Source organism: Coregonus lavaretus (assembly GCF_964263955.1).
Source record: "Coregonus lavaretus genome assembly, contig: HAP1_SCAFFOLD_803, whole genome shotgun sequence".
NCBI lineage: Eukaryota > Metazoa > Chordata > Actinopteri > Salmoniformes > Salmonidae > Coregonus > Coregonus lavaretus.
In genome coordinates, this window is record NW_028166639.1 from 52,720 (window position 1) to 115,000 (window position 62,281).

Here is a 62,281-nt window from a genome sequence, read left to right on the forward strand (position 1 = left end):
TAATAACTACAAGTTTTGTTTTCCTTGATCATTCATTTCAATAGTTTGTCCTGAAAATCAATTGTTTCATCAATATTTTATATGCATGTTTATAGGCCAAAATCCCTGCTGCAGTGTGTGCAAACCTGGTCAAGACCTACAGGAAACATATGATCTCTGTAATTGCAAACAAAGGTTTCTGTACCAAATATTAAGTTCTGCTTTTCTGATGTATCAAATACTTATGTCATGCAATAAAATGCACATTAATTACTTAAAAATCATACAATGTGATTTTCTGGATTTTTGTTTTAGATTCCGTCTCTCACAGTTGAAGTGTACCTATGATAAAAATTACAGACCTCTACATGCTTTGTAAGTAGGAAAACCTGCAAAATTGGCAGTGTATCAAATACTTGTTCTCCCCACTGTGTACACTGCTCAAAAAAATAATGGGAACACTTAAACAACACAATGTAACTCCAAGTCAATCACACTTCTGTGAAATCAAACTGTCCACTTAGGAAGCAACACTGATTGACAAAAAATGTCACATGCTGTTGTGCAAATGGAATAGACAACAGGTGGAAATTATAGGCAATTAGCAAGACACCCCCAATAAAGGAGTGGTTCTGCAGGTGGTGACCACAGACCACTTCTCAGTTCCTATGCTTCCTGGCTGATGTTTTGGTCACTTTTGAATGCTGGCGGTGCTTTCACTCTAGTGGTAGCATGAGACGGAGTCTACAACCCACACAAGTGGCTCAGGTAGTGCAGCTCATCCAGGATGGCACATCAATGCGAGCTGTGGCAAGAAGGTTTGCTGTGTCTGTCAGCGTAGTGTCCAGAGCATGCAGGGGCTACCAGGAGACAGGCCAGTACATCACGAGACGTGGAGGAGGCCGTAGGAGGGCAACAACCCAGCTTTGTGCAAGGAGGAGCAGGAGGAGCACTGCCAGAGCCCTGCAAAATGACCTCCAGCAGGCCACAAATGTGCATGTGTCTGCTCAAACGGTCAGAAACAGACTCCATGAGGGTGGTATGAGGGCCCGACGTCCACAGGTGGGGGTTGTGCCTACAGTCCAACACCGTGCAGGACGTTTGGCATTTGCCAGAGAACACCAAGATTGGCAAATTCGCCACTGGCGCCCTGTGCTCTTCACAGATGAAAGCAGGTTCACACTGAGCACGTGACAGACGTGACAGAGTCTGGAGACGCCGTGGAGAACGTTCTGCTGCCTGCAACATCCTCCAGCATGACCGGTTTGGCGGTGGGTCAGTCATGGTGTGGGGTGGCATTTCTTTGGGGGGCCGCACAGCCCTCCATGTGCTCACCAGAGGTAGCCTGACTGCCATTAGGTACCGAGATGAGATCCTCAGACCCCTTGTGAGACCATATGCTGGTGCGGTTGGCCCTGGGTTCCTCCTAATGCAAGACATTTACATTTACATTTACATTTACGTCATTTAGCAGACGCTCTTATCAAGAGCGACTTACAAATAGGTGCATTCACCTTATAGCCAGTGGGATAACCACTTTACAATGTTTGTTTCTTTATGTTTTTTTTTTTTGGGGGGGGGGGGGGGGTTGGAGTAAAGGGGGGGGGGGGGGGGGTAGAAGGATTACTTTATCCTATCCCAGGTATTCCTTAAAGAGGTGGGGTTTCAAAAGACAATGCTAGACCTCATGTGGCTGGAGTATGTCCGCAGTTCCTGCAAGAGGAAGGCATTGATGCTATGGACTGGCCCGCCCGTTCCCCAGACCTGAATCCAATTGAGCACATCTGGGACATCATGTCTTGCTCCATCCACCAACGCCACGTTGCACCACAGACTGTCCAGGAGTTGGCGGATGCTTTAGTCCAGGTCTGGGAGGAGATCCCTCAGGAGACCATCCGCCACCTCATCAGGAGCATGCCCAGGCGTTGTAGGGAGGTCATACAGGCACGTGGAGGCCACACACATTACTGAGCCTCATTTTGACTTGTTTTAAGGACATTACATCAAAGTTGGATCAGCCTGTAGTGTGGTTTTCCACTTTAATTTTGAGGGTGACTCCAAATCCAGACCTCCATGGGTTGATAAATTTGATTTCCATTGATAATTTTTGTGTGATTTTGTTGTCAGCACATTCAACTATAATAATAATAATAATATGCCATTTAGCAGACGCTTTTATCCAAAGCGACTTACAGTCATGCGTGCATAAATTTTTTTGTGTATGGGTGGTCCCGGGGATCGAACCCACTACCTTGGCGTTACAAGCGCCGTGCTCTACCAGCTGAGCTACAGAGGACCAACTATGTAAAGAAAAAAGTATTTAATAAGATTATTTCATTCATTCAGATCTAGGATGTGTTATTTTAGTGTTCCCTTAATTTTTTTGAGCAGTGTATATATATATATATATATATATATATATATATATATATATATACATATATATATATATATATATATATATATATATATACACACACAGTGGGGGAAAAAGGAGAAAAAAAATTCCAGAAAATCACATTGTAGGATTTTTTATGAATTTATTTGCAAATTATTTGCAATCAAGTTGTAAAAACATCTCAAGGAAAATCAATGGAAACAGGTTGCACCTGAGCTCAATTTCGAGTCTTATAGCAAAGGGTCTGAATACTTATGTAAATAAGGTATTTGTTTTTTATTTTTAATACATCTGCAAACATTTCTAAAAACCTGTTTTCGCTTTGTCATTATGGGATATTGTGTGTAGATTGATGAGGAAATGTTTTTATTTAATCCATTTTAGAATAAGGCTGTAATGTCACAAAATGTAGAAAAAGTCAAGGGGTCTGAATACTTTCCAAATGCACTGTATATTTGTAATCTCAATTGAATTGAATTGAGACAGAGAGATTAAATAGATTAATGCAATTACAAAAAACTATCCCAGATATTTCTACACTACAAAATATACCATATTTCCCTGAGAGTGAAATGAGTCCCTGAGATTCAGTCTGATTAATGTCGATATGGTAGAAAAAAAAGGATATATTTAATCTCAAGAGCTACATTTTTGCCGATTTCTCTTTCCTATAAGAGTGAGAGTCTATTTCTACTTCCTATAAGAGTGAGAGTCTATTTCTATTTCCTATAAGAGTGAGAGTCTATTTCTCTTTCCTATAAGAGTGAGAGTCTATTTCTATTTCCTATAAGAGTCTATTTCTCTTTCCTATAAGAGTGAGAGTCTATTTCTATTTCCTATAAGAGTGAGAGTCTATTTCTATTTCCTATAAGAGTGAGAGTATATTTCTCTTTCCTATAAGAGTGAGAGTATATTTCTCTTTCCTATAAGAGTGAGAGTATATTTCTCTTTCCTATAAGAGTGAGAGTACATTTCTCTTTCCTATAAGAGTGAGAGTCTATTTCTCTTTCCTATAAGAGTGAGAGTCTATTTCTCTTTCCTATAAGAGTGAGTCTATTTCTCTTTCCTATAAGAGTGAGAGTATATTTCTACTTCCTATAAGAGTGAGAGTCTATTTCTCTTTCCTATAAGAGTGAGAGTATATTTCTCTTTCCTATAAGAGTGAGAGTCTATTTCTCTTTCCTATAAGAGTGAGAGTCTATTTCTCTTTCCTATAAGAGTGAGAGTCTATTTCTATTTCCTATAAGAGTGAGAGTCTATTTCTATTTCCTATAAGAGTGAGAGTCTATTTCTCTTTCCTATAAGAGTGAGAGTCTATTTCTACTTTCTATAAGAGTGAGAGTCTATTTCTCTTTCCTATAAGAGTGAGAGTCTATTTCTATTTCCTATAAGAGTGAGAGTCTATTTCTATTTCCTATAAGAGTGAGAGTCTATTTCTCTTTCCTATAAGAGTGAGAGTCTATTTCTACTTTCTATAAGAGTGAGAGTCTATTTCTATTACCTATAAGAGTGAGAGTCTATTTCTCTTTATCTATCATAAAAGGAGCCCACTAGTCCCCTTTGTTGGAACATAATGACATTCCAATGTAAAAGATGCTCTTAAAGATACCATTATATAAACATATACACTATATCTAAACAGAGATATATATTGATATTGTGTTCAGCCAGTGCAGCTGTCCAGTCAGTTGTCTGCTAGATGTTAAGTCTCACATGTTGTTGCCTGAGACCTGTCCAGGATGATTCAACATTCAACATGTTCCAGATAGAAATTCAATGTACAGAGATATAAAAATATTCCTCCTTTATATTGGGAGACTATAAAGAATAGAGTCCCTGATCTTGTAGTCTGCAGCCAGTGTACCAGAGTAACACAGGTAGGTTGTCTGGTAGACAGTAGCCTCACAGTGATGTCACCTTGCCTGAGACCTGGGGCTCATTCAAGACCGTTAAACTTTCACAATGTTGCAGATAGCCTATCTTGTTAGATAAGACATCCTTAACTTTTCATGTGGTGTGAAAATGTTTGATGTCCTTTGTAAACATTACATGATCTGCATTTGAAAAACTCTTAATGTTTCACCCTATGACGCAGAACCCCCGGAGTTAACTGTGACCCCCTTCCTCTCCCCTCCTTGGGAATGTAATACATTATTCACTCATGTTGTGTTGAGGCTGCACATTCAGACATTCATTTGTCAACTTCTCCTTTAACTCAATAGCCAGTTTGTTCTGGCCCATCTTCCTCAGGATCTCCAGTGTGATCTTCACAGTGCCGTCGTCATGGTATCGCTGCACCATCATATCCACTGTGGCCTGTCTGGTAGCGTTCTCCAACTGGCTCTTTGGGATTGAAGGAAAATCCTCCACTCCCTGACTCAGGTGCCACTGAAATCTCTCCAGCTGTTCTGAAACCAGCTCTGTCAGAGTGCCCAGCAGCAGATTAGAAACATTTGTTGTTGTCCCTAGATACAGAAACATAAAACAATGAGAACTATAACATGTGACATCATAATAACTAAAATAAACAGTCCTGACGGATCTGAATTCTCCTTGTATGTTTAAGTAGGTAAACAAGTTCCCTGTTGTGTGTGATGATGCCATCTTGCTGAGTCTACCTTTAATAATTGTAATTGAAGACATTCAAAATGTTTATGGTTTTGAAGATTGTGCCAATACACTGACTTCCTGTTAGCAGTTTGTCCCATGGCTATGTAGAGCTGGTGAGTATGGGTGTCTCTGTAGTGGGAGATTGCACCTTATTGAGGTGAATATATCTAAATGAATGTATTTGTATTTCTATTGCTATATCAGAGCACTTGGTTACTATAGTAACTCTATGCACACTATCTTTAGTAACTCATGTTTTCTTTCGCTTGTGTTTAGGATCCTAAAAAAAGATACACGATTGTTTTCGCTGCAATAATCAGACATGAAGGAACTCTTACACAACTAACTCTCCCGGGAAAGACAGGAAATTATATTTACCTGCTGTAGCGCCACCTTGTGGTGTAGCTGTAGATAAAAAAATATATAACTTGTTAAAGGTCGCGAACAGTCATTCTGAGTCAGTAAAATAGGCTTTTGAGTAACAAGGTTTCCATCCAACCAATTCATGCGGATGAATTACCTGACGCATGAAAAAAGTCACGACCGGGCTGATAAAACAGGAAATGCTGGTACACGTTTATAAATGCAGACAGACAATTAGTTAATTTGACATGGTGGGATCTTTTTGTGTCGGGAAATATCGCTCTTATCCATAATAATCTCATAATGTAGGTATCCTATCTGCACTGTATCTAGCTGTTGGCTAGAGCGCACGTGCCAAGACCAGAGTGGGCACATTTGTTATAATGCAACAGTTTTTGTGACAAAACCATCAGTAGAGTTGAAAATGCGTTGGAAACCCATTTAACTTATATTTTTCATTCAGTACATGGTAATTAATTTTTATGTGCACTACGCCAAGTTATTTCTATGTGCAGTACGTCACCACGCACAGCATTTTATCCGCAATAGAGCTCGCTAGCTTGTAGTCCTAAAACCCGGAAATGGGCGGGGAGCTGATAGGCTGGGGAGCTCACCTTGACTGACAGTTCTTTGAAACCGCCTATGTCAAGCAACATGGACGCAGTGATGCAATGAGATTATCTCAAGATAATTTGCTGATACATAAAGCAACTCATATCATGGTTTCACAAATTATTTGTTTATCCTGTTTGGTTATTGTAAAAGCATCAATATAGAAATAATGGTTGCTATATCATTTAGCTAGATAGCCCAAATGGAATTTTCAGCACTGTTTATCAAGCTAGCTAGATAGATCATCTTGGACAATTTTTGTTGAAACTTTACAGGGTGAGGTCTGGGTAAGTTATATATATACACACACTGAGTGTACAAAACATTAAGAACACCTTCCTAATATTGAGTTACACCCCCCCTTTTGCCCTCAGAACAGCCTCTATTCGTCAGGGCATGGACTCTACAAGGTTTCGAAAGCGTTCCACAGGGAGGCTGGCCCATGTTGACTCAAATGCTTCACACAGTTGTGTCAAGTTGACTGGATGTCATTTGGGTGGTGGAAACCCAGCAGCGTTGCAGATCTTGACAAAAACCGGTGCGCCTGGCACCTACTACTATATCTTGTTCAAAGGCATTTAAATATTTTGTCTTGGCCATTCACCCTCTGAATGGCACACATACACAATCCATGTCTGAATTGTCTCAAGCCTTAAAAATCATTATTTAACCCATCCCCTCCCCTTCATCTACACTGATTGAAGTGGATTTAACAAGTTACATCAATAAGGGATCATAGCTTTCACCTGGATTCACCTGGTCAGTCTATGTCAGGAAAGAGCAGGTGTTCATAATGTTTTGTACACTCAGTCAGACAATGTTAATTAATGAATATGTCATATATCATGACTATCAATGATGTCAAGAAGTTTGTATGAATCTCATGTTTGTCTCTTGATGTAATGACATGACAATTGTGTCTGAGTTTTGGGCTAACCTTCCTCCATTTTTGTTCCATGCTGGTGAAAGACCTAGCTAGCCAGTAACTAGCTAACACCAGACACAGATGAAAGCGGAAACCTATAAGTATATTTGCCTTAGAATATATAATTACAGGTTTCCCCTATTCATCGAACACACTGCTATGTAAACCACACCCCTCTGCGAATACGCCTTCTGCGATGTTGGTTACAAGGCGGTACTTATTTAAATTAGGTAAGAAAATAATGTCACAAAAATCCTTTAATATTCCCAGCTCCTGAATCCAAGTGGTTGACATGGGGGAGAGGATGAGTAACTTTATGATAACTTTATCAATGCAGAAGCAACAGTCATTTTTCATACTTTGGTCATCCTACTTTGATCTGATTTAATCCGAATATCATCACATTACATGAAAAACATGATTTTGACTGTGCAGGACCTTTAACAAAATAAGTGACAGACCATAAAGAATATAGTCGTTTAAGTTTATGGTGCAGTTTATGAGGTTAAACCGCAGGTCAAATCAAATGGCGCACACACAATCTATTTTACAACACAGAACCATTAGGAGAATATGAGTTGTTCCCAATTGAATTGTGAGTTGATGAGACTAAGACAAGTATAAGGTTTGATGAGACCAGTTACCTGTAGACTTCACTTCTGTTGGTGAGGCTGTGGATTAAAAGAGAAGGTGATGTACTACATTTATATGGTGAAATAATCAATTGTATCATAATTAGATTAAATCAACAACAGCACTACTTCCATACTATTATGATGATTGCTACTAATGTAAAATGTAAATGTAAAATGCTACTATTACTACTAGTTCTATAGTAACTCCTACTCTCTCTGAATTTCAGTTACCTGGTAGTGAAACAAGGCGGTTCCATACACATTCATTTTCAGGACCGTCATGTTCTTCCAGAAGAAGATTCACTTCTTCAACAACAGTTTTTAAACGCAACAGGAATGTTGGCATGTAGTTTGTATAGGAATCATAATCCACAAACTCTGCTTCCTGAAAAAAATGCATAAGTATCATGTCAAACAGAATTGTACGTGATTTCTATTTCTTATCAAGGTAGCATAACAAAAATAATTTACATGTGTTAACACATTTCCTCTCTCTCTCTAGCTCATGTCATATATATATTAGCCTACCTTTGGATCTATGTGATGTTCATCTGTAAGATCGGTGGAGAGGGTGTATTCTTGGTCCGGGGTTAGTCTACAGTTAGGATTTATTTCAATGTATTTTTCTCTGTCTCCATTCCTTCTCCTCCTTGTCTTACACACCTTGAGAGGATTGAAAATGGTTTGGAACACACTGTCATGGTGAGGTAGCTGTGGCGTGTGATTTGGACGGAGTCAGGCACAGGAGAGTAAATCACAGGATAAAGGTTTATTCTGTATATATGTCGATACAAGGTACAAGGCGCTCCACCGAGCTCATATAACCTCCACAATAAACAATCACACACAAAGACAAAGGGGCAGCGGGAACACTTATACAGGTACTGATGAGGGGAATTGAAACCAGGTGTGTGTAATAAACAAGACAAAACAAATGGAATGATGAGATGAGGAGAGGCAGTGGCTAGAAGGCCGGTGACGACGAACGCCGAAGCCTGCCCGAACAAGGAGAGGAGGCAGCTTCGGAGGAAGTCGTGACAGTAAGCCCTGCCTGAAACATGGAAGCCCAAATGTCGCCCTCGGACCTTGAGGGTATCGTCTTGATGTAATGTTTAAGATGTTGGGTTGGCGAGCGAGAGACCCCCCAGGTTTGGATTCACCATTTAGTGTTACGTTACACCCCAAAATAAGGCAAAAGGTGAGTTCAACAGTACGAGTTTGATAGAATTCTAACGAAAGAAGAGTTTGACAACTCTAATCTACTTACCTCATCAATGTCAACATTTCTAGGCAGCAACAACACATTTAGGGTGGAATTATTTTTATCATCTGGGAGTTGGTAAAATAGTAGCACCAGACCACGGATAGGAGAGACAAGAGCTTTCTTATCCTTGGTGATGCCATATTTGCTGAATCCATTGATGTTTAATATGACATGAGTTTCTGTTGTCTCATGGGGATGGAGAAACTCCATACTGTCATCATCAGTCACATGGGCTACAGACAGGAAGTCACATCCACCCTCTAGGAGAGAAAGAGAACATTAGTCTTCTGTTCAGATGACAAAAACAACCAAGTAGTGGAGTAGTGATGCTACTGATGGTGATTAAGAATACGTAGTCTATAACCTCCCTGGAAATGTATTACTTACCAGAATGAATCTCACAGTGTGGGAGGCGTAGTTGACAGACAGACTTCTGAGAGCAGTCAATGTTGAACAGGGGTCCTGCAGGTCTCTTGCCTCTCTTGGCTAGAAGCCTCCTGTTCCAGGGGACTGTCCTATAGAGCACCTCTCCCTCTCCCTCCATCCTAAACACCAGGCCTGTTATACTGCACTGGAACAGACCTGCACTGGGGCACTGGAACCTGTAGAACAAACAATGGTGAAGAATGACATTTTAATTACATTCCCTGAATATGATTTGAAAAATTAGGCATTGTCCTTACAAACTATTCATGAGAAAACAAGTAAAATAATACTGAGTTACCTGTATGCTCCCTTGCCCTCACGATCGTAGATTTCTGGTTCAAAGTTTTCAGGAGACCTCTAAAATGTAAAAACAATAGATTTTAAAGGGTTTGAAGAGTAGTTTAATAGAAACATATTCAACTTGTCTATCTTTCTCTCTCTCTTCTTTCTTTCTTTCTCTCTCTTCTTTCTTTCTTTCTTTCTTTCTTTCTTTGTTTTTGTGGGGGTAGATCAGCTTAATATTGCAGATAGATTGTAACTTCCATCAATGTAATTGTCTGCATCACTTCCAATCCCCCATGTTTTTTATATATATACTCCCCTTTATTACTTTTCAACCCCACCATCCTTTCCCTACTTGGGGTAAATTAGTGAACAACAATGCCCAGGCCTCTACTTCCAGCCTATACTTACTATCTACACCTTATGAACACATTCAATTTTACAATAATTATATTCTATTTGTTTTTGCTCCTGAACTTCTTCTACTCTCAACCTCTCCGATTATTTTTCATGATGTCCATCCGGTTTGCTTCTATATGCCATATCTTTCTAACTGTGCTCTTTCCCAAAAGCTCCCAACATACAATCTATATACTTATTATGGACACAGTATGCTTACATTATTAGTTATCTTGTTATTATTTATTGTTATTTGTTATTAGTCCCATCCTTCAACTCCATTCAATACCTCCCATCTATCTTTTAACACCATCCATATAGGATTTATATTTGCCATATATATTTCAACCGTACTGTGATGTTTTACAAAAGTTCTGAACCTTTCTATTCTCATTGCTTCTACAGATTGTGAATTAAAAATAAACATTTTTGCTAAAAGTATTATTACATTATTGATCGATTGACTATGACTTTTCAGATCACCCAGTAATGCTATCTGCAAGGTTAGCTTCAGGTAAATATTGCAATCCTTTAGCCATTCCTGGACCTGTGTCCAAAAACAAGCTACAAATGGACAGAACCAAAACAAATGATCTAATGATTCTGTCTCTTCACAGCAAAATCTGCAGAGCTGGGAAGATTGTATCCCCCATATAAATAACATTCTATTGGTAGCAGGAATTTTATATAATAATTTAAATTGAAAGATTCGTTTTGCGGTGTCGTTTTGCGTGTCAGTTCATAAACACTATGCCATGGGATCGGTACGTCAAAAATCTCTTCCCAACTATTTTGCAATTTATATGGGACGGCTGTCAATCCTTTGGTCCTTAAGTGAAACTGATATACTGTTTTATTTATCACAGTTTTCCTTAACCAATTATGTTCTTTAATGCAAGGCCAACAGACAAGTTCCTTACTTTCTCCCCGTTCCACTTTCCTCTTCCACTTTTGCGGTAAGGCTGCAATTATTTGGTTGTAATTTTGGGTAGAGCAGACATTTCCATATGTTTTTGTTAGCTGTATGTGCGACATAACTCCACCAGTCCTACCGATGATATCATTTACGAATATTATACCTTTTTTAAACATTCTGTCAAAAAATAAAGTTTTTTTGTCAATTAGTATATTTGAATTTAACCACAATATTTGTTGCATTATTTGTTTTGTCGTTTCTGGAGGATTAAATTGAAATTGCAACCAACTTTCTATGGCTTGTTTTAGAACATTCTTGAACATTGGGTGAGACATTCTTACTAATTTGCTTGAGAACCAGTTCGGATTTAAGTATAACTTTTGTATGACTGAAGCTTTTAGTGATAGGTCTAATGCTTTAATATTTAATAATTTCTGTCCTCCGAATTCGTATTCATTATATAAATAGGCCCTTTTAATTTTGTCTGGCTTGCCGTTCCAAATAAAATTGAATGTTTTTTTCTCATATAATTTAAAAAACTGTTCGCTAGGCGTAGGCAAGACCATAAGCAAATAGATAAACTGGGATAATACTAAAGAGTTAATCAGGGTGATTTTTCCACAAATTGACATGTATTTACCTTTCCATGGTAGCAAGATCTTATCTATTTTTGCTAACTTTCTATTAAAATGTATTGAAGTGAGATCATTTACTTCCTTTGGGATATGTATTCCGAGTATATCCACATCACCATCAGACCATTTTATTGGTAAACTACATGGTAATGTAAAAAATGTATTTTTTAGTGATCCAATACGTAATATAGTACATTTGTCATAATTTGGTTGTAATCCAGATAGGTTAGAAAATGTATCTATATCCTCTATGAGGCTGTGGAGGGATTCTAGTTGTGGATTTAAAAGAAAACATGAATCATCAGCGTACAATGACACCTTTGTTTTTAAGCCCTGGATTTCTAATCCTCTGATATTATTATTGGATCTGATTTTAATAGCTAACATCTCGATGGCCACAATAAATAGATATGCTGATAGTGGACAACCTTGTTTCACTCCTCTTGACAGTTTAAAACTTTCTGAGAAATAGCCATTATTTACTATTTTACACCTAGGGTTACTATACATGATTTTGACCCATTTTATAAGAGATTCTCCAAAATTGAAATGCTCCAGGCATTTGTATATAAACCCCAGTCGTACTTTATCAAATGCCTTTTCAAAGTCTGCTATGAATAGCAGGCCTGGTTTGCCATATTTTCCATAGTGTTCTATTGTTTCCAATACTTGCCTTATATTATCTCCAATGTATCTTCCATGTAAAAAACCTGTCTGATTAGAATGAATAATATCCGACAATACCTTTTTAATTGTATGCGCTATACATTTTGCTAGAATTTTTGCATCACAACACTGAAGTGTAAGGGGCCTCCAATTTTGTAAATGGACTGGATCTTTATATTTTCCACTTGTATCCTGTTTCAGTAATAATGAGATCAGACCTTCTTCTTGAGTGTCAGATAATCTACCATTTACATAGGAGTGGTTAAAACATGCTAATAACGGTCCTCTTAGTATATCAAAAAAGGTTTGGTATACCTCGACTGGTATGCCATCCAACCCTGGAGTTTTCCCGGACTTAAAGTCTTTAATTGCATCCAGAAGTTCCTCCTCTGTAATTTCATCTTCACATGAGTCTTTCTGTATGGCTGTTAATTTTACATTATCAATAGAAAAAAAATCTCTACAATTAGCTTCAGTTAGAGGAGATGGAGGCGACTGAAAAGAAAACATATGCTTAAAGTACTTTGTTTCCTCCTTCAAAATATAATTTGGTGAATCATGGGTGACTCCGTCAATTGTAACCAGTTTCATTAAGTTATTTTTGGTAGCATTCCTATGTTGAAGATAAAAAAATAATTTTGTGCATTTTTCCCCATATTCCATCCAGTTTGCTTTATTTTTATATATAAATATAATATGATCTTTCTTGAATAAGTTTCTCCATTTCTTTTTGTTTTTCCTCTAATTTATTCTGAGCCTCTATGTTACAGTTTTTATTGTCATCTATCTGTTCTGTTAGACTTTCTATTTCCTTTGTTAGTATAAACTCTTTTGATCTAAATTGCTTTTGTTTTCGAGATGAGTACTGAATTGCATGGCCTCTAAAGGCACATTTAAAGGTGTCCCATACAATAAGTGGATTTGCTGTACCTATTTTATGTCGGAAAAAGTCAGTTATAAATTCCTTTGTTCTAATTACAAATAAATTATCATCCAATAGGCTTTGATTAAATTTCCAATATCCTCGCCCACGTGGAAATTCAGTAAGAGTAATGTAAATGCCAATTATATGATGGTCCAACCGCATTCTGTCCCCTATCAACACTTTTTAAACTTTTGGTGCCAACGAGAAAGAGATAAGAAAGAAGTCAATACGACTAGCTTGATTGAGTCTCCGCCATGTATATCTCACTAGATCAGTATATTTAAGCCTCCATATATCTACTAGTTCTAATGTATCCATGACATTCACAATTTCCTTAAGAGCATGTGGGTGAATGCTTGTGGTGTGATTTCCTTTACGGTCCATTGAGCTATTTAAAACAGTATTATAATCCCCCACCATAATAATATTGTCTTGAATTGCTTGCAGGGTTGATAATTTATTATATATACAGTGGGGGAAAAAAGTATTTAGTCAGCCACCAATTGTGCAAGTTCTCCCACTTAAAAAGATGAGAGAGGCCTGTAATTTTCATCATAGGTACACGTCAACTATGACAGACAAATTGAGAATTTTTTTTCTCCAGAAAATCACATTGTAGGATTTTTAATGAATTAATTTGCAAATTATGGTAGAAAATAAGTATTTGGTCACCTACAAACAAGCAAGATTTCTGGCTCTCACAGACCTGTAACTTCTTCTTTAAGAGGCTCCTCTGTCCTCCACTCGTTACCTGTATTAATGGCACCTGTTTGAACTTGTTATCAGTATAAAAGACATCTGTCCACAACCTCAAACAGTCACACTCCAAACTCTACTATGGCCAAGACCAAAGAGCTGTCAAAGGAAACCAGAAACAAAATTGTAGACCTGCACCAGGCTGGGAAGACTGAATCTGCAATAGGTAAGCAGCTTGGTTTGAAGAAATCAACCGTGGGAGCAATTATTAGGAAATGGAAGACATACAAGACCACTGATAATCTCCCTCGATCTGGGGCTCCACGCAAGATCTCACCCCGTGGGGTCAAAATGATCACAAGAACGGTGAGCAAAAATCCCAGAACCACACGAGGGGACCAAGTGAATGACCTGCAGAGAGCTGGGACCAAAGTAACAACGCCTACCATCAGTAACACACTACGCCGCCAGGGACTCAAATCCTGCAGTACAAGATGTGTCCCCCTGCTTAAGCCAGTACATGTCCAGGCCCGTCTGAAGTTTGCTAGAGTGCATTTGGATGATCCAGAAGAGGATTGGGAGAATGTCATATGGTCAGATGAAACCAAAATAGAACTGTTTGGTAAAAACTCAACTCGTCGTGTTTGGAGGACAAAGAATGCTGAGTTGCATCCAAAGAACACCATACCTACTGTGAAGCATGGGGGTGGAAACATCATGCTTTGGGGCTGTTTTTCTGCAAAGGGATCAGGACGACTGATCCGTGTAAAGGAAAGAATGAATGGGGCCATGTATCGTGAGATTTTGAGTGAATACCTCCTTCCATCAGCAAGGGCATTGAAGATGAAACGTGGCTGGGTTTTTCAACATGACAATGATCCCAAACACACCGCCCGGGCAACGAAGGAGTGGCTTCGTAAGAAGCATTTCAAGGTCCTGGAGTGGCCTAGCCAGTCTCCAGATCTCAACCCCATAGAAAATCTTTGGAGGGACTTGAAAGTCCGTGTTGCCCAGCGACAGCCCCAAAACATCACTGCTCTAGAGGAGATCTGCATGGAGAAATGGGCCAAAATACCAGCAACAGTGTGTGAAAACCTTGTGAAGACTTACAGAAAACGTTTGACCTGTGTCATTGCCAACAAAGGGTATATAACAAAGTATTGAGAAACTTTTGTTATTGACCAAATACTTATTTTCTACCATCATTTGCAAATAAATTCATTAAAAATCCTACAATGTAATTTTCAGGATTTTTTTTCTCATTTTGTCTGTCATTTGACGTGTACCTATGATGAAAATTACAGGCCTCTCTCATCTTTTTAAGTGGGAGAACTTGCACAATTGGTGGCTGACTAAATACTTTTTTCCCCCACTGTATTGTCAAAGAAGTGTGGATCATCATTATTTGGTCTGTAAAGGTTAATGAGACATATCTGTTTATGGTCCAATAACATATTTTAAATAATCCATCTACCTTGCATATCTATTTGAACAATTTGCACATTCGGATCGAAATTACTATTAATTAATATCATCACCCCTTTTGAATTTCTTTGCCCATGGGAGAAGTATATCCCCCCCCCCATTCCTTTTTCCACGCAACTTCATCTCGAATTGTTGAATGAGTTTCCTGTATACAATAGATATTATATTCCTTCTCTTTAAGCCATGTAAATATTGTTCTTCTTTTGTTATTATCAGCTAAGCCATTACAATTATAACTGGCTATACTAATTTCAACATACACCATAATGAGATACAAGTTTCAAGTCTATTTATTATTATATATGTTTGTAAAGGTACCAATAAAAAATACCGTAATGATTGAGTGTCCATATAGCTGTACCGTGATATTTGCATTGCAACTGAGTAACCCTTCAATTGTTCTCCACTAATTCCCCCGTTAAAGCCCCTCCCCATCCCAAATTGAGCCGTCATCCCAGTGATCGGCTTCCCACCCACGTCCCTCCGGATCCCTAAGGCACCGAGAGGCCAGGACCCATCCATCGAAAACAGCACACAGTGCCACCCACAAAACAGAAGCAGATTAACCGCCAAAAGCATTTCCAATGCTGTCACCTCTCTCTCTCTCTCTCTCTATATATATATATATATAAATATATATAACTATTAAAAAAATTATGCATATCCTATTTTCCATCATTATCAATTAATATGCATAATAATGTCGGCAGTTCATGCGTAGGATTTTAACATATAACACGGATTGCCATTGTATTACATTTCATTTATTGACAAGCAATTATTATCCTAGCAAATAATTCCCGTGGTCCATCCCATACCCCACCCAACATCCCCCCCCCCCCCCCCCCCCCCCCACAACCGATGCTGGACAAACACACACGCACATACTCCAACACACTCAACCCCCCTCCTCCACAATCCACCATAAAATCAGATACTCAACGGCTCTTTCTTTCTTTCTTTCTTTCTTTCTTTCTTTCTTTCTTTCTTTCTTTCTTTCTTTCTTTCTTTCTTTCTTTCTTTCTTTCTTTCTTTCTTTCTTTCTAGTGAGGGTCTTACCATGGGAGGGTCAGTAGTACACAGGCTCTGGTCCACTACTCTACATTCTGTGATGCTTAACTCGTCCATGGCTTCAGGTAAGCTGTCAGACAGATGCACTCTGACACAGTCCTGGCTCTCTTCTTCCATTGTCCCATCAGTCGCTGATGGCAAGGTGAAGGCCTGTCCAACAATGGGATCATTGGGTTCCAGGAGAAGAGGAGAATCTGCACAGAAATAGTGTATATATCTAATTTTGTTAGTTATTGGTTTAAAGTTGTCTTTGTATTAAATACAGATGTAGGATCTTCATTTGAGCCAGTTTGCTTCAGCAGGAAAATAATCCTGCAGCAACAGGAAATGTGAACTATTATGTATATTATAATTAATTGACATTTTTGTAGGAGTTGATACATTTTTCGTTAGGTCAATTCAAGTGGAAAATACAAACTTCAGAAAACTTTTTAAAACTCCAATACACTACAAGTTTGCATTTCTTGCCGTATAAGAACATTCTCAGCAACAAAATAATGATCAAATGAAGATCTTACATCTGCATCTCCTTCACTCTTACCTGGGGTTCTAGGAGGACTATGAGATGAGGAACTTGGCATTTCCTTCAACGTTTTTTGGGTGGCCTGGAGGACTGAGGAGAAAACAGTTGAAATGACAAACTCTATATTGACCGTTTATAGAGGTGTTACCTGCGTTTCTGAGATGTGTTATCAAAAGGGGACATAGATGTTGTATCCTCATTTATATGTTATAAAACGAAATAGTAAAGAAGCTGGGACTCTTTTTTTGAAACACTCAACATCCTGACTAGGAACAACACCTGTAATTACCTCCTCTGTGATCTCTCTCTAACTTCTCAGCAAGATCACCCAGGTCCATCTTCCTCATTGTGTTCAGTGTGATCTTCACAGCTCTCTCAGGGCTGTATCTCTTCACCATCTGATCCACTGTGTCCTGTCTGTCAGTGTTCTCCAGCTGGCTCTCTGGGATGAGAGGAAAGCCAGGCAGCTGGACGCTAGTCAGGTTAGACTGAAATGTCTTCAGCTGTTCTTCAGTGAGCTCCTCCAGAGTGGTCAGCAGCAGAGCTGGAACATCCAACATGAAGGGTCTCTAAAATAACAAAGATGATCAGATATAAGGAAGAGAATAGAAATACTGGCTACTGATATAAAATAAAGAACATGAATATATTAATATTGGTAGGACAAACTAGAATCTTTCTGCTGGTCTCTCAATACCTCATTCTCATACACACGCACAGCATATGTGGTTAGTTCACAATGACATTTGACCCTTCTTATATGACTACTAGGCTTACCTTGATGACCAGTGCCATAGGCTCCTCCCTCTGCCTCTTCAGACACTTCTCTCTAGACCGGGTTGACCTGGACACAGGAAACAGTCACACACTGCTCTGTTCCCCTACACCACCACCACATGCTGTGGTCACTTCACTGTTCTACATTCATTTCACTCACTTAATGAGAATGATGTTATACATTCTGATAGAGTTGTTAAAGGGGAAATCCACTGCTTTTAAAGTATATTATCTCTCCAGCACCATACCAGTAGACTCATATATTCAATCTCACCAGTGCCTACATAGTTTTAATATCTGACTAATGTACTCAGTCTCCACTGACATTCCAGAAGAGGTGCTGGGGAGGTTGGCGTTATGTGCCCCTGCTGGCTTCTGTTCCCTCTTAGAAGCAGCAACCGGCTCCTACACACACACACACACACACACACACACACACACACACACACACACACACACACACACACACACACACACACACACACACACACACACACACACACACACACACACACACACACACACACACACACACACACACACACACACAGCCAACCAATGGAACAAATAAAAAATTAACTAAATAAAACAGAAACTTGACAAAAGAGTTCCAAGAAATATAATATTATAGAGCCAACTGATATAGTTGTCTAATTACATCATCATGATTAAAAAAGAATACTATATATATTGTGATGTCACGAGAGGCTGTGTCCTGGAGGGACGTTACATCCCCCTGAGATGGCTGCAAACCCAGACAGCTATGGCTCCATCTGCTGGTATGGTCGGGAACTCCACCCCTCTATGGCCAATCTTCCCACGCAGCTGAAACAAATCAGGAGCTGATGAGCTGAAGGTTTGGAAGGGAAGAGACAGACTGAGGGGGGGGTGTGTGGGTTGTGAAGAAACACAGTCTCCAACCTGGGCTCTCTGGAGGACAAGAGTGCTGCACGTCCACTTCCATGAGGAATATAAGGATTTGGAGATACTTCCCTTTGGGAAATACTCACCTTTGGATATATTCGCCTGTGGAAATACGGGAGAGACATTTTGGAAGGACTTTTTGCTGGGTTGGCCACTAGCTGCAACGTGGACTACAGTAAGGCTGGGGAAAAGTTATCTGAGCGAGTGAGAATTATGATTTTGGATGTGGAAGAGACATCCCTGAACTGTTAACCCTTAAAGAGCCACAAGAGAACAGAATTTTGTTATATTTTCGTTAATTTCCCAAGACCTTTAATAAAATCCTTGTTTTGTTTGAACCTTGTCTCCTTGCACTACTTGAGCAATCCCGCTGAAAGCTGTGTAGCCTCTCGTGACGTCACAGATGGTGGAGAATACAGGCAAGCTCAAGCGTTAATGGTGCATGTCAGAGGAGGATACCGAAGGTTTGATCACCCAGTTTTCCAAGTTGGCCGTAGGCTCCCCGCCGACTGAAATGGAGGACATATTGAAAGCCCTGGTTGCTGGCCAGCAAGCCCAGATGCAAGCAAACGTGGCTCTCTTGGAGGAGCAAAAGAAAGCCAACCTTCTGAAGGCAGAGGAATTGCAGTTGCAGAGACAGACGGTTGTCCAAAATACCCGCCCAATAAAGGCAAGTGACTTTATATCTAAGATGGGAGCTACCGATGACATTGAGGCATACCTGCATGCATTTGAGGCCACGGCCACTAGGGAAGCCTGGCCCAAGCAACAGTGGGTTGGTCTGTTAGCCCCCTTCCTAACCGGGGAATCGCTGAATGCTGTCCGGGACCTGGGCCCTGACCAGGTTACTGACTATGATGCCCTGAAGTCTGAGATCCTCAGCAGATATGGACTCACAAAGTTTGGTATGGCCCAGCGCTTTCACAGCTGGACCTTCCAACCAGACCAACCTCCTCGGGCGCAGATGCATGAACTTGTCCGAATCGCAAGGAAATGGCTGGATCCGCAGAGGAATACAGCAGCGGCGGTGGTGGAGGCCGTTGTGGTGGATCGTTACCTACGCGCCCTGCCTTATGAGGCAAAACGGTTCATCAGTCAACAGGCCTTGACCACGGCTGATCTGACCGTGGAAGCTGTGGAAAAGTACCAGGCCACAGCGGAGATGCTGAATGCTTCCCGAAAAGACCCCAGGAGTGCGCCCCCACCACAAATGGGAAGAACCCGTCCAAAGGACCCCAAGGTCTCGAACCCAGCCACGTCAGGACTTATCCCGGCTCCAGGGGGAGCCAGAAACCAGGCGGGTCCAAGAAGAGTACACCAGGAGGGGGAAACTCGACAGTGTTACCGGTGTGGGGAGATGGGACATATCTCCTGGCAGTGTGGGAAACCAGCCGATGAACCTATGCCCACTGCGGAGTCCTCCAGCTCAGCACCCACACACCGTTTTGCCTCGCTCTTGGGAGTCGTAGATGGCGGCCCAGATCGACCCCCCACCTGCCCGGTAACTGTGAATCACCATGATGTGGAGGCCTTACTAGATTCTGGTAGCCGGGCCACCCTGGTGCGTAAGGATTTGGTGGGCCCAACGTGTCTGACCCCGGGGAAAGTCCTCCCAGTTTCCTGTGTCCATGGAGACACCAGAGAATACCCCATTACTGAACTTACAATGACCAGCACACGGGGAACCATACACACGACGGCGGGGGTGGTTGATTCCCTCCCCGTCCCTGTCCTAATTGGACGAGACTGCCCAGCCTTTTACCCACTCTGGAGAGAGTCTCAGGAGAGGATAACCCGAGTACCTCGGAAACGGAGAGGCAAGACTCATCCTGGGAAGGCTCCGGTGCAATCCTCCGAATTACTCACTCCCGCCCGGGCTCTGATAGGGATGGCAGGTGCCCAGACCGACACAGAGACTGGTCCGGATACGGGAGAAGAGAACGCAGCCCAGGAAAGTGCTCCGTTCTCCAGTGAAGAAGACGTCCCAGGCACCCAAGAGCTTCCCCCTCTCACAGGCCAGTATGGAGTACACAAAGAGATAGAGAACTACTGCCGTAGTTGCCCTGAGTGTCAGCAGGTTGGGCCAGCCACATACCCCGGGTACAAGCGGTGCTGGATTCGCTCAGGGAAGCAGGGCTCACGGCAAACCCGAAGAAGTGCAAGCTGGCCTTCAGTGAGACAAACTACCTGGGGTACACCATTGGGCGGGGGTTGGTCAAACCACAGGAAGCCAAACTGCGGGCCATACAGGACTGGCCGCAGCCCATCACCAAGAAGCAAGGCTGGCAAGCACCACGGCAATGCGGACGCCCTCTCCCGGCGTGATGCCTTCTTCGCTGCCTTTACCCCGACGAGGACGTCGGTCCCGAGGAGGGGGATGTGTGATGTCACGAGAGGCTGTGTCCTGGAGGGACGTTACATCCCCCTGAGATGGCTGCAAACCCAGACAGCTATGGCTCCATCTGCTGGTATGGTCGGGAACTCCACCCCTCTATGGCCAATCTTCCCACGCAGCTGAAACAAATCAGGAGCTGATGAGCTGAAGGTTTGGAAGGGAAGAGACAGACTGAGGGGGGGGTGTGTGGGTTGTGAAGAAACACAGTCTCCAACCTGGGCTCTCTGGAGGACAAGAGTGCTGCACGTCCACTTCCATGAGGAATATAAGGATTTGGAGATACTTCCCTTTGGGAAATACTCACCTTTGGATATATTCGCCTGTGGAAATACGGGAGAGACATTTTGGAAGGACTTTTTGCTGGGTTGGCCACTAGCTGCAACGTGGACTACAGTAAGGCTGGGGAAAAGTTATCTGAGCGAGTGAGAATTATGATTTTGGATGTGGAAGAGACATCCCTGAACTGTTAACCCTTAAAGAGCCACAAGAGAACAGAATTTTGTTATATTTTCGTTAATTTCCCAAGACCTTTAATAAAATCCTTGTTTTGTTTGAACCTTGTCTCCTTGCACTACTTGAGCAATCCCGCTGAAAGCTGTGTAGCCTCTCGTGACGTCACAATATATATACAGTGAGCTCCATAATTCACTGGACAGTGACCATTCTTTTGTTATTTTGGTTCTGTACTCTAGCACTTTGAGTTTGAAAGGATACAATGACAATGAGGGTGAAGTGCAGACTGTCAGCTTTAATTTGAGGGTATTTTCATACATATCGGATGAACCGTTTACGAATTATAGAAGCTTTTGTACATGGTCCCCCCCATTTTCGGGCATCAAAAATCATTGGACAGTTTAACATAATGTAGAATAAAGTAATCATTGTTAATATTTGGTCGCATATCCTTTGCATGCAATGACTGCTTGAAGTCTGCGATGCATCGCCATCACCAGACGCTGGGTATCTTCCCTGGTGATGCTCTGCCAGGCCTGTACTGCAGCCATCTTCAGTTCCTGCTTGTTTCGGGGACTTATTGCCTTATGTCTCCTCTTCAGCATGTAAAATGCATGTTCAATTGGATTCAGATCTGGTGATTGACTCGGCCAGTCAAGGTTTTTCCACTTTTTGGCCATCAAAAACCCCTTTGTTGCTCTAGCAGTATGTTTAGGGTCATTGTCTTGTTGCGTGATTAAGTGCCGTCCAATGAGTTTGGAGGCATTTGGTTTTATCTGAGCAGATAAAATATTTCTGTAGACTTCAGAATTCATTGTTCTACTTCTGTCTGCAGTCACATCATCGATGAAGACAAGTGAGCCTGTTCCACTGGCAGCCATACAGGCCCAAGCCATAACACCCCCTCCACCATGTTTCATGGATGAGGTGGTATGCTTTGGATCATGGGCATTTCTTTTTTTTCTCCACACTTTTGTCTTTCCATCACTCTGGTACATGTTAATCTTTGTCTCATCTGTCCACAATATTTTTTTCCAGAACTCTTGGGGTTCTTTTAGGTGCTTTTTAGCAAACTGTAATCTTGCCTTTCTGTTCTTCAGGCTTATCAGTGGTTTGCATCTTGTAGTGTACCCTCTGTAGTCCTGCTGGTGTAGTCTTCTGCGTATGGTAGACTTTGACACATCTACACCTGCATCCAGGAGAGTGTTTTTGATCTTTTGGGCTGTTATCAGGGGTTTTTTCTTCACCATAGAGAGTATTCTCCGGTCATCCACTACAGTGGTCTTCCTCTGTCTACCGGGTCTTTTGACATAATTGAGTTCACCGGTTGTTTTTTTCTTGTTAATGATGAACAAAACTGTTGACTTGGGCATGGCCAGGGTTTTTGCAATGTTCCTGAATGATTGATTTTCATTTCTGAGCCTTTTGACGGCCAACTTCATTTGCATCGACACTGCTGTCTTCCTCATGTTGTCACACCCCAATAACAACCTCCAAAGGCAATAGCAACGTCTAGAATCATTACTATTCATCAACAGCTCTCCTGCATTCACTAACGACACAAATGAATACACCTGCCTAACGACACACATCTGTGAAGCCAATTTAACAAATACTTGTAGTACCTTAAAATGGGGGGACCATGTACAAAAGGTGCTGTCATTTCTAAACGGTTCATCCGATATTTATGAAAATACCCTCAAATTAAAGCTGACAGTCTGCACTTCACGCTCATTGTCATTGTATCCTTTCAAACTCAAAGTGCTAGAGTACAGAACCAAAATAACAAAACAATGGTCACTGTCCAATGAATTATGGAGCTCACTGTATATATATGTATCAACTTTACGGTGACGAATGTCCATAGAGGGAGAAGTAGTCAGACAGAGTAAATGTCCATTGGGAAAAGTAAAGACCGTTTAGAGGGAAATGTCCATAGAGGGAGCAGCAGTCAAACAGAGGTAATGTCCATTGGGAAGAGTAAAGACCGTTGAGAGGGAAATGTCCATAGAGGGAGCAGCAGTCAAACAGAGTAAATGTCTATTGGGAAGAGTAAAGACCGTTGAGAGGGAAATGTCCATAGAGGGAGCAGCAGTCAGACAGAGTAATAAAAATATAAGCACAACATGTAAAGTGTTTCATGAGCTGAACTAAAAGATCCCAGAAATGTTCCATACGCACAAAAAGCTTATTTATCTCACAATTTTCATACAAATTTGTCTACATCCCTGTTAGTGAGCGTTTCTCCTTTGCCAAGATAATCCATCCACCTGAGAGATGTGGCATATCAAGCTGATTAAACAGCATGATCTTTACACAAGTGCACCTTGTGTTGGGGACAATAAAAGGTCACTCTAAAATGTGCAATGTTGTCACACAACACAATGCCAAAGATGTGTCAAGTTTTGGGGGACTGTGCAATTGGCATGGTGACTGCAGGAATGTGAGAAGTGAATGTTCATTTCTCTACAATATGTCCTTTTAGAGAATTTTGCAGTATGTCCAACTGGCCTCACAACCGCAGACCACAAGTATGGTGTCGTGGGGGTGAGCGGTTTGCTGATGTCAACGTTGTGAACAGAGTTCCCATGGTGGTGGTAGGGTTAGGGTATGGGCAGGCATAAGCTACGGACAACGAACACAATTGCATTTTTTCGATGACAATTTGAATACACAGAGTAGAAGTCCGTTGAGGAGGGTGGGTGGACATGTCCATAGGGGGAGCAGAAGGTACATGCAGTTTGGATGCTGGAATCATTTTGGAGTGGACAAACTTGTCTACTTTTTGAAGTGATTTGTTTGACAATCAGATGAAAATATCATGACTGGTTGTGTTCATGCCACGTAAAAATGTAATTAACATTTAAATTAAGTCTTTATTATTAGGCCCATACCTTTTTTTACTCAATACAGAGACACCCCAAATGTGTAATTTGAAGGCTGCTCACACTCACACATACTCTGACTCTCTAACACTCTCACTAACACTCACAGTGTGTGTTTATTACTGTGTTCTATATGTGGTTTGTTCACCCTTCTTATATGACTACTAGTCTTACCTTGATGCCCAGTGCCCTAGGCTCCTCCCTCTGCCTCTCCAGATGGTGACGCTTCTCTCTAGACCGGGTCGACCTGGACACAGGAAACAGTCACACACTGCTCTGTTCCCCTACACCACCACCACATGCTGTGGTCACTTCACTGTTCTACATTCATTTCACTCACATAATGAGAATTATGTTATACATTCTGATGGAGTTGTTAACGGGGAAATCCACCTCTTTTAAAGTATATTATCTCTCCAGCACCATACCAGTAGACTCATATATTCAATCTCACCAGGGCCTACATAGCTTTAATATCGGACTAATATACTCAGTCTCCACTGACATTCCAGAAGAGGTGCTGGGGAGGTTGGCGCTATGTGCCCCTGCTGGCTTCTGTTCCGTCTTAGAAGCAGCTACTGGCTCCTACACACACACACACACACACACACACACACACACACACACACACACACACACACACACACACACACACACACACACACACACACACACACACAGCCAACCAATGGAACAAATAAAAAATGAACTAAATAAAACAGAAACATATCCTTGACTCAAAAGTTCCAAGAAATATAATATTTTATACATCTATATATTTTATAAAAAATAAACAATATAAATAATACTATTCAGAAAGAATTCAGACCCCTTCCCATTGTCCACATTTTGTTACGTTACAGCCTTATTCTAAAATGGATTAAGTTACCTTTTTTCCTCATCAATCTACTACACACAATGTCCCATAATGTAAACGCAAAAACAGGTTTATAGAAATATTTGCTAATAATAAAAAATAAAACAACTGAAATATCACATTTACATAAGTATTCAGACCCTTTGCTATGAGACTCGAAATTGAGCTCAAGTGTGTACATTTTCCATGAATCATCCTTGAGATGTTTCTACAACTTGATTGGAGTCCAGCTGTGGTAAATTCAATTAATTGGACGTGATTTGGAAAGGCACAGTGCTGTCTATACAAGGTCCTACAGTTGGCAGTGCATGTCATAGCAAAAATCAAGCCATGAGGTCGAGGGAATTGTCCGTAGAGCTCTGAGACAGAATTGTGTTGATGCACAGATCTGTGGAAGGGTACCAAAACATTTCTGCAGCATTGAAGGTCCCCAGGAACACAGTGGCCTCCATCATTCTTAAATGGAAGAAGTTTGGAACCACTAAGACTATTCCTAGAGCTGGCCGCCCGGCCAAACTGAGCAATAGAGGAGAATGTCCTTGGTCAGGGAGGTGACCAAGAACCCAATTGTCACTCTGACAGAGCTCTAAAGTTCCTCTGTGGAGATGGGAGAACCTTCCAGAAGGACAACCATCTCTGCAACACTCCACCAATCAGTGGCCAGACGGAAGCCACTCCTCAGTAAAAGGCACATGACAGCCTGCTTGGAGTTTGCCAAAAGGCAACTACATACTTTTAGACCATGAGAAACAAGATTCTCTGGCCTGATGAAACCAAGATCGAACTCTTTAGCCTGAATGCCAAGCGTCACGTCTGGAGGAAACCTGGCACCATCCCCGCGGTGAAGCATCATACTGTGGGGATGTTTTTCAGTGGCTGGGAAAGGGACACTAGTCAGGTTTGAGGGAAAGATGAGCGGAGCAAAGTACAAAGAGATCCTTTGATGAAAACCTGCTCCAGAGCACTCAGGACCTCAGACTGGGGTAAAGGTTCACCTTCCAAAAGGAGAACGACCCTAAGCACACAGCCAAGACAACGCAGTTTCTGAAAGTTGTTGAGTGGCCCAGACAGAGCCCGGACTTGAACCCGATCGAACATCTCTGGAGAGACCTGAAAATAGCTGTGCAGCGTGGTATATCAGACCATATACCACAGGTATGACAAAACATGTATTTTTACTGTTCTAATTACGTTGGTAACCAGTTTATAATAGCAACAAGGCACCTCTGGGGTTTGTGGTATATGGCCAATATACCACGGCTAAGGGTTGTATGCAGGCTGTTCACAGCCCTTAGCCATGGTATCTATTTATGGTAAATTGGCCATATACCACACCCCCTCGGGCCTTATTGCTTCAATATTCAACTGGTCTGTTGGTCGGTCTGTCTGGCTTTCCAGTGAAGGTCTTACCAGAGGAGGGTCAGTAGTACACAGGCCCTGGTCCACTATTCTACATTCTCTGTAGTTTAACTTCTCCATGGCATAAGAAAAGCTGTCAGTCAGTATTCTGACTTGTTCCTCACTCCAATTGAACCCTTGCTAGATGAAAGCCAACTAGCAGAGAATTTCATTTGGTGACAGTCTCTTTCTGTTGCTCAATGTTCGTCTGCCTGTCTCCATGTCTTTTACCAGGTATTGTTGTTGTGAACCCAAACATCCCCTCTCCTCCTCACCTCTCTCTCTAACTTCTCCGACAGATCCCAGGTCATCTTCTTCAGGATCTCCGGTGAGATCTGCACAGCTTTCTCAGGGCCTGAGGGTTCTCATTGCATGAAGAAAAGATACTCACTCAATGTAGCTATAAACAACAAATGTAACTTTTAAAGAACAGATTAATTGGTCTTGCTGTTTTACCTGTGTGATCTCTCTGTAACTTCTCTGTGAGATCATGCTCATTCATCCACCTCAGGATCCTCAGTGTGACCTTCACAGCACTCTCAAGGCCGTATCTCTTTTCCATCTGACCCACTGTGACCTGTCTGTCAGCGTTCTCCAGCTGGCTCTCTGGGATGGGAGGACAGTCAGGCAGCTGGCCACTAGTCAGGTAGTTTTTAAATGTCTTCAGCTCGTTTGTGTTCAGCTGCTCCAGAGTGTTCAGCAGCCAAGCTGGAACAGAGAGGATAGGAGAGAGATGTCCTACATGTCAGATATAGTTCATGTATTGTTCAGCCTCGCCTCCAGGCTTCTTTTTCTTATATCAGTTTTTCCTGTATTTCCAATAAGCTTCTAGTCCCCTACAAACGTTACACTTACTCACTCTTCAGTTGATTGGCTAGAATTTAGGAAACTCAAGAAGAGATGTACAGCCATGATTAGAGAGTGAAATCTGCTTTTATCTTGCAATATCTTAGCTATGTCTACTGAGCCACTGTACTGTTGATTTTATACATAATGTGTAATGAATTATTGATTTCTGTTTAATCACAATGATATCACCTGGATACATACAATAAATAAGAGAGGGGCCTGCTGAATGTTATTATGAAGTCAGTTGAATGTTCTTTCTGGTTAGACCTACACTGAACTGTGATTGTGATTAATAGATAGATGTATATTCTTGTTATGTTACCTCTAGTGTGATCTCTCTTTAACTTTTCCATGAGATCATCTAGATTCATCCTCCTCAGGAAATCCACTGTGACCTCCAGAGCTCTCTCAGGATGAAATCTCTCCACCATATGATCCACTGTGACCTGTCTGTCAGCGTTCTCCAGCTGGCTCCTCGGATTGAAAGGATGGGAAGTAAACTGATATGGAAAGTCAAGGCCTCTACGTAGCTCACACTGAAAATCCATCAGCGCTTCTTCACTGAGCTTTCCCAGAGTGGTCAGCAGCAGAGCTGGTATATCCAACACGAAGGGTCTCTAAAATAACAAGATGACAAGATATAAATAAAAGGATAGAAATATTGGCTACTGATATAACGAACATGAACATAGCCACACACACATACAAACACACAACATGGTACAGGAATATATTCATCGCTTGTTTGGTGTGTGTCTTACAGCCTGACCCCCACCCCTCATAGTTTACCTGACAGACTAGTTCATTATCTAGACTGAATGTGTGGACTGTATCATTTCATACTGTAGAACTGACTATGACAGTGAGTACAGGTGTTTTAACATATGAGGGTAGAACTGACTATGACAGTGAGTACAGGTGTTTTAACATATGAGGGTAGAACTGACTATGACAGTGAGCACTCACTAACACACACTTCAGACTGCATGTGGCTGTGATCTATATGTGGTTTGTTCACAATGACATTTGACCTCTCAGACATGGCTACTAGTCTTACCTTCATTACCAGTGCCCTATGCCACTTCCTCCGATAATGTTTATTTTCACTCTCTTCATCACTGTCAGCGTCTGATGAGTTGCTCCACCATGTTTCTGTGGTAGATACAGGTATAGAAGAGGAAGTGAAGAGAGATAACAGTATAATTGTCGTATTACATTGTCCTGTTCATCAACAATAATTCATTTACAGTGAAGGAAAAAAGTATTTGATCCCCTGCTGATTTTGTACGTTTGCCCACTGACAAAGAAGTGATCAGTCTATAATTTTAATGGTAGGTTTATTTGAACAGTGAGAGACAGAATAACAACAACAAAAATCCAGAAAAACGCATATCAAAAATGTTATAAATTGATTTGCATTTTAATGAGGGAAATAAGTATTTGACCCCCTCTCAATCAGAAAGATTTCTGGCTCCCAGGTGTCTTTTATACAGGTAACGAGCTGAGATTAGGAGCACACTCTTAAAGGGAGTGCACCTAATCTCAGCTTGTTATCTGTATAAAAGACACCTGTCCACAGAAGCAATCAATCAATCAGATTCCAAACTCTCCACCATGGCCAAGACCAAAGAGCTCTCCAAGGATGTCAGGGACAAGATTGTAGACCTACACAAGGCTGGAATGGGCTACAAGACCATCGCCAAGCAGCTTGGTGAGAAGGTGACAACAGTTGGTGTGATTATTCGCAAATGGAAGAAACTCAAAAGAACTGTCAATCTCCCTCGGCCTGGGGCTCCATGCAAGATCTCACCTCGTGGAGTTACAATGATCATGAGAACGGTGAGGAATCAGCCCAGAACTACACGGGAGGATCTTGTCAATGATCTCAAGGCAGCTGGGACCATATTCACCAAGAAAACAATTGGTAACACACTACGCCGTGAAGGACTGAAATCCTGCAGCGCCCGCAAGGTCCCCCTGCTCAAGAAAGCACATATACATGCCCGTCTGAAGTTTGCCAATGAACATCTGAATGATTCAGAGGAGAACTGGGTGAAAGTGTTGTGGTCAGATGAGACCAAAAACGAGCTCTTTGGCATCAAATCAACTCGCCGTGTTTGGAGGAGGAGGAATGCTGCCTATGACCCCAAGAACACCATCCCCACCGTCAAACATGGAGGTGGAAACATTATGCTTTGGGGGTGTTTTTCTGCTAAGGGGACAGGACAACTTCACCGCATCAAAGGGACGATGGACGGGGCCATGTACCGTCAAATCTTGGGTGAGAACCTCCTTCCCTCAGCCAGGGCATTGAAAATGGGTCGTGGATGGGTATTCCAGCATGACAGTGACCCAAAACACACGGCCAAGGCAACAAAGGAGTGGCTCAAGAAGAAGCACATTAAGGTCCTGGAGTGGCCTAGCCATTCTCCAGACCTTAATCCCATAGAAAACCTGTGGAGGGAGCTGAAGGTTCGAGTTGCCAAACGTCAGCCTCGAAACCTTAATGACTTGGAGAAGATCTGCAAAGAGGAGTGGAACAAAATCACTCCTGAGATGTGTGCAAACCTGGTGGCCAACTACAAGAAACGTCTGACCTCTGTGATTCCCAACAAGGGTTTTGCCACCAAGTACTAAGTCATGTTTGGCAGAGGGGTCAAATACTTATTTCCCTCATTAAAATGCAAATCAATTTATAACATTTTTGACATGCATTTTTCTGGATTTTTTTGTTGTTATTCTGTCTCTCACTGTTCAAATAAACCTACCATTCAAATTATAGACTGATCATTTCTTTGTCAGTGGGCAAACGTACAAAATCAGCAGGGGATCAAATACTATTTTCCCTCACTGTAAATCATGTTGTCTTTGTTTGAAGGAACGTTTATTAAAACATTTTCTTAACACAGTTTTACGGTGTTACCTCTTCTGTGTCTGTAATCTCTTTCTAACTTCTCTGCCAGATTATCCAGATTCATCCTCCTCAGGATCCAGAGCGTGATCTCCACAGCTCCCTCAGAGTCGTATCTCTTCACCATATGATCCACTGTGTTCTGTCTGACAGCGTTCTCCAGCTGTCTCTCTGGTATGGGAGGAAAGCCAGCCAGCTGGCCACTAGTCAGGTCAGACTGAAATGTCTTCAGCTGTTCTCCAGTGAACTCCTCCAGAGTGGTCAGCAGCAGAGCTGGAAAGAGGTGGAAACAGGGGAAATAGAAGGGAAGATAGGAGGGGGGATAGAGAGACAGTTAGGGTCCTTGTCTACAATCCTACTTCTCTGATCTCTCTCTAACTTCTCTGCCAGATCATTCTGGTTCATCTTCCAGATTAGGCAGCTCAGGAAGAGACATACAGCCATGATTAGAAAGTCTAATCTGTTTGTGAAATCTTCCCTACTGTATTGGTGATTGTATATATGGAATATAATGAATGTTGGATTGCTGTTTAAACATAATGGGGCCACCTGGATACATCATGAATAAAAATGATAAAAGAGAGGCCTGCTGAATGTTATTATGAAGTCAGTTGAATGTTCTTTCTGGTTAGACCTACACTGAACTGTGATGTATAGATTGATGTACATTCTTGCTATGTTACCTCTAGTGTGATCGCGCAGTAATTTTTCTGCCAGATCATTCTGGTCCATCCACCTCAGGATCCTCAGTGTGATCTCCACAACTCTCTCAGGGGCGTATGTCTTCACCATATGATCCACTGTGACCTGTCTGTCAGCGTTCTGCAGCTGGCTCTCTGGGATGGGAGGAAAGCCAGGCAGCTGGCCACTAGTCAGGAAGCACAGAAATCTCTTCAGCTGTTTTTCACTGAGCTTTCCCAGAGTGGTCAGCAGCAGAGCTGGTATATCCAACACGAAGGGTCTCTAAAATAACAAGATGACAAGATATAAATAAAAGGATAGAAATATTGGCTACTGATATAACGAACATGAACATAGCCACACACATACAAACACACAACATGGTACAGGAATATATTCATCGCTTGTTTGGTGTGTGTGTTACAGCCTGACCCCCACCCCTCATAGTTTACCTGACAGACTAGTTCATTATCTAGACTGTATGTGTGGACTGTATCATTTCATACTGTAGAACTGACTATGACAGTGAGTACAGGTGTTTTAACATATGAGGGTAGAACTGTAGAACTGACTATGACAGTGAGTACAGGTGTTTTAACATATGAGGGTAGAAGTGATCCTAAATTTCTCTAACCGTCCTCTTACCTGTGAGCTGAGCTGTCCTGAGCTACCAGCAGAAGTTAACGACAACACCTCCTCGGACGAGCCAGGGTAGAGGAAGGGGGGACGTGGAGGGTAACCGCACAGGGGAGAGGTTGAGGCAGTACCTGAGAAAGAGGGGGAAACTGGGGAAATAGAGGGGAAGATAGGAGGGGGGATAGAGAGACAGTTAGGGTCCTTGTCTACAATCCTACTTCTCTGATCTCTCTCTAACTTCTCTGCCAGATCATTCTGGTTCATCTTCCAGATTAGGCAGCTCAGGAAGAGATATACAGCCATGATTAGAAAGTCTAATCTGTTTGTGAAATCTTCCCTACTGTATTGGTGATTGTATATATGGAATATAATGAATGTTGGATTGCTGTTTAAATATAATGGGGCCACCTGGATACATCATGAATAAAAATAATAAAAGAGAGGCCTGCTGAATGTTATTATGAAGTCAGTTGAATGTTCTTTCTGGTTAGACCTACACTGAACTGTGATGTATAGATTGATGTACATTCTTGCTATGTTACCTCTAGTGTGATCGCGCAGTAATTTTTCTGCCAGATCATTCTGGTCCATCCACCTCAGGATCCTCAGTGTGATCTCCACAACTCTCTCAGGGGCGTATGTCTTCACCATATGATCCACTGTGACCTGTCTGTCAGCGTTCTGCAGCTGACTCTCTGGGATGGGAGGAAAGCCAGGCAGCTGGACACTAGTCAGGAAGCACAGAAATCTCTTCAGCTGTTTTTCACTGAGCTTTCCCAGAGTGGTCAGCAGCAGAGCTGGTATATCCAACACGAAGGGTCTCTAAAATAACAAGATGACAAGATATAAATAAAAGGATAGAAATATTGGCTACTGATATAAAGAACATGAACATAGCCACACACATACAAACACACAACATGGTACAGGAATATATTCATCGCTTGTTTGGTGTGTGTCTTACAGCCTGACCCCCACCCCTCATAGTTTACCTGACAGACTAGTTCATTATCTAGACTGAATGTGTGGACTGTATCATTTCATACTGTAGAACTGACTATGACAGTGAGTACAGGTGTTTTACCATATGAGGGTAGAACTGTAGAACTGACTATGACAGTGAGTACAGGTGTTTTAACATATGAGGGTAGAACTGACTATGACAGTGAGTACAGGTGTTTTAACATATGAGGGTAGAACTGTAGAACTGACTATGACAGTGAGTACAGGTGTTTTAACATATGAGGGTAGAACTGACTATGACAGTGAGCACTCACTAACACACACTTCAGACTGCATGTGGCTGTGATCTATATGTGGTTTGTTCGCAATGACATTTGACCTCTCAGACATGGCTACTAGTCTTACCTTCATTACCAGTGCCCTATGCCACTTCCTCCGATAATGTTTATTTTCACTCCCTTCATCACTGACAGCGTCTGATGTTTCTGTGGTAGGTACAGAAGAGGAAGTGAAGAGAGATAATAGTATAATTGTCGTATTACATTGTCCTGTTCATCAACAATTATTCATTTAAATCATGTTGTCTTTGTTTGAAGGAACGTTTATGATACATTTTCTTAACACAGTTTTACGGTGTTACCTCTTCTGTGTCTGTAATCTCTTTCTAACTTCTCTGCCAGATTATCCAGATTCATCCTCCTCAGGATCCGGAGCGTGATCTCCACAGCTCCCTCAGAGTCGTATCTCTTCACCATCTGACCCACTGTGTTCTGTCTGACAGCGTTCTCCAGCTGTCTCTCTGGGATGGGAGGAAAGCCAGCCAGCTGGCCACTAGTCAGGTCAGACTGAAATGTCTTCAGCTGTTCTCCAGTGAACTCCTCCAGAGTGGTCAGCAGCAGAGCTGGAAAGAGGTGGAAACAGGGGAAATACAGTGAGGGAAAAAAGTATTTGATCCCCTGCTGATTTTGTACGTTTGCCCACTGACAAAGAAATGATCAGTCTATAATTTTAATGGTAGGTTTATTTGAACAGTGAGAGACAGAATAACAACAAAAAAATCCAGAAAAACGCATGTCAAAAATGTTATACATTGATTTGCATTTTAATGAGGGAAATAAGTATTTGACCCCCTCTCAATCAGAAAGATTTCTGGCTCCCAGGTGTCTTTTATACAGGTAACGAGCTGAGATTAGGAGCACACTCTTAAAGGGAGTGCTCCTAATCTCAGTTTGTTACCTGTATAAAAGACACCTGTCCACAGAAGCAATCAATCAATCAGATTCCAAACTCTCCACCATGGCCAAGACCAAAGAGCTCTCCAAGGATGTTAGGGACAAGATTGTAGACCTACACAAGGCTGGAATGGGCTACAAGACTGTTACGGATACAGGTATCCTGTGTGTGTTTTTCCTCTCCTTCTGCCCTAATCACAGGTGTCCTTTATGTTCCTGATTGGTGGTCGTTGGGGTGTCCCACCTGTCCGACATCCGGTTGTCTGCTGATTGCTGAGGTGGACCAATCAGTGGACATTCCTCTGTATTGCACCACCTGTTTCTGGTTTTTCACTCACACCTCCCATTGTTTTAAAAGCCAGTCAGTTGGGTTTGTTGAGAGACTATTTTTGTATGTGAGTATGGATACTGTGGTGTCCTGTTTTCTGTGTACTCACTCATTTGCTGGTTACTCTGTTTGGTAACTATGTTGTGTGTTTCTGGGAAAAGGGGGATTTAAGCAAGTTGCCCTTGGGCATACATTACCCGTAGGAAGAACATTGTCTAAAAACACTAGTTAGATCTGAGCGGACCACCCACTGTACTTTTGTATGGTTAGCAGTAGCTTAGCGGTTCTTGAGGCAGGCAAGATCAGTTTAGTTTTTTTTTTACATTATTGTTTCATTCCTTGGGTCCTGCTCAGCCCTTTTTCCCAAACCTTTACCGTGTGTTCAAAATAAACATTTTATGTTTGACGGTAGTTTATGGTTGTCGGTGTATTTTTTGTTCACTGTTTCCATGTCACGATTCAAATTTGCATGAATTATGTTACGGGTCTCTTTTCCATCCACCCTAGACTTTTAAAGCCACAGGGTTCGTAACAAAGACCATCGCCAAGCAGCTTGGTGAGAAGGTGACAACAGTTGGTGCGATTATTCGCAAATGGAAGAAACACAAAAGAACTGTCAATCTCCCTCGGCCTGGGGCTCCATGCAAGATCTCACCTCGTGGAGTTGCAATGATCATGAGAACGGTGAGGAATCAGCCCAGAACTACACGGGAGGATCTTGTCAATGATCTCAAGGCAGCTGGGACCATAGTCACCAAGAAAACAATTGGTAACACACTACGCCGTGAAGGACTGAAATCCTGCAGCGCCCGCAAGGTCCCCCTGCTCAAGAAAGCACATATACAGTGAGGGAAAAAAGTATTTGATCCCCTGCTGATTTTGTACGTTTGCCCACTGACAAAGACATGATCAGTCTATAATTTAATGGTAGGTTTATTTGAACAGTGAGAGACAGAATAACAACAAAAAAATCCAGAAAAATTCATGTCAAAAATGTTATAAATTGATTTACATTTTAATGAGGGAAATAAGTATTTGACCCCTCTGCCAAACATGACTTAGTACTTGGTGGCAAAACCCTTGTTGGCAATCACAGAGGTCAGACGTTTCTTGTAGTTGGCCACCAGGTTTGCACACATCTCAGGAGGGATTTTGTCCCACTCCTCTTTGCAGATCTTCTCCAAGTCATTAAGGTTTCGAGGCTGACATTTGGCAACTTGAACCTTCAACTCCCTCCACATATTTTCTATGGGATTAAGGTCTGGAGACTGGCTAGGCCACTCCAGGACCTTAATGTGCTTCTTCTTGAGCCACTCCTTTGTTGCCTTGGCCGTGTGTTTTGGGTCATTGTCATGCTGGAATACCCATCCACGACCCATTTTCAATGCCCTGGCTGAGTGAAGGAGGTTCTCACCCAAGATTTGACGGTACATGGCCCCGTCCATCGTCCCTTTAATGCGGTGAAGTTGTCCTGTCCCCTTAGCAGAAAAACACCTCCATGTTTGACGGTGGGGATGGTGTTCTTGGGGTCATAGGCAGCATTCCTCCTCCTTCAAACACGGCGAGTTGAGTTGATGGCAAAGAGCTCGATTTTGGTCTCATCTGACCACAACACTTTCACCCAGTTCTCCTCTGAATCATTCAGATGTTCATTGGCAAACTTCAGACTGGGCCTGTATATGTGCTTTCTTGAGCAGGGGGACCTTGCGGGCGCTGCAGGATTTCAGTCCTTCACAGCGTAGTGTGTTACCAATTGTTTTCTTGGTGACTATGGTCCCAGCTGCCTTGAGATCATTGACAAGATCCTCCCGTGTAGTTCTGGGCTGATTCCTCACTGTTCTCATGATCATTGCAACTCCACGAGGTAAGATCTTGCATGGAGCCCCAGGCCGAGGGAGATTGACAGTTATTTTGTGTTTCTTCCATTTGTGAATAATCGCACCAACTGTTGTCACCTTCTCACCGAGCTGCTTGGCGATGGTCTTGTAGCCCATTCCAGCCTTGTGTAGGTCTACAATCTTGTCCCTGACATCCTTGGAGAGCTCTTTGGTCTTGGCCATGGTGGAGAGTTTGGAATCTGATTGATTGATTGCTTCTGTGGACAGGTGTCTTTTATACAGGTAATAAACTGAGATTAGGAGCACTCCCTTTAAGAGTGTGCTCCTAATCTCAGCTCGTTACCTGTATAAAAGACACCTGGGAGCCAGAAATCTTTCTGATTGATAAGGGGTCAAATACTTATTTCCCTCATTAAAATGCAAATCAATTTATAACATTTTTGACATGCGTTTTTCTGGAATTTTTTGTTGTTATTCTGTCTCTCACTGTTCAAATAAACCTAACATTAAAATGATAGACTGATCATGTCTTTGTCAGTGGGCAAACGTACAAAATCAGCAGGTGATCAAATAGTTTTTTCCCTCACTGTACATGCCCGTCTGAAGTTTGCCAATGAACATCTGAATGATTCAGAGGAGAACTGGATGAAAGTGTTGTGGTCAGATGAGACCAAAATCGAGCTCTTTGGCATCAACTCAACTCGCTGTGTTTGGAGGAGGAGGAATGCTGCCTATGACCCCAAGAACACCATCCCCACCGTCAAACATGGAGGTGGAAACATTATGCTTTGGGGGTGTTTTTCTGCTAAGGGGACAGGACAACTTCACCACATCAAAGGGACGATGGACGGGGCCATGTACCATCAAATCTTGGGTGAGAACCTCCTTCCCTCAGCCAGGGCATTGAAAATGGGTTGTGGATGGGTATTCCAGCATGACAATGACCCAAATCACATGGCCAAGGCAACAAAGCCGTGGCTCAAGAAGAAGCATATTAAGGTCCTGGAGTGGCCTAGCCACAATCTGTGAAGGGAGCTGAAGGTTCAAGTTGCCAAACGTCAGCCTCGAAAACTTAATGACTTGGAGAAGATCTGCAAAGAGGAGTGGGACAAAGTCCTTCCTGAGATGTGTGCAAACCTGGTGGCCAACTACAAGAAACATCTGACCTCTGTGATTGCCAACAAGGGTTTTGCCACCAAGTACTAAGTCATGTTTTGCAGAGGGGTCAAATACTTATTTCCCTCATTAAAATGCAAATCAATTTATAACATTTTTTACATGTGTTTTTCTGGATTTTTTTGTTGTTATTTTGTCTCTCGCTGTTCAAATAAACCTATCATTAAAATTATAGACTGATCATTTCTTTGTCAGTGGGCAAACGTACAAAATCAGCAGAGGATCAAATACTTGTTTCACATCACTGTAGAGGGGAAGATAGGAGGGGGGATAGAGAGTCAGTTAGGGTCCTTGTCTACAATCCTACTTCTCTGATCTCTCTCTAACTTCTCTGCCAGATCATTCTGGTTCATCTTCCAGATTAGGCAGCTCAGGAAGAGACATACAGCCATGATTAGAAAGTCTAATCTGTTTGTGAAATCTTCCCTACTGTATTGGTGATTGTATGTATGGAATATAATGAATGTTGGATTGCTGTTTAAACATAATGGGGTCACCTGGATACATCATTAATAAAAATGATAAAAGAGAGGTCTGCTGAATGTTATTATGAAGTCAGTTGAATGTTCTTTCTGGTTAGACCTCCACTGAACTGTGATGGATAGATCGATGTACATTCTTGCTATGTTACCTCTATTGTAATCTCTCTCTAACTTCTCTGCCAGATCATTCTGGTCCATCCACCTCAGGATCCTCAGTGTGATCTCCACAGCTCTATTAGGGGCGTATGTCTTCACCATATGATCCACTGTGACCTGTTTGTCAGCGTTCTCCAGCTGGCCTTCTGGGATGAGAGGAAAGCCAAACAGCTGGCCACTTGTCAGGTAAGACTGAAATCTCCTCAGCTCATGTGGGTTCATCTCCTTCAGAGTGGTCAGCAGCAGAACTGCAACATCCAACATTCTCTAAAACAACAAAGGTGACAACAGTGAGGAAGGAATAGAAAAACTGACTACTGATATAAAATAAATAACATGAATATATTAATATTGTTAAGACGTACTAGAATATTTATACTGGTCTCTCAATATCATCATAAAATAGATTACAGTTGGAACTTTAACACACACACACACACACACTCACACACAGTATGTGGCTGTGATCTATATGTGGTTTGATCCCAATGACATTTGACCTCTCAGACATGACCACTAGTGTTACCTTCATGAACCTCAGCTTCTCCTCCAGCCTAGAGATCTCAGTCTCCAGACGACGACACTTCTCTCTAGACCGGGTCAAGCTGGACACAGGAAACAGTCACACACTGCTCTGTTCCCCTACACCACCACCACATGCTGTGGTCACTTCACTGTTCTACATTCATTTCACAGGTCATGAGGATGATGCAATAAAATATGTTATGGTAGAGTTGTTAATATTAGACTCATTTCATCTTTGTATGTCCACTCACCTTCCATAGGAGGAGGTTCTGGGGAGTGTGGCAAACTTCTCATCCTTGTTCGCCTCTGACTGCAACACATACACCCATATGTACACACACACACAGTAGATTGCAGTGTCTTCAGAGAATATTGTGATCTACTGTATGGGGTTTGCTCACATTGACTATAGACATGGCCACTAGTCTTACCTTCAGCACCTCCAGCTTCACCTTCAGACTAGAGATCTCAGTCTCCAGACGACGACACTCCCCCTCAGACATGGTCCACCTGGACACAGGAAACAGTCACACACTGCTCTGTTCCCCTACACCACCACCACATGCTGTGGTCACTTCACTGTTCTACATTCATTTCACAGGTCATGAGGATGATGCAATAGAGGTATAGAAGAGATGTTAGAGGGGCAATTCACTGCTTTTAAAGTTGATTTCTCTCCAGCACCATTCCAGTAGACTCATATATTCAATGTTACCAGTGGCTATAGCTATGTTGTTACTTGAACTCTGTGAAGCATTTATTTGGACTGCAATTTCTGAGGCTGGTAACTCTAATGAACTTATCCTCTGCAGCAGAGGTAACTCTGGGTCTTCCTTTCCAGTGGCGGTCCACATGAGAGACAGTTTCATCATAGCGCTTGATGGTTTTTGCAACTGCACTTGAAGAAACTTTCAAAGTTCTTGAAATGTTCCGTATTGACTGACCTTCATGTCTTAAAGTAATGATGGACTGTCGTTTCTCTTTGCTTATTTAAGCTGTTCTTGCCATAATATGGACTTGGTCTTTTACCAAATAGGGCTATCTTCTGTATACCACCCCTACCTTGTCACAACACAACTGATTGGCTCAAACGCATTAAGGAAAGAAATTCCACAAATTAACTTTTAAGAAGGCACACCTGTTAATTGACATGCATTCCAGGTGACTACCTCATGAAGCTGGTTGAAAGAATGCCAAGAGTGTGCAAAGCTGTCATCAAGGCAAAGGGTGGCTATTTGAATAATATCAAATATAAAATATATGTTGATTTGTTTAACACTTTTTTGGTTACTACATGATTCCATATGTGTTATTTCATAGTTGTGATGTCTTCACTATTATTCTACAATGTAGAAAATAGTCAAAATAAAGAAAAACCCTGGAATGAGTAGGTGTGTCCAAACTTTTGACTAGTACTGTATATGGGAAGCAGGCAAATGCCTTTCACTGAGCTGTATAAAGACAGACTGACAGGGGTGAGACAAATGATTTTAATTTATCTTAATGCTCTTTTGTTGTTGTTTGCAGGTGCACTATCCTTCTGACCCTATTCAGCCAGGTCCCATCTACTTTTTAACTCCTCGCAAGTGTGGCTTGTTTGGTGTCTGCTGTGAAGGACCACAACAAGTCAACTAGTTGATTGATGAAGGCATGTCATCCAGCAAAGGCAGCAGCGCAGTCAACAACTACATGCACCATTTCTTTACCAACTACGGAGTTGGGGAAACACGTGTGGACCTGAATTCTGACAACTGCAGCGGCCAAAACAAGAACAAGTTTGTGCTCTGGTATTGTGCCTGGCAGACCAGCTCCACCACAGTCTGGACCTTCACTTCCTGATCACATGATCCACCACAGTCTGGACCTTCACTTCCTGATCACATGATCCACCACAGTCTGGACCTTCACTTCCTGATCACAGGCCACACCAAGTTCACCCCTGACTGGTGCTTCGGCCTCATCAAGCAGACGCGTCAGAATGACCAGAGTAAACACTTTGTCTGAGATTGCTGGTTTTGTGAAGGACAGCACTGTGACGGGTCAACTAGTTGTACTGGAGGATGGAAGGGTGCTGGTGGAAAGCTATGAGATAAACAAAGTTAATCACAAACATGATGAACATGGAGTCAGGATTAAACATGGATACTGTCTGTTGCTAGGCAAGAACTTAATTGGCTGGCAACAACACCTGACTCCGTACTTCAGGTCTCTGCCACAGATCAAGCAGTCCCAGCACTTCATTGTTTTGTAGGAGGTTATTCTTCTTATCTAAACTAAGGAGGTGAATTGATGTAATGCAAGGTTGTAATGTCTTCTAATTTTGTTGTTGTTACTTCCTGTTTTACAGCTTCAATGCTCTGGAGCCTGGTGCTGTTGTTGTCAAGGAGCGTTCGGACTCAGCTGCTAAGCAACGCTGACATAGTTGGTCTGCCTGTACAAGCACCACCTGGACTGGACACAGCTAGACAAACGTATCTTTTTGAGAAGATCAGGGAGTTTTGTGACGAAGAGGCTATGGACATCACATGCCCTGCACCAAAGTCAAGGGCAGGACAGAAACAGACTCTCCGAATATAGATTCCCTTGTTCATGTGTGGTTCTGACGGACCAGTTCATCACACACGCCATACGTTGCTGCTACTATTAATACGATACCATATCCACTCTGAGGGGTGGCCCTGGCTGTACCAGGTAGATAATAGATAATATACTCTATGTCCACTCATATCCACTCTGAGGGGTGGCCCTGGCTGTACCAGGTAGATAATAGATAATATACTCTATGTCCACTCATATCCACTCTGAGGGGTGGTCCTGGCTGTACCAGGTAGATAATAGATAATATACTCTATGTCCACTCATATCCACTCTGAGGGGTGGCCCTGGCTGTACCAGGTAGATAATAGATAATATACTCTATGTTCACTCATATCGACTCTGAGGGGTGGCCCTGGCTGTACCAGGTAGATAATAGATAATATACTCTATGTTCACTCATATCCACTCTGAGGGGTGGCCCTGGCTATACCAGGTAGATAATAGATAATATACTCTATGTTCACTCATATCCACTCTGAGGGGTGGCCCTGGCTGTACCAGGTAGATAATATACTCTATGTTCACTCATATCCACTCTGAGGGGTGGCCCTGGCTGTACCAGGTAGATAATATATAATATACTCTATGTTCACTCATATCCACTCTGAGGGGTGGCCCTGGCTGTACCAGGTAGATAATATATAATATACTCTATGTTCACTCATATCCACTCTGAGGGGTGGCCCTGGCTGTACCAGGTAGATAATAGATAATATACTCTATGTTCACTCATATCCACTCTGAGGGGTGGCCCTGGCTGTACCAGGTAGATAATAGATAATATACTCTATGTCCACTCATATCCACTCTGAGGGGTGGCCCTGGCTGTACCAGGTAGATAATAGATAATATACTCTATGTTCACTCATATCCACTCTGAGGGGTGGCCCTGGCTGTACCAGGTAGATAATAGATAATATACTCTATGTCCACTCATATCCACTCTGAGGGGTGGCCCTGGCTGTACCAGGTAGATAATATATAATATACTCTATGTTCACTCATATCCACTCTGAGGGGTGGCCCTGGCTGTACCAGGTAGATAATATATAATATACTCTATGTTCACTCATATCCACTCTGAGGGGTGGCCCTGGCTGTACCAGGTAGATAATATATAATATACTCTATGTTCACTCATATCCACTCTGAGGGGTGGCCCTGGCTGTACCAGGTAGATAATAGATAATATACTCTATGTCCACTCATATCCACTCTGAGGGGTGGCCCTGGCTGTACCAGGTAGATAATAGATAATATACTCTATGTCCACTCATATCCACTCTGAGGGGTGGCCCTGGCTGTACCAGGTAGATAATATACTCTATGTCCACTCATATCCACTCTGAGGGGTGGCCCTGGCTGTACCAGGTAGATAATAGATAATATACTCTATGTCCACTCATATCCACTCTGAGGGGTGGCCCTGGCTGTACCAGGTAGATAATATATAATATACTCTATGTTCACTCATATCCACTCTGAGGGGTGGCCCTGGCTGTACCAGGTAGATAATATATAATATACTCTATGTTCACTCATATCCACTCTGAGGGGTGGCCCTGGCTGTACCAGGTAGATAATATATAATATACTCTATGTCCACTCATATCCACTCTGAGGGGTGGCCCTGGCTGTACCAGGTAGATAATAGATAATATACTCTATGTCCACTCATATCGACTCTGAGGGGTGGCCCTGGCTGTACCAGGTAGATAATAGATAATATACTCTATGTTCACTCATATCCACTCTGAGGGGTGGCCCTGGCTGTACCAGGTAGATAATAGATAATATACTCTATGTTCACTCATATCCACTCTGAGGGGTGGCCCTGGCTGTACCAGGTAGATAATAGATAATATACTCTATGTCCACTCATATCCACTCTGAGGGGTGGCCCTGGCTGTACCAGGTAGATAATAGATAATATACTCTATGTTCACTCATATCCACTCTGAGGGGTGGCCCTGGCTGTACCAGGTAGATAATAGATAATATACTCTATGTCCACTCATATCCACTCTGAGGGGTGGCCCTGGCTGTACCAGGTAGATAATAGATAATATACTCTATGTCCACTCATATCCACTCTGAGGGGTGGCCCTGGCTGTACCAGGTAGATAATAGATAATATACTCTATGTCCACTCATATCCACTCTGAGGGGTGGCCCTGGCTGTACCAGGTAGATAATATATAATATACTCTATGTCCACTCATATCCACTCTGAGGGGTGGCCCTGGCTGTACCAGGTAGATAATATATAATATACTCTATGTCCACTCATATCCACTCTGAGGGGTGGCCCTGGCTGTACCAGGTAGATAATATATAATATACTCTATGTCCACTCATATCCACTCTGAGGGGTGGCCCTGGCTGTACCAGGTAGATAATATATAATATACTCTATGTCCACTCATATCCACTCTGAGGGGTGGCCCTGGCTGTACCAGGTAGATAATAGATAATATACTCTATGTCCACTCATATCGACTCTGAGGGGTGGCCCTGGCTGTACCAGGTAGATAATAGATAATATACTCTATGTTCACTCATATCCACTCTGAGGGGTGGCCCTGGCTGTACCAGGTAGATAATAGATAATATACTCTATGTTCACTCATATCCACTCTGAGGGGTGGCCCTGGCTGTACCAGGTAGATAATAGATAATATACTCTATGTCCACTCATATCCACTCTGAGGGGTGGCCCTGGCTGTACCAGGTAGATAATAGATAATATACTCTATGTTCACTCATATCCACTCTGAGGGGTGGCCCTGGCTGTACCAGGTAGATAATAGATAATATACTCTATGTCCACTCATATCCACTCTGAGGGGTGGCCCTGGCTGTACCAGGTAGATAATAGATAATATACTCTATGTCCACTCATATCCACTCTGAGGGGTGGCCCTGGCTGTACCAGGTAGATAATAGATAATATACTCTATGTCCACTCATATCCACTCTGAGGGGTGGCCCTGGCTGTACCAGGTAGATAATATATAATATACTCTATGTCCACTCATATCCACTCTGAGGGGTGGCCCTGGCTGTACCAGGTAGATAATATATAATATACTCTATGTCCACTCATATCCACTCTGAGGGGTGGCCCTGGCTGTACCAGGTAGATAATATATAATATACTCTATGTCCACTCATATCCACTCTGAGGGGTGGCCCTGGCTGTACCAGGTAGATAATATATAATATACTCTATGTCCACTCATATCCACTCTGAGGGGTGGCCCTGGCTGTACCAGGTAGATAATAGATAATATACTCTATGTCCACTCATATCCACTCTGAGGGGTGGCCCTGGCTATACCAGGTAGATAATAGATAATATACTCTATGTTCACTCATATCCACTCTGAGGGGTGGCCCTGGCTGTACCAGGTAGATAATAGATAATATACTCTATGTTCACTCATATCCACTCTGAGGGGTGGCCCTGGCTGTACCAGGTAGATAATAGATAATATACTCTATGTCCACTCATATCCACTCTGAGGGGTGGCCCTGGCTGTACCAGGTAGATAATAGATAATATACTCTATGTTCACTCATATCCACTCTGAGGGGTGGCCCTGGCTGTACCAGGTAGATAATAGATAATATACTCTATGTTCACTCATATCCACTCTGAGGGGTGGCCCTGGCTGTACCAGGTAGATAATAGATAATATACTCTATGTTCACTCATATCCACTCTGAGGGGTGGCCCTGACTGTACCAGGTAGATAATATACTCTATGTTCACTCATATCCACTCTGAGGGGTGGCCCTGGCTGTACCAGGTAGATAATAGATAATATACTCTATGTCCACTCATATCCACTCTGAGGGGTGGCCCTGGCTGTACCAGGTAGATAATAGATAATATACTCTATGTCCACTCATATCCACTCTGAGGGGTGGCCCTGGCTGTACCAGGTAGATAATATACTCTATGTTCACTCACATTCCAGAAGAGGTCCTGAGGAGTTTGCTGGATGGCTCTTCACTCTCCTCCCCTGCTGGCTTCCTTTCCTTCTCAGAGGCAGATACCTCCTACACACACACACACACACACACACACACACACACACACAAAGTTTACCAAGTACAATGTAGAACATAAACTAGTTCAGCCTTCTTCACCCCCCTTTTTCATAGGATATTACTGCGTTATGAATTCATAGCTAGATAATAACCTAGACATTTTAATGTAGGCCTATGAACTATTACATCACGTTGTTGCGTTTCATCGTGCAAGTTTCTTTTCCGGCACATCCGAGTTGCAGGAAGTTAAATATGAAACGGATACAATGTAGCCTACTTTACTATCAACAAACTTTACCAGAGACTTTACCACTAATATATCCACGAAATAACAGCATACTCTGTTTTTTTTCAAACTATTTTCTTACCTTGGATGGGTCCATTTTTAGACACTACAGGTGCAGACAGCCGACTGGAAAGTAATGAAGCCTGATAGTAGAGCGCTCCAGTTTCCTGGTTTTCAGCAGCCCATCCCATCCCATGGAGAATCCTCCCTATTGGTCTCTAGTAGTGCGTCGCCCTCTAGTGGACAAACTGACACCAAACCAAAATAGGTGTGAGAGAGAAGACATTCTTATCCAGCAATAAAGTCGATACAACATCTCTGATATTATCTTGTTCTTTATGTTTCCAGTTGAATCACAGGTTGTATTTGTAATTAAACAATGTTCTGATTCCTTTAGTGGCTTTGTGGGATTGATTTAACATATGAAGAATACATCAAAAATATATGTTATTCATCGTAGGAGTAGGGTTGCAAAATTCCCGGGAACGTTCAATAAATTGCCTGGTTTTCCAGGTGATTCCGGATTTCCTGCGTATTCTCTCCTGATTCCGGGAATCCTCCAACAGGGATTTCGGGAAAACCAGGGAAACCTATGTAGGACACTTATCCTTGTCTTTAGGGCATCCAGGTGGTTCAGCAGGAAATTACACTTTAATGTGTGATGATTGGGAAGAGGTGGAGGTGGAGGAAGAAGTGGAGCCATGGGCATGTGGTGCTGTGAGGGAGAAATGAGAGAGAGAGAGAGAGAGAGAGAGAGAGAGAGAGAGAGAGAGAGAGAGAGAGAGAGAGAGAGAGAGAGAGAGAGAGAGAGAGAGAGAGAGAGAGAGAGAGAGTCAGCCTAAAACATGTAATACATGTTAGATGGAAATGAATACAGTAGAGTATATTCAAGATGCAATTGCCACATGGTATCATATCATCAGACAGGTCAATTCATACATGTTGTCATATTTCATAAGACAGGTCAATTCACACATGTTATCATATTATCATAAGACAGGTCAATTCATACATGTAGTCATATTTCATAAGACAGTTCAATTCATACATGTTGTCATATTATCATCAGACATGTAAAGTGTCAGTCCCATGTTTCATGAGCTGAAACAAAAGATCCCAAAAATGTTCCATATGCACAAAAAGCTTATTTCTCTCAAATTTCTCTCAAGAATTTGGCAGTATGTCTAACTGGCCTCACAACCGCAGACCACGTGTAACCTCACCAGCCCAGGACCTCCACATCCGGCTTCTTCACCAGCGGGATCGTCTGAGACCAGCCACCCTGACAGCTGAGGAAATGGAGGAATATTTCTGTCTGTAATAAAGCCCCTTTGTGGGGAAAAACTAATTCTGATTGGCTGGGCCTGGCTCCCCCAGTAGGTGGGCCTATGCCCTCCCAAGCCCACCCATGGCTGTGCCCCTGCCCAATCGTGAAATCCATAGATTAGGGCCTAATGAATTTATTTCAATTGACTGATTTCCTAATATAAATGTTTGTTCAGTATAGATTCATGTAATTGAAAAACACTATAAGATATTATATACACCAGGGTTTTGCTCAATTCAGAATTTGGGAATTGACTCCCATTCAACTCATGAGTTGAAATTCAAATTCAATTGGCCACACCCCACGGGATGTAGAATTTGAATTTCCGTGACAGGAAGTATAATTTAATTCAGTGCAATTCAAATAAATTTCACTCAGTCATAGAACATGAGAGTTTCATTGAATCTGACAGGTCACACTTCCAGATACCAAAGAATATATAACTTTTCTCTGGAAACAATGTTCATATACTCTATTAACCTTAGTGCTTAGAATATACCATTATATTTCCACCAACCATTTCATTTGTTTGTCTTCTTTTTGAATGCTTCAGGGTTAACTTGAGGGTTAAACTAATGCATTGTGGGAAATGTAGTATTCCCCCCCATATTGAACAACATTTAAGTGATTAATGAAATATAATAACTACAAGTTTTGTTTTCCTTGATCATTCATTTCAATAGTTTGTCCTGAAAATCAATTGTTTCATCAATATTTTATATGCATGTTTATAGGCCAAAATCCCTGCTGCAGTGTGTGCAAACCTGGTCAAGACCTACAGGAAACGTATGATCTCTGTAATTGCAAACAAAGGTTTCTGTACCAAATATTAAGTTCTGCTTGTCTGATGTATCAAATACTTATGTCATGCAATAAAATGCACATTAATTACTTAAAAATCATACAATGTGATTTTCTGGATTTTTGTTTTAGATTCCGTCTCTCACAGTTGAAGTGTACCTATGATAAAAATTACAGACCTCTACATGCTTTGTAAGTAGGAAAACCTGCAAAATTGGCAGTGTATCAAATACTTGTTCTCCCCACTGTATATATATATATATATATATATATATATATATATATATATATATATATATATATATATATATATATATACACTGCTCAAAAAAATAATGGGAACACTTAAACAACACAATGTAACTCCAAGTCAATCACACTTCTGTGAAATCAAACTGTCCACTTATGAAGCAACACTGATTGACAAAAAATGTCACATGCTGTTGTGCAAATGGAATAGACAACAAGTGGAAATTATAGGCAATTAGCAAGACACCCCCAATAAAGGAGTGGTTCTGCAGGTGGTGACCACAGACCACTTCTCAGTTCCTATGCTTCCTGGCTGATGTTTTGGTCACTTTTGAATGCTGGCGGTGCTTTCACTCTAGTGGTAGCATGAGACGGAGTCTCCAACCCACACAAGTGGCTCAGGTAGTGCAGTTCATCCAGGATGGCACATCAATGCGAGCTGTGGCAAGAAGGTTTGCTGTGTCTGTCAGCGTAGTGTCCAGAGCATGGAGGGGCTACCAGGAGACAGGCCAGTACATCACGAGACGTGGAGGAGGCCGTAGGAGGGCAACAACCCAGCAGCAGGACTGCTACCTCCGCCTTTGTGCAAGGAGGAGCAGGAGAAGCACTGCCAGAGCCCTGCAAAATGACCTCCAGCAGGCCACAAATGTGCATGTGTCTGCTCAAACGGTCAGAAACAGACTCCATGAGGGTGGTATGAGGGCCCGACGTCCACAGGTGGGGGTTGTGCCTACAGTCCAACACCGTGCAGGACGTTTGGCATTTGCCAGAGAACACCAAGATTGGCAAATTCGCCACTGGCGCCCTGTGCTCTTCACAGATGAAAGCAGGTTCACACTGAGCACGTGACAGACGTGACAGAGTCTGGAGACGCCGTGGAGAACGTTCTGCTGCCTGCAACATCCTCCAGCATGACCGGTTTGGCGGTGGGTCAGTCATGGTGTGGGGTGGCATTTCTTTGGGGGGCCGCACAGCCCTCCATGTGCTCGCCAGAGGTAGCCTGACTGCCATTAGGTACCGAGATGAGATCCTCAGACCCCTTGTGAGACCATATGCTGGTGCGGTTGGCCCTGGGTTCCTCCTAATGCAAGACATTTACATTTACATTTACGTCATTTAGCAGACCCTCTTATCCAGAGCGACTTACAAATAGGTGCATTCACCTTATAGCCAGTGGGATAACCACTTTACAATGTTTTTTTTTTAATGTTTTTTTTACTTTATTACTTTATCCTATCCCAGGTATTCCTTAAAGAGGTGGGGTTTCAAAAGACAATGCTAGACCTCATGTGGCTGGAGTATGTCAGCAGTTCCTGCAAGAGGAAGGCATTGATGCTATGGACTGGCCCGCCCGTTCCCCAGACCTGAATCCAATTGAGCACATCTGGGACATCATGTCTCATCCACCAACGCCACGTTGCACCACAGACTGTCCAGGAGTTGGCGGATGCTTTAGTCCAGGTCTGGGAGGAGATCCCTCAGGAGACCATCCGCCACCTCATCAGGAGCATGCCCAGGCGTTGTAGGGAGGTCATACAGGCACGTGGAGGCCACACACATTACTGAGCCTCATTTTGACTTGTTTTAAGGACATTACATCAAAGTTGGATCAGCCTGTAGTGTGGTTTTCCACTTTAATTTTGAGGGTGACTCCAAATCCAGACCTCCATGGGTTGATACATTTGATTTCCATTGATAATTTTTGTGTGATTTTGTTGTCAGCACATTCAACTATGTAAAGAAAAAAGTATTTAATAAGATTATTTCATTCATTCAGATCTAGGATGTGTTATTTTAGTGTTCCCTTAATTTTTTTGAGCAGTGTATATATATATATATATATATATATATATATATATATATACACAGTGGGGGAAAAAAGTATTTAGTCAGCCACCAATTGTGCAAGTTCTCCCACTTAAAAAGATGAGAGAGGCCTGTAATTTTCATTATAAGGAACACATCAACTATGACAGACAAAATGAGAAAAAAAATCCAGAAAATCACATTGTAGGATTTTTTATGAATTTATTTGCAAATTATTTGCAATCAAGTTGTAAAAACATCTCAAGGAAAATCAATGGAAACAGGTTGCACCTGAGCTCAATTTCGAGTCTTATAGCAAAGGGTCTGAATACTTATGTAAATAAGGTATTAGTTTTTTATTTTTAATACATCTGCAAACATTTCTAAAAACCTGTTTTTGCTTTGTCATTATGGGATATTGTGTGTAGATTGATGAGGAAATGTTTTTATTTAATCCATTTTAGAATAAGGCTGTAATGTCACAAAATGTGGAAAAAGTCAAGGGGTCTGAATACTTTCCAAATGCACTGTATATTTGTAATCTCAATTGAATTGAATTGAGACAGAGAGATTAAATAGATTAATGCAATTACAAAACACTATCCCAGATATTTCTACACTACAAAATATACCATATTTCCCTGAGAGTGAAATTAGTCCCTGAGATTCAGTCTGATTAATGTCGATATGGTAGAAAAAAAATGATATATTTAATCTCAAGAGCTACATTTTTGCCTATTTCTCTTTCCTATAAGAGTGAGAGTCTATTTCTCTTTCCTATAAGAGTGAGAGTCTATTTCTATTTCCTATAAGAGTGAGAGTCTATTTCTATTTCCTATAAGAGTGAGAGTCTATTTCTCTTTCCTATAAGAGTGAGAGTCTATTTATCTTTCCTATAAGAGTGAGAGTCTATTTCTACTTCCTGTAAGAGTGAGAGTCTATTTCTCTTTCCTATAAGAGTGAGAGTCTATTTCTACTTCCTGTAAGAGTGAGTGTATATTTATATTTCCTATAAGAGTGAGAGTATATTTCTCTTTCCTATAAGAGTGAGTCTATTTCTCTTTCCTATAAGAGTGAGAGTCTATTTCTACTTCCTGTAAGAGTGAGAGTATATTTATATTTCCTATAAGAGTGAGAGTCTATTTCTATTTCCTATAAGAGTGAGAGTCTATTTCTACTTCCTATAAGAGTGAGAGTCTATTTCTCTTTCCTATAAGAGTGAGAGTCTATTTCTACTTTCTATAAGAGTGAGAGTCTATTTCTCTTTCCTATAAGAGTGAGAGTCTATTTCTATTTCCTATAAGAGTGAGAGTCTATTTCTACTTCCTATAAGAGTGAGAGTCTATTTCTCTTTCCTATAAGAGTGAGAGTCTATTTCTACTTTCTATAAGAGTGAGAGTCTATTTCTCTTTATCTATCATAAAAGGAGCCCACTAGTCCCCTTTGTTGGAACATAATGACATTACAATGTAAAAGATGCTCTTAAAGATACCATTATATAAACATATACACTATATCTAAACAGAGATATATATTGATATTGTGTTCAGCCAGTGCAGCTGTCCAGTCAGTTGTCTGCTAGATGTTAAGTCTCACATGTTGTTGCCTGAGACCTGTCCAGGATGATTAAACATTCAACATGTTCCAGATAGAAATTCAATATACAGATATTTACAAATATAAAACATAAACATTCCTCCATCATATTGGGAGACTATAAAGAATAGAGTCTCTGATCTTGTAGTCTGAAACCAGTGTACCAGAGTAACACAGGTAGGTTGTCTGGTAGACAGTAGCCTCACAGTGATGTCACCTTGCCTGAGACCTTGGGCTTGTATAGTAAACTACAGACTGATGGGAGTGCTGGTGAGAATGGGGTCCAATCACGTTACACACCAACCACCTCTGGTCAGGATGGCTCCTCCTCAAAGTACTGTTCTCAGTCGCTGATAAATGTTTTGATATCTTCTAAAGGTTGTGAGGTGGTATCCATGGCTACCTCTCAGTCTGTCTGTCTGTCTGTCTCAGGTCATTTATTAGTAGTATAGTGATATATCTCTTGATGTTGTTGTATCCATGGCTACCTCTCAGGCTTTCTTCTTCTCCATGTCTTTGACCAGGAAGTGATCTGCTTCTCTCAGGACCTGGTAGAACTCCTTCTGTGCTTCATCCCCTTTCCTCACAACCATGTTCAGCAGGGCTTGGTTCTGTTGGGTCTTGGTGGATTTGCTGACCACCTCCTCCTTCTCCTCAGCATTCAGAACTTTGTGATCCTCCAGATGCGAGAGAATGGGCGGCAAGAGTCCCAGGCGAGTTTTTAGAGCAATCCTGTGTTTGGTAATGAAGTCCCGTCCTGAGAAAGTAGGGGGTCTGGCAGGAGTGGCTGCAGGGAGAGGGGCTGGGACAGAGAGAGAAAAAGGGTCTATAACCTCAAGTGTTTATATTAAGAACGTTAAAAGTATGATCAGTTTATATCAGAAAAATAGTATTCATCAATTGTATTGCTCTTACAATACAGGACATCAGTAATTATCTCAGTAATAATACTCTTCCCAGTGGTAGGCCTATCTCTCCTTGGGAGTTAGGAGTTTCCATTACACTGCTTAGTGCTTACAAAACTTTGACTGTTTTATCTGAACTGTTACCTTGATATCTGTAGAAACCCTTCCATGGATATTCACGATTCACAAATAGACTGGACAGTCAGTCTAATGTGGACCAGACTATATTCTTCTTCTTCTTCAACGTCAGTTCAGCTTTTTTAACTTTGGCAGGTAAGGATACCTCAAACGTTGTGGTGTAGTTTTCGTAGTCTTTATCATTATCAAACTTTTTGGTCTGGATAAAAAAAAGGACAAACATATGACGGTGTCAGTTTATGGAATCATACAATATTTGGCATTGAACAACATTAACTTCATCTTGAAGTCTTTGGCCTAGATTCAATCAGTTCCAGCGTTAACCCACGCTAACCGACACCTGCATAGCAGATCCTTGTGTTTATTTAGGCGATATGTGGGAGTTCAACTCGCTGAGCGGCTGCTCTTGTCATTGTCACAAAACCGAAGGTTACGTATATAACCACGGTTATGTGAGCTATATGGATCACTGCAATATATTGGTATCACTCCGCAGCGGACGGATACATCCGAGGTGAGGAATTACAGATTTACTCCTGTGTACATGTGTGTCACGGCTGGGGTCCGCCCCTATATATAGACCCCATGGCCGCGACACACATTCTCTACATCATTTGAGACGCCTCTAGCTCCGTATAGCTTACGTAACCTTGGTTTCCTTCGTTATGTTTCACTATGTTTCACTATATTGGATCACTCCAATATATTGGTATACCCATACCAGATTTAGTCGGTGCTAGAGGGACCTGCCAGCCAGCGGCGAAGTCCCAGCGCAGAACCGAGACGCAGGGGCCGTCGATGTGGAACGGGGTCCCGGCACAGTCCCTGGAAGGGGAGGCGACGCCCAGGACCGCTGAACCAACCGCAGAGGGAGGTGCCACATTTACCCGATAGTACCTAGCAAAGGTGCAAGAGGAAGCCCAGCTGGCCGCAGCACAGATATCAGCGAGGGGCACTCCTCTCAGTAGAGCCCAGGACGCAGCCACACCTCGTGTTGAATGTGCCACCACAGATCCCAGCACTGGCCTGCCAGCCAGGCGGTATGCTGTCGTAATCATGTCCACGATCCAGTGAGAGAGCCTCTGCTTTGATAGCCCAACCCTCAGGACTCTCTCACCATAGCAGACAAAGAGCTGGTCTGTTGTTCTCACTGACCGTGTCCGCTCCACATAGGCAGCCAGTGTCCACACAGGGCACAGCATGCCGGAGGGAGGCCCACAGGGCACAGCATGCTGGAGGGAGGCCCACAGGGCACAGCATGCCGGAGGGAGGCCCACAGGGCACAGCATGCCGGAGGGAGACCCAGAGGGCACAGCATGCCGGAGGAAGGCCCAGAGGGCACAGCATGCCGGAGGGAGGCCCACAGGGCACAGCATGCCGGAGGGAGGCCCAGACTCCTCCGCCACTGCCGGGGGGTCGTAAGCAGACAGGATAAAAGGGATGTTCACATGCCTGTCTGACAGAACCTTCGGGAGGAATGAAGGGTTGGGGTAGAGATATATACTCCTCCCACCGGGGTCCATCCGGTAGCACACAGAACTTACCGAAAAAGCATGGAGCACCTTCTTCATGGAAGTAATCGCTACCAAGAAAACCATCTTCATAGAGAGGTGTTTCAGGGAGGCATACTCCAACGGTTCAAAAGGCGGCTTTGCCAAAGCTGCCAAGACCACATCCAGATCCCAGCTAGTGATGAGGAGGGGTTTGGGTATGTTTGTGAGATTGATTGTGGACCTGCCATGTCCAACAATCAATCTCGAGGTCAAACCAGGGTGAGCCAGGGTTGAACAGAGTTCAAACTGAACATGATTCATTTTACATGACAGGGCTGTTATTTGTGCATACATAGGAGGAGGGGAAGTCAAATTTCGCCACTATCATAGACTAAGGAAGTGGGCGGAGCGGTCAAGAGGGGGAAACTGAAGACAGTGGTGGGGGAACCCAACAGGGAGGGGTTAAGCTAAAAATGTACGTAAAATGACTATATAAACTGAGAGCGGGGAGGTGGAAAAGGAGATGCTCTGCAGACCACTCGGCTTTGTCCATTGTAATAAAGTCTATCTTAATTCTACAAAAACTCTGGAAATACTTTTGTTCTTTGATCAATATCAGGACGGATTTGCCACAACACTAGCCATTGAGCGGGTCCTAGCTGGACGTAGGCGACAAACCCCCTTCATAAACCTGGAGACCAAGGGATGGCGCCCGATTGGCCTGTCCATCCACCCCACATGGCAGGCAGATATAGCGGCCAAATACCCTCTCAGTGTAGAGGCTGCCATGCCCTCATCCAAGCGAGACTGCAGGTATTGGAGGACATACTGCACCCCACATGACTCGGGCACAACCTCATTACGAGTGCACCAAGAGCAGATGCTCCGCCATCCTGGTCCTGTCCAGCACAGCCTGGATCAGGGGAAAAGGGGGGAATGCGTAAAGCTCAGGCCCTGGTGGCTCCGACATGGAGTACAACAGGGGGCAGTGTGCATTGCCCAGGGAGGCAAACAGGTCCACCTGCGCCCTCCCGAACTTGTCCCACAGGTGCTGCACCACCTGGGAATGTAGGCTCCAGTCCCAAGGTGGCGGCCCTCCCTCGAGAGCATATCCACTGCCACATTCAGGATGCCAGGTACGTGCGCTGCGCGTAGAGACGCTACACGTCCCTGAGCCCAGAGAAGGAGCTCCTGTGCCATAAGACAGAGACGGTGGGACCTCAGTCCACCCTGATGGTTGATGTAAGCCACCACTGTGGTGTTGTCCATTCCCACCAGGACATGTCTTCCCTTCAGATGTGGAAGGAATGTCCGCAGGGCCAGCAGTACAGCTCGGAGCTCTAGTGTATTGATGTGCCTGCCGCTCCAAGGGGGTAGCCAACAGCCGCTGGCCGACCTGCCCTTGGTCACAACCCCACAGCCGATCTGGGAGGCGTCTGTGCTGACCAGCTCCCGGCGGCACATCCTCAGCATCTCCACCCCACCTGAGAGAAAGGAGCAACAGCCGGTGGGAGTTGAACCACCATTGAAGACGCCGGAGATGGAGCAGGCCCAGGGGAATCAGCAACGAGGCCGCCGTCAGCAAGCCCAACAGGCGTTGGCAGGTCAGAGCGGATACCACCCGCCCCTGCCGAAAGTGGTCGAGGCAAGATAAGATCGCCTGAACCCTTCTGGTGGGCAGGCGTGCTCTCATGAGGACTGAGTCCAGTTCCATGCCAATGAAGGCCACCCTCTGGGTGGGCATCAGACGACTCTTCTTGTCGTTTACAGTAATGCTTAGCCTGCCAATCAGGAGCGTGTCTCTGTCTGACAGGACCTGGGTCCTGGTAGGGGCACAAATCAGCCAATCGTCCAGGTAATTGAGGATCAACAACCCTCGGGACGTGAGAGGTGCCAGGACAGCGTACAAGCACTTTGTGAAAGTGTGGGGTGCCAAGGAGAGGCCGAAGGGAAGAACCAAGAATTCGTAAGCCGTCCCTTCGAAAGTGAATCGGAGGTACTGCCAATGAGCTGGGTGAACAGGAACATGGAAGTACGCATCCCTCAGGTCCAGCGTCACAAACCACTGGTCTCTGGACACGGCCTGCAACACGCGGGCTGGGGACAGCATGTGGAACCTCCGTACCTTCAAGTACCCATTGAGGTTGCGGAGGTCCAGAATCGGTCGAAACCCTCCGTCTCTTTTATGGGACCACAAAATAAGTGGAGTAGAACCCACCTAGCCGTTCTGCGGATGGCACCCTTGTGAGTGAGGAGATCTCAAGCCGCAGGGTTTTCTTCAGGGGGTCGGCCACCATGGTGACACGAAGGCCCCTGAAGGACTGGGGCCGGCACCGGATTTGGAGTCGGTACCCCTCGAGAGCATTGTGGACAACACCCAGGGGGACTCCACACCCTCCTCCCACTTTGACCTTTGAGACCGGGAGAAGCGGCCGGGGAAGGGTGTGTCAGGGGTCCTACCGGGGCCCGCCTCTCCTCTGGCGCCCCGGGCACCTGGGTCACCCAGGCACGTCCCTATGGTGATGACAGTTGACAGGTTGTTGCTTCACTGCACGCTGTGCCCCTCCCCGCTGTCGTCCCTCAGCACGAGGCCATGGGGCAGGAGAGGGACCCCCCCGTCGTTCGGGTGCAGGTGGGTGGCGACGGTCCGTCTGCCTTGGACCCGCGGCCTGAGGAGGTGGCTCTGCCTGTGAACTAGGATTCAGAATGGTCATTTCAAATGACTGATAGGACACTAAGTAAAATGTCAGTTATGGCATTACAGTAGTCACCTTCATTAGGTCAACGTTCCGAGGCAGCAACAACACATGCAGTACAGACTCCAGTTCAGGGTCATCTGATGGTCGGTGGAACAACAACACAAATGCTTTGATAGGGAAGACAGGAGCATCCTTATCCTTGGTGAGGCCATAATCACAGAATCCAGTGATGTTTATGATGATGTGTGTTTCTGTTATCTCATGAGGATGGAGAAATTCAATTATGTCATCAGTCACATGGGCTACAGACAGGAAGTCACATCCATCGCCTGGGAAAGAAAAATAAAATAGCATTGTTGGTTAGAAAGTAACAAGAGATAGATAACGCTACTCTCACTTGTCTTTTTAACTGTGTAGTTACCAGGGTAGATCTCACAGTGTGGGAGGTGTAGTTGACAGACAGACCCCTTAAGGCATGTCAACTTGAACAGGGGTCCTGCAGGTCTCTTGCCTCTCTGGGCTAGAAGCCTCCTGTCCCAGGGGACTGTCCTATAGAGCACCTCTCCCTCTCCCTCCATCCTAAACACCAGGCCTGTTATACTGCACTGAAACAGACCTGCACTGGGGCACTGGAACCTGTAGTGTATGACAAATGTATGACATTTCTTGTCTGTTTTGGAGCTAATATTCTGCAACTGTCTGCCTGTCTGTCAGTCTGTCTGTCTGGCTCTGTCTGTATGTCTGGCTGTCTGTTTGGCTCTGTCTGTCTGTCTGTCTGTCTGTCTGCCTGACTGGGTCAGCTGAACACACAAATAAAGAAGGAGGGGAACAGGGGAAGGAGAGAGAGAGAGAGAGACAGAGAGACAGAGAGAGAGAGAAAGAGAGAGAGAGAGAGAGAGAGAGAGAGAGAGAGAGAGAGAGAGAGAGAGAGAGAGAGAGACAGAGAGACAGAGAGAGAGAGAGAGAGAGAGAGAGAGAGAGAGAGAGAGAGAGAGAGAGAGAGAGAGAGAGAGAGAGAGAGAGAGAGACAGACAGACAGACAGACAGACAGACAGACAGACAGACAGACAGACAGAGAGAGAGAGAGACAGAGAGAGAGAGAGAGAGAGAGAGACAGAGAGAGAGAGACAGAGAGAGACAGAGAGAGAGAGAGAGAGAGAGAGAGAGAGAGAGAGAGAGAGAGAGAGAGAGAGAGACAGACAGACAGACGAGAGAGAGAGAGAGAGAGAGAGAGACAGAGAGAGAGACAGAGAGAGAGAGAGAGAGAGAGAGAGAGAGAGAGAGAGAGAGAGAGAGAGAGAGACAGAGAGAGAGAGAGAGGGAGAGGGTGTGTTAGAGAAAGAGAGATGGGGGAGAGAGAGTGGTTGTAGGACAGCAGAGAGAGATAGTTTAGTTCGGTTCATCATGGATTCCTCCAAAACAGTACTGCTCCTCTGTTCTCTACTCTGGACAGGTAAACTACACGCTGCTTATCTCTACACTACCATGCAGAACATGTTATTAAATCATTTACATTTATAATTTCAGTGATATATTATTTTCCTAACCTTGAAAGCAGTCTATAGACAAGGCCAGGAAATAAATATATACATACGTTAAATGGCTGCACTATCCCTTTGAAGTGTATATATATTATTAGCTTTGAAATGCTTTAAACTTTCTATCAAAAAATCATGTAACCCACCAAAAAAGTTTTGGGGTTATAAAAAAATAGTAACCTAATGTTGCAATGGTTTAGAATGCTTAATCTTAACATAAAATGTTGCTCATAACTTCAAATGCACAGTGATGAGATTCCTTTTTTACTGTATATGTGACTTTATAATATGAAACAGTGTTAACATCATCCCCTGGTCTAGTGACTTTATGATATAAAACAGTGTTAATATAATGTCCCCTGGTCTAGTATAGCTGAGTCATGGTCCTTTCCAGACCTGAGCAGCATGTTGTCTCTGATTGGTTGTTTGCTCTGGGGTGGCATTTGTTTGCTGTTCTCACCACAGACCAGACTGTGCGCTCACAGTCTGCCCCTGTGTGTGTGTGTGTGTGTCTGTGTGTGTGTGTGTGTCTGTCTGTGTGTGTTTTGTATGAGTGTACGTGCGTATATGCATCCAGTGAATGTGGTCATGGTCTATATTGCTCTCTGTATGTGAACACAGTATATGCAAGAGTAGCGTGTGAGTGTGTGTACATGCTTGTGTGTGTGTGTGTGTGTGTGTGTGAGTGAGTGTGTATTTGTATTTTATTATGATCCCCATTAGCTGTTGCTAAAGCAGCAGCTACTCTTCCTGAGGTCCACACAAAACATGAAACATGACATAATACAGAACATTAATAGACAATAACAGCTCAAGGACATAACTACATACGTTTTTTTTAAAGGCACACGTAGCCTACATATCAATACATACACACAAACTATCTAGGTCAACTAGGGGAGAGGCGTTGTGCCGTGAGGTGTTGCTTTATCTGTTTTTTGAAACCAGGTTTGCTGTTTATTTGAACAATATGAGATGGAACGGAGTTCCATGCAATAATGGCTCTATATAATACTGTAAGCTTTCTTGAATTTGTTCTGGATTTGGAGACTGTGAAAAGACCCCTGGTGGCATGTCTGGTGGGGTAAGTGTGTGTGTCAGAGCTGTGAGTGTGTGTGTGTATGTGTGTGAGTGTGTTTGCTTATGTGTGTGTGTGTGTATGTGTGTGAGTGTGAGTCAAACTCATTGAACCCCCCCTCCTTTGGGTGGAACCCTGTGCTCTCTCTTGCATCAGAGGATGTCAGTGACCTGTGTGTGTGCATCTCCGTGTGTACGTGTGTGCTGTAACCCTGTCTCATCTCTCCTACACTGTGTGTTTGCGTGATGTGTGTGTGTCTCTGCGTATGTGACGTGTGTGTGTGTGTGTTACTAACCTAACTCTATTTAGTCATTTAGCAGAGCGACTTACATTAATGTTAAGATAGCTAGGTGGGACAACCACATATCACAGTCATAGTAAGTTCATTTTTCCTCAATAAAGAAGTAATCAGCAGTCAGAGCTAGTAGTAAAAGAGAAGTGTGTGGGTGTGTGGGGGTGGGGGGGGGGGGGGGGTGCGAGGAGGGATTATTTAAGATAAGAGGTAGGGTTTCAGATGTTTCCATTGGGGTGCCAGGACAGAAAAGAGCTTGGACTGGGCTGAGCTGAGCGGGAGACTAGAGGTGGCAGAACGGAGGTCTTGGGTTGGGGTGTAGGGTTGGAGCATTGGGTTGGGGTGTAGGGTTGGAGCATTGGGTTGGGGTGTAGGGTTTAAGCATAATCTGAAGGTAGGGAGGGGCAGTTCCTCTAGCTGCTCCGTAGGCAAGTACCATGGTCTCCTTCCCCGGGAGGATGAGCAGCTCTGTCTTGTCGAGGTTGAGCTTGAGATGGTGGGCCGACATCCAAGCTGAGATATCTGCCAGGCACGCAGAGATGTGTGTCGCTACCTGGGTGTCAGAAGAGGGGAATGAGAACAGTAGTTGAGGGTGTTCTCAATAGCAATGATAAGATAGACCATGTGAGGATATGACAGAGCCAAGTGTACAGAGAAAAGAGGAGAGGGTCTAGAACCGAGCCCTGGGGGACACCTATAGAGTGTATGGTGGTGTGTGTGTGTGTGTGTGTGTGTGTGTGTTACTGACCAATCTCTCCCTCCGATCCAGTATGTGCCCAGGCCCCAGTAGTGTCAGTTGACCCCAGGTCAGCGGGGGTCCGGCTGGGGGAGTCGGTCAGTTTCCGCTGCCGGGTGGTCAGTGGATCACAGCCCGTCCGTCTGGAGTGGAAGAGAACAAACAACCATCCACTGGCAGGTGGGGCTCCGACCACACACATACGCACACAGGCAGACAGACACACACAGGCACGCACACACACACACACACACACACACACACACACACACACACACACACACACACACACACACACACACACACACACACACACACACACACACACACACAGCCCTTGAATGGTACTCAACTACACAATAGCTGTGACACAATGTTAAATGGACGGTTTATAAAAAAGTGATGGTTGAACTGGTTTTAACTGGTCCTTACCGGTCATAAGTGGTTCTAGCTGGTTCTAACTCATTCTAACCGGTCCTAACTGCTCTGTCCTTAGATAATGTGAAAATCGGCCCGGATGGTTCCGTGCTCACCGTCGCTAACACCAAGAACGGTAACCAGGGGCAGTACCGTTGCGTGGCAACTAACTCTGCGGGCCGAAGCACCATGATGGCCTCGCTGACCATCAAACGTGAGTGACCATCCCTGACCCAGAGATAGAGCTCCAGGGAGGGGCAGGGCTGAGGGGAGTAGAGCCCCAGAATAGAGCTGCAGGAGTGGGGAGGGATGGGTGGTGATGGGGAGGATCATAAGTAAGGTTAGGATGGGGAAGCGTGTATAGTGAGAGGTATCGGGAGGGCCATAATTATAGTGGTTGAAATGTAGCGTTAGGGTATGAGGATCATTCTTCTTATGGTTGGAACTTGACACGTCACTAAATTAAACTTTTGGTTTGCGTACATGTGTCTGTATCTGTCTGTGTATCACCCGAAGAAGTGGAAAACCACACTCATCCCTCTCCTCTTTGGTGTGTGTGTGTATGTATATGTGTGTGTTGTGTGTGTGTGTGTATGTGTGTGTTGTGTGTGTCCTCTCCCCTCAGATTCCCCTAAGGTGCGGGTGACCCCGGCAGGGCCCCTGCAAGTCCGGGTGGGTGAACCTGTAGCTCTGGAATGCCATGCCACAGGGAGGCCACGCCCCTCCATTACCTGGCAACGCCACGGAACAACACTGGTAACCACAACGACCGAGGACACCAGCACCCTGAAGGTCAGACGATCTGCCCGTATAGCTATACACAGACATGCTGTACACACACACACACACACACATACACACACACACATACACACACACATACTTGTGAGGACTTTTTGAGGACCAACAATTGATGACCATTCAAAATAAAAATTTTCCTAACCCTAAACCAAGTCTCTCCCTCCATGTCCCCCGTCTCCAGGTGGCAGCAGTGAGCTCTGAGGACGCTGGACTGTACGTGTGTCAGGTCCAGAACACTGAGGGGGTCGCCGAGGTCAAGGTGGAGGTCATCATTGAGGGTGGCCACGGCGCTGCCACGGCACCCAAGGCAACGGTATCCATGGCGGAAGTGACAGCTGTGGAGGGTCACACGGTGACTATGCAGTGTCAGGCCACAGGTAATAATGATAAGAAATCAATAAATCAGTCAATCAATGAATTAATCAATCAATCAGTCAATCAATCAGTCAGTGAGTCAATCACTAAGTCAATCAATCAGTCAATCAATCACTCAATCAATCATTAATTCAACCACTCAATCAATCAATGATAATAAATGATCTTAGATCAGAAAGGCTATTTCCCTGTTCCCTATATAATGCACTACTTTCTACTACACTCCCCCTCCTCTCCCAGGTTCCCCCCTTCCTGTCGTCTCCTGGTCTAAACTGCGAGCCCCGTTACCATGGCAGCACACTGTGGAGGGTGGAGTTCTGACTCTGACCAGCGTGGGGCGCAGGATTCAGGACAATACATCTGTAATGCCACCAATACACACGGATACAGCCAGGCATACACACAGCTAGAGGTGGACTGTGAGTACACACACACACACACACACACACACACACACACATGACATGTGAATTGTGTTGAGGTATGAAGGTGTGTGTGTGTGTGTGTGTGTGTGTGTGTGTGTGTGTGTGTGTGTGTGTGTGTGTGTGTGTGTGTAACTCTCCCCACTCCTCCCCAGCCCCTCCCTACACCACCAGTCTACCAGACCAGGTGAGACTCCGCCCAGGTGACACCCTCCGTCTCAGTGCCTCGCCCACGGTTCTCACCCAATCACATTCCATTGGACACGGGTGGGCCGGGCCAGCATTCCCGCAGGGGCGGAGACCACAAAGAATGGCCAGCTGCTGATTGGCCAGGTGAAGTTGATTGACAGCGGGACCTACAAATGCGTGGCG

The 62,281-nt window shown here is 43.4% G+C and overlaps 3 protein-coding genes across 4 annotated transcripts in view; 1 reads left to right on the plus strand and 2 right to left on the minus strand.

The window, feature by feature from the left end:
- Positions 1-4,437: 4,437 nt before the first annotated feature.
- LOC311114481 (caspase b-like) lies at positions 4,438-8,132 on the minus strand. The gene is made up of 5 exons (XM_084189725.1): positions 8,051-8,132; positions 7,754-7,907; positions 7,532-7,558; positions 5,366-5,392; positions 4,438-4,842 (listed from the first exon to the last, which is right to left on the minus strand). Exons 2-5 carry the CDS (start codon positions 7,866-7,868, stop codon positions 4,529-4,531), a joined length of 483 nt encoding a protein of 160 aa, XP_084045851.1. The 5' UTR covers positions 7,869-7,907; positions 8,051-8,132; the 3' UTR covers positions 4,438-4,528.
- A 133-nt stretch (positions 8,133-8,265) lies between these two features.
- On the minus strand, positions 8,266-45,405 carry LOC311114480 (uncharacterized protein). Of its 2 annotated transcripts, none has more exons than XM_084189723.1 (26): positions 45,319-45,405; positions 44,871-44,959; positions 38,728-38,806; positions 38,548-38,606; positions 38,298-38,376; positions 37,765-38,038; positions 33,200-33,460; positions 32,965-33,044; positions 32,139-32,418; positions 31,606-31,745; positions 30,963-31,242; positions 30,292-30,552; positions 28,426-28,520; positions 27,691-27,985; positions 26,976-27,227; positions 26,795-26,883; positions 24,750-24,829; positions 24,419-24,491; positions 17,913-17,992; positions 17,588-17,654; positions 17,100-17,379; positions 16,829-16,900; positions 16,276-16,481; positions 9,511-9,569; positions 9,174-9,388; positions 8,266-9,046 (listed from the first exon to the last, which is right to left on the minus strand). In XM_084189723.1, exons 1-26 carry the CDS (start codon positions 45,331-45,333, stop codon positions 8,727-8,729), a joined length of 4,080 nt encoding a protein of 1,359 aa, XP_084045849.1. In that variant the 5' UTR covers positions 45,334-45,405; the 3' UTR covers positions 8,266-8,726. The 2 variants fall into 2 exon arrangements, with proteins under 2 accessions (XP_084045849.1, XP_084045850.1); XM_084189724.1 differs by having other exon boundaries at positions 8,278-9,046; positions 26,795-26,874.
- A 12,132-nt stretch (positions 45,406-57,537) lies between these two features.
- Positions 57,538-62,281, plus strand: part of sid4 (secreted immunoglobulin domain 4) — a 4,776-nt gene continuing 32 nt past the window's right edge. The window contains exons 1-7 of the mRNA XM_084189719.1: positions 57,538-57,703; positions 59,928-60,074; positions 60,391-60,525; positions 60,937-61,103; positions 61,294-61,489; positions 61,728-61,906; positions 62,065-62,281. The exon at positions 62,065-62,281 is cut by the window's right edge and continues 32 nt beyond it. Coding sequence (XP_084045845.1) covers positions 57,655-57,703; positions 59,928-60,074; positions 60,391-60,525; positions 60,937-61,103; positions 61,294-61,489; positions 61,728-61,897 — 864 coding nt within the window. The 5' untranslated portion in view covers positions 57,538-57,654 and the 3' untranslated portion in view covers positions 61,898-61,906; positions 62,065-62,281. The remainder of the gene's footprint in view (positions 57,704-59,927; positions 60,075-60,390; positions 60,526-60,936; positions 61,104-61,293; positions 61,490-61,727; positions 61,907-62,064) is intronic.

What these genes read in the sequence shown, in the direction of transcription:
- LOC311114481 (XM_084189725.1), bottom strand. Translation starts at nt 7,868, where the DNA reads ATGCCAACATTCCTGTTGCGTTTAAAAACTGTTGTTGAAGAAGTGAAT. An exon ending in CCGCCTTGTTTCACTACCAG is followed by an intron (nt 7,559 to 7,753) that starts GTAACTGAAATT and finishes TTTAATCCACAG; the next exon opens with CCTCACCAACAGAAGTGAAG. An exon ending in ACAAGGTGGCGCTACAGCAG is followed by an intron (nt 4,843 to 5,365) that starts GTAAATATAATT and finishes TTCTGTATCTAG; the next exon opens with GGACAACAACAAATGTTTCT.
- LOC311114480 (XM_084189723.1), bottom strand. An exon ending in CCCAGCACCTCTTCTGGAAT is followed by an intron (nt 24,492 to 24,749) that starts GTCAGTGGAGAC and finishes TCCTGTGTCCAG; the next exon opens with GTCGACCCGGTCTAGAGAGA. An exon ending in TAGTCCTCCTAGAACCCCAG is followed by an intron (nt 16,482 to 16,828) that starts GTAAGAGTGAAG and finishes ATTTCTGTGCAG; the next exon opens with ATTCTCCTCTTCTCCTGGAA.